This window comes from Schistocerca piceifrons, chromosome 8 (assembly GCF_021461385.2).
Source record: "Schistocerca piceifrons isolate TAMUIC-IGC-003096 chromosome 8, iqSchPice1.1, whole genome shotgun sequence".
NCBI classification, from domain to species: domain Eukaryota; kingdom Metazoa; phylum Arthropoda; class Insecta; order Orthoptera; family Acrididae; genus Schistocerca; species Schistocerca piceifrons.
In genome coordinates, this window is record NC_060145.1 from 204,481,742 (window position 1) to 204,542,689 (window position 60,948).

Genomic DNA, 60,948 nt, shown 5'->3' on the forward strand with positions numbered 1-60,948 from the left:
CACCGGCAAGGACAGTTCAGTTGTGTATGCCGACTTCGCAAGCTGAAGATGTAGAGAAAGCGTATGAGGATACTGAAAGGATAATACAATATGTAAAGGGGAATGAAAATCTTATAGTCATGGGGGACGGGAATGTAATTGTAGGGGAAGGAGTAGAAGAAAAGGTTACTGGAGAGTGTTAGCTTGGGCCAAGGAATGAGAGAGGAGAGAGGCTAATTGAATTCTGTAGTTTCAGGTAGTAATTCAAATACTCTGTTCAAGAATCACAAGAGGCGGAGTTATACTTGGGAAAGGTCGGATGATACGCTAAGATTTCAGTTACACTACATCATGGTCAGACAGAGATTCCGAAATCAGATACTGCATTGTAAGGTGTACCCAGGAGCAGATATAGACTCAGATCGCAATATAGTACTGATGAAGAGTAGGCAGAAGTTTAAGATATTTGTCAGGAAGAACCAACACGCAAAGAAGTGGGATACGGAAGTAATAAGGAATGACGAGATACTGTTGAAGTTCTCTAAGGCTATAGATACAGCAATAAGGAATAGCTCAGTAGGCAGTGTAGTTGAAGAGGAAACTCAGGAATACAGAAATACAAGTCGTTGAGGAATGAAGTAAATAGCAAGTGCAGGGAAGCTAAGACGAAATGGTAGCAGGAAAAATGTGAAGACATCGAAAAAGCAATGATCGTCGGAAGGACAGATTAAGCATACTTACTTACTCCTCGGCTCTACGGCCCTTGAAAGGCCTTGGTCTGCATTACAATATCCTGCCATTCTATCTGATCCATGGCTTTCCGTCTCCATCCTCCGACACCCAGCTTTTTCAAGTCTTCTTCAACTAAATCCACCCATCTCTTTCTGGGGCGTCCCCTCCGCCGTCTGCCTTCAGCCTTGCGTCTTACGTGCTCTGTCTTTTTCCATTCTGACCACGTACCCTGCCCACCGCAGTCTCCTTATTTTAATGGAAGTGACAATGTCAGGTTCTTCAAAAAGGTGTTGTAGTTCTGCATTCGTACGAATGCGCCAACGTTCTTGATCATATATTGGGTCATATATTTTACGTAGCACCTTTCTCTCCCAAATGCTAAGGATCCGTTCCTCATTTACAGTCACGGTCCATGTTTCAACACCATACATAACAACAGGTCTTATAATTGTTTTGTAAATGAGGGTTTTGGATTTTCGTGATAGAAGCGAACTCCTTAGCATGGATAATTCGGCAAAGTAGCATACGTTACCTGCTGCTATTCTGGCTTTCATCTCACTGCCAATGTCATTTGTCTCAATGATAGTCGACCCAAGGTACTAGAAGTCTCTCACCCTTTCAAACTCCCTGTCGGCTATCCTGAGATTTGGTAGGTTTTGTTGGTTGGTCATTGCCATATACTTGGTCTTTTCGACATTGACTGTCAGGCCAAAGTTGCACCTTTCTCCAGTTGTTGATAGGCTTCGCCTAGCACAGCAGTGTTTCGTAGGCGTAGGCTAGGTACTGTAATGAACGATTTAAGAAGATTCCTCCTTTATTTAGCTCTATCTGACTTATGACTTTTTCTAGGCAAAGGTTGAATAGCAATGAGCAGAATTTTTCACCCTGTCTTAGTCACTTTTTCACTTCCACTTCTCTGGAGACTTCGCACTGTATTTTTACTTCCCAGATGGTTTCGCTGAGGGTCATCATAGAAAGTTTAATGAGATTCTTAGGTATTCCAGCCTGCTTGTTTAAAGTTGATATAAAGCTGCTTTATGTTAATTTGATGTTCGTAACATTTTTCAAGTAGTATGCACAATGTGAATATCTGGTCAGTTGTTCATCTATTTCTTCTACAGCCACCCTGATAGTCTCCAACTCTCTCTTTCACATAGGGAGTGGGCCTCTTGGTTAGAATCTTGGAGAAAACTTTATATGTAGTATTTAGTAGGGAGATTCCTCGATAGTTCTGGCAGTTTAATTTATCTCCTTTATTATGTATTGGGCACATTATAGCTGTTTTCCACTCATTTGGCGTGCTCACCTCTTGCCAGATATACAGAATTATTTTATGAATTGTTTTCCACAGCCTTTCCCCATCATATTTGAGAAGTTCGGCCTGTATCTGATCTTCTCCAGGAGTGTTATTGTTTTTTAAGGTCTTAATGGCTTGCATCACTTCCCCCAGTGTAGGTTCTCGAGTTAAAACCTCTGGCCCATAGTAAGTTAGTTCCATCGGTTCCTCTCGTTCTAACCCTTCCATGTACGCGTTCAGTAACTCTTGGAAGTATTCTGCCCACCTGTCAAGTGTTTTATTACTCTCCCCTATCAAACCCCCTTCTTTTTTCCTACACATATTTGTTCTGGCTTGGAATCCGGTCTTTCCTTCTTTAATCTTTTAGTGTATTTCACGAACTTGCTTCTCTTCTCCTAGCCTAGTTTCTTCCAGTTTCTTCCAGTTTTTTCTTTTCTAGCATAGGGGAAAGTCAAAACAGCCTTCGGTGACATTAAAAGTAAGGGTGATAACATTAAGAGTGCAACGGGAATTCCACTGTTAAAAGCAGAGGCGAGAACGGATAGGTGGAAAGAATGCATTGAAAGCCTCTATGAGGGGGGAACATTTGTCTGATGTGATATAAGAAGAAATAGGAGTCTATTTAGAAGAGATACGGGATCCAGTATTAGAATCAGAATTTAAAAAGCTTTGGAAGACTTAAGATCAAATAAGGAGGGATTGATGACATTCAACCAAAATTTCTAAAATCATTGGAGGAGTGGCAACAAAACGACTATTCACATTGGCATGTAGAATGTATGAGACTGGCGGCATACCATCTGTCTTTCGGAAAAGCATAATCTTCACAATTCCGAAGACAGCAAGAACTGACAGGTGCGAGGATTATCAGCTTAACAGCTCATGCATCCAAGTTGCTTACAAGAATAATATACAGAAAAATGTAAAAAAAATTGAGGATGTGCTAGATGACGATCAGTGGACCTGGAAAAAGGATTCGATAATGTAAAATGGTGCAAGATGTTTTAAATTCTTTAAAAAGTAGGGGTAAGCTATAGGGAGAAGCGGGTCATGTACAATACGTAAAACAGCCAAAAGGTAATAATAAGAGTGGACGACCAAGAACGTAGTGCTCGTATTAAAAAGGGTGTAAGACAAGGATGTAGCCTTTCGCCCCTAATCTTCAATCTGTACATAGAGGAAGCAATGATGCAAACAAAAGAGAGGTACCGGAATGGAATTAAAATTCCAGGTGAAAGGATATCCTTGGTACGATTCGCTGATGTGAATGCTATCTTGAGTGAAAGTGAAGAAGAAATACATGATCTGCTGAACGGAATGAACAGCCTAATGAGTACGGAGTATGGATTGAGAGTAAGACGAAAGTAATGAGAAGTAGTTGAAATGAGAATAGCGAGAAACTTAGCATCGGGATTGGTGGTCACGAAGTGGATGAAGTTAAGGAATTCTGCTGCCTAGGCAGTAAAATAACCAACGACGGACGGAGCAAGGAGGACATTAAAAGCAGACTAGCAATGGCAAAAAGAGCATTCCAGTCCCAGAGAAGTCTACTAATATCAAATATCGGCCTTAATGTGAGGAAGAAGTTTCTAAGGATATACTTCTGGAGTACAGCATTGTATGGTAGTGAGACTTGGACTGTGCGAAAACCGGAACAGAAAAGAATGGAAGCATTTGAGATGTGGTGCTACAGACGGATGTTGAAAATTAGGTGGACTGATAAGGTAAGGAATGAGGTGTTGCTGCGCAGAATCGGAGAGGAAAGGAACATGTGGAAAGCACTGTTAAGGAGAAGGGACAGGACGATAGGACACATGTAAAGACATTAGGGAATGACTTCCATGGTAGTGGAGGGAGCTGTAGAGGACAAAACCTGCAGAGGAAGACAGAGATTGGAATATCCAGCAAATAAATGAGGATGTAGGTTGCAAGTGCTACTCTCAGATGGAGAGGTTAGCAAAGGAGAGGAATTCGTGACAGGCCGCATCAAACCAGTCAGATGACTAATGACAAAAAACGAAAAAAAAGTAATTCTAAAGAAACGGTTCCAGTTGCTCTTGTGGGTCGTGAATAGGTCAAAAACTCTTCATACTTAATTTTCTCATTTTGAGAAGGCGGAAGGAACGATCTTCACTGGTAGACGAATTTTTTCTAGGCGGAAGCAAAACGCTTGTAAGATATAGTAGCCAAAATTTCAGAATAAAATAAATTTCCAAAATGAAATTCTGCTGCTACGTAACAGTCAGTTTTATGATTAGGAACGAAGGTAAATTCGATAGTTTTGTAAACGAATTAAGAGAGACAAGAGTTTTCCGCCCGTTATTAGCCTTACACAGAAACATCTTGAAGATGATAAATTGAAGGTACGGAGCACATGGCTAAATTTTATCCCCGTTTTAATACACCACTGGTATTCGTTTACCCTCCTCAGTCCTGATGTAGCGTATAATACATCCAACAATTATTTTTCTCTGTCTCACGGAGTTAACCGAACTTACTGCGCTGTGTTGTTGTGTAAACGTTGTGTGCTTGCATCTGCATGCCTTCAGGATGTGGCACCATGACTTCGAGAAATAAACTTAATTTTGTTACAGTAATTTTGACCTGTGGCGTAAATGACCATGTTGTAAAATGCTAATTAAACCTACGGTATAGAAAAAGTAATTGTTTATTTCATCACAACGAAACAGTGATAAATTTCTTTCAACATAGCAATGGGTCTACTTTCGGCAACAATCTATGTTTTTACAGCCACAATGGAGAACGCATGAGGAAGGAAAGAATAAAGAAGGCGGATAAATTTGCTGACAAAGATGACTGAGTTCAAAAGACGAAATGCTTCAGAACATCAGACCGTGAAATCGCCAAGGGTAAGAAAGTTCCATCCCATGCACCTATCTGAGATGATGAATAAAATCCATAAAAGTCGTTTCAGATTGCGTTGCCTTCATGTAAGAGTTTCATGACTGTGCAGTGGGCTAAATGCTAAATATATCTCTATTTCACAGAAAAAAGAAACCTTTCTTCCCAATATCATAAAAATAGCATAATTACAAAAAAATATGTTATTCTATTTTCACATATAATAATAAAGCAACATATTGTGATAATTACAAAAAGTATGTATGTACTTCAGTCGTCAGTTTATACATAAAATCCTTCAAAAGTGTGTCGTGATATAGCACATATGGTACATGCGCTAAAATGTTGGTGACTCACACAATTTTTTCACATTTTGCTTTTTATTCTACTTTCATACCAAGCAACGCACTGATCAATATGTACCTGCCATTCAATAAATCTATTCTTAAGACTGAAAAGGTTACACACTTTTTGTGCACCATCTAGTAACGTCGCTTCCACGGGAAGGAGAAGAGAGAGCAGGACAAGTGTGGCATACTGATCAGATTGCTTACTCAGAATTTCTTTTTCATAGCAAGAGGGTGTGATTCTTGAATTATTCTCGTTGTAATGGGTGTTCCACGAGGCTTGCAACCAAACGACATCGACGACTTGTTACGATATTTCGGCTCCACACGTTGAACAAGAGATGTCAATATTCTTACATCTAAATACCACCGAAGTTTATGACAGAAGTGGAGACAGACGGCGTTCTACCATTTCTAGATGCCTTAGTCAATCGGAAAGTGGAAAGATCTGTGAAGCACTCAATTTATCGTTAGCCCGCCCACATTCACTGACCTGTATATGTAGGCTTCTAGCTATCAGCACCCGCCATAAATTAAGGACGTCCTTCAAAAGCAAGTGCACCAGACACATGTTGTGCCTGCCAAAGCCTGCCAAAGGAGGTGGAACACCTACAGCCTGTGTTCAAAAGAAATGGATATTCTCCATATCACATTAGGGCAGCTCTAAAGAGGATTAAACGTGATGGTTCACAACATTAGGAGGAGAACGACCTGTTCAAATCCAGGGCGTTCCTCCTAAATGCTGGCAAAGTTTCATCTAAATTAGATAGAACCCTAAGGCTACCTTTTGATAACACTAGCCTTCTCTCCACACCTTTGCTCAAGAGTCCTCCTCTCCCGCTCTTTTTTTCATCATCCTGTCCCCTCTCTCCATCCATCTCCTTCATTCCTCTTGCCCTGTCCATCTCCTCCCCCCTCTCTGTGTCCATCGCCTTTGCCGGCCGGAGTGGCCGTGCGGTTCTAGGCGCTACAGTCTGGAACCGAGCGACCGCAGCGGTCGCAGGTTCGAATCCTGCTTCGGGCATGGATGTGTGTGATGTCTTAGGTTAGTTAGGTTTAATTAGTTTTAAGTTCTAGGCGACTGATGACCTCAGAAGTTAAGTCGCATAGTGCTCAGAGCCATTTGCATCATTTTATTTCCATCGCCTTCCCTTCTCTCTACCTCCCCCTCTCAAAATGCATCTCCTCTTTTCCCTTTTGTGTCTCCTCCTATTCCATTTTTCTTTCCATCACCTCCTCCTCCCTCTCCCCATCCATATCACCTCACACACTGTCTTGATACACATACTCTTCCCACATCTCTCTCTGCCAGTAACCCACTTACTGTCACCTACTCTTTGCCCATCCCCTGCAGCCCCCTCTCTGTCCATTACATCTTCTATTAATTTAACCCTATTCCAGCTGCGCCCTTCTGCACATGTAGCCTTTTCTTACAGATTTGCCCATGTATGTGTTCGACAGCTACTTTATATACACCTTCTTTCCACCTCTTTCTTCCTGTGTATCTCTGTCCAACCCTTCCCCTCACCTCTCTGTACCTATCTGCTCTTCCCCACCCTCTCTTCCTCTTCATCTCCTCGTTCCTCCCACTTCATCAGTCTCCTCTGCCCCCTCCCTCTGAGTATTACTCCCCTCCATCTGCTCACATTCTCCTTCCTTTTCTTTGTTAAACTCGTCCTCGCCTGGTTTCTACCCTTCACTCCCCTCCATCTGCTCACATTCTCCTTCCTTTTCTTTGTTAAACTCGTCCTCGCCTGGTTACTACCCTTCACTCCTCATACTTCCCTGTTCATCTTCACTGTCACCTCTCAATACCGAGCTCCTCCAGCACCTGCTCCTCCACAGTACCTACCATCTCCTTCTGCTCCAACCTCTCTCTTTTAATCCCTTCCTCTAACCATCTCAACATTACCCCAGAAGAGTTCATCCATGTAAGTCATTTTCAGACTGGGTTCTGGATATATATAAATGTGTGTGTGTGTATATTCGACACATATATTGAACACTCCTCCTCCTGCTGCTTCTCTGAGTCCAAATCATCCTTCCACCTCTATCTCACCCTCCCCTCTCCCTGTATCTCACTCCTCCTCCCTCTCTCTTTGTCCACTCCCTGCACCCATTCTCCTCCTCCTCTTCCTTTTCCACCTGTCCACTGCCCCTTCTACACCTGTCTGCCTCTCCCCCTCCTAACCTCTCTTTGTCCATCAGCTCACCTATCTATCCTAACTTGCTCCCTGCCATAGATGTCTAATCGGCAAGTGTGGCACCTGCAGTACTGTTCTATGATACAGACCTACACTTCTCCCATAACACATTTGCTATTCAAGGCAGCCTACATACCAGGGGTTTGAAAATCTCTTATTGGCCACTGATATACAAGCTGCAATGCCAAGCAGGTCAATATGGCAAGCCAATATTACTCCAATGCTAAACACCTGTCGTGCAGTGCCACATCTTATCCAGGAATCCATTTTTTGCTGCAGACACGTAGGCTGCTCTACAAATGAAGTTCGTTTTACTGCCAGCTACTCCATATCAGCGATCTCAGTAGTGATTAGACATCATGAGAGAGGGAAATGGGGCGCTCCACGGAACTCACGAACTTTGAAGGTGGTCAGGTGATTGGGTGTCATTTGTGTCATACGTCTCTACGCGAGATTTACACACTCATAAACTTCCCTTGGTCCACTGTTTCCGATGTGAATTATCACGTGAAGGGACACGTAAAGCACAAAAGCCTACAGGCTGACCCCAACTGTTCCCTGACTGAGACCGCCGACAATTGGAAGAGGGTCTTAATGCGTAATAGGCAGACATCTATCCAGACCATCACACAGGAAATGAAAACTGCATCAAGTACTATGACAGTCAGGAGGGAGGTGAGAAAACTTGGATTTCACTGTCGAGTGGCTGCTCATAACCACACACCACGCTTGGTGTAAGAGCGTAAACATTGGACGACTGAACAATGGAAAAACGTTGTGGGGGGTGACGAATCACGGTACACAGTGTGGCGATCCGATGGCAGGGTGTGGGTATGGTGCATGCTCAGTGAACATCATCTGTGTAGTGCCAACAGTAAAATTCGGAGACGGTGGTGTTATGGTGTGGTCGTGTTTTTCATGGAGGGGGATTGCACTCCTTGATATTTTCCTTGGCACTATCACAGCAGTGGCCTACATTGATGTTTTAAGCATCTTCTGCTTCCCACTGTTGAAGAGGTATTTGGGGATGGCGATTATTTCAACACGATTGCGCACCTATTTATAACCCACGGCCTGTGGCGGAGTAGCTACACTACAATAACATCCCTGTAATGGAGTGGCCTGCACAGAGTCCTGGCCTGAATCCTATAGAAAGCGTTTGGGATGTTTTAGAACGCCAACTTCGTGGCAGATCTCGCCGACCACATTGAAACATCTCAGTGCAGCACACCGTGAAGAATGGGCTGCCATTATCCAAGAAACCATCCACCACGTGGTTGAAAGTATGCCTGGGAGAGTGGAAGGCTAAAGGTGGGCCAACACCATACTGAATTCCAGCGTTAGCGATAGAGGGAGCCACGAAATTGTAAATCATTTTCAGACAGTGTTCCGGATACTTTTGATCACATATTGCCACAGGTTATTAACCCAACAATGCTGATGTATGTACGTATATAAGTATTGACATTGGACTTAGAAACGACGGAGAGGATTCGTTCTCGCCAAATCCCTCAGTGGTACACAACCCCATGACAGGATACAGCAGTTCACTCACGTCACCGCCGCCCTACACTGCACCCAGGGTTATTGTGCGGCTCGGCCCCCAGTGTACCCTCCCAGGAACGTCGCATTCCAGACGAGTCTAACCCCAGTGTTTGCGTGGTGGACTGATTATGGTGTACGCGTATGTGGAGATTGTTTGCGCAGCAATCGCCAATACAGTGTAAGTGAGGCGGAATAACGGGAACCAGCCCACATTCGCCGAGGCAGACGAAAAGCCGCCTTAAAAACCATCTACAGGCTGGCTGGGGACCGGCACGCCTTCCCGCTCGGGAAGCAGTAAGAACTCACGGCTAGCTGGGCAGGCACAATGCTGATACTCATGAAGCCCGTTATTTCTGTGGCAAAATTTGTTGATATTATTGACAGGTTTGGGAGGTATGTAAATATGGATTCTGTGGTATTATGTTTAGTTGCGACTTCCGCAAACACAGAACATACCAAGTTCAGAAGAGCACAGGTCTTCGTAGATGCAATACACACGAAGTTCAGCCGGCCGCTGTGGCCGAGCGGTTCTAGGCGCTTCGGTCCGGAACCGCGCTGCTGCTACGGTCGGAGGTTCGAATCCTGCCAAGGGCATGAATGTGTGTGATGTCCTTAGGTTAGTTAAGTTTAAGGAGTTCTAAGCCTAAGGGACTGATGACCTCAGATGTTAAATCCCATAGTGCTTAGAGTCATTTGAATCATTGAACCACGAAATTCAGAAGAGCATAGGGATTTATAGGTGGTTACAGTATATATTGTAAGATGGCAAGAACTATGCCCCTTACATGAAGCCATTAACGATCACCTAACTCACGTTGAGCGAACAGTAGGGCTGAACAACATGACTGACAAGGCACAATGCATCTTGTACAGGGTATAGTATGGACGTACTGGAATAATTAATGTCGGGTGATGGTTTTAATGTAATTCACACGACTTTGTGGAAAGGAGTCGATTTACTATACGCTATTTTACCCCAGGGAAGCATTTAAAGTTGACCGTGGCTGGCTGGGGAACGGCGAAGGGAAGTGACAATAGGCAACTTAGGGCAGCTCACGCTCTGAGAAAGCGGTAACGTGTTGCGGCCTCCAGCCGCCTTAAGATGAGTGACAGTGAGTGGGTGGTTGACCCCGACTCCATACTGGTGTATCGGGAAACAGATGAAGAACAGACGAACGCCTGTTGATAAATGTCCGTCGTCCTGTTTTCTGTGAAACATGCGAGAAAGCTGCGCAAAGCTATGGTGGAGCAGTTGAGAGGAGGGGAAATTTTGTGGGAATTTGTTCACTTCCCAGAGCAGGCATTGGTCAGCACTGGGAAGCAATGCATAATTAACGCGACTTGCGCTGCAATCGGCGTAAGTGATTTTGCAGGAGTGGAAACCAAGGCAAAGAGCGGACTGTGAGAATTCTCCGTAGAGGTCTTCCATTCCCAGCAAGCATAGAGTGTGGACGTGGCGTTCTTGACTCAGATTGCCTGAGAAAGAGTGAGCATCTTTGCAGTTTAAGACTTAACAAAGGGAGATAGGAAGTTTTGGTTCAGCAATGTACTGAGCAAAATAGCTAGGAGTGAATAGACAAGAGCAGCCTTGCAGCACCACAAGGTCAGCCGACGTCCACACAACAACGCCGCTCCGCCGTGCTGAATTCGGTGATATTGCACACGCTCCGGCCACTGATTAATTTGTTGGATCACGTCGGCAAAGTTTCCATGAGGTTTTCATGGGCCGTGTATTGTAGAATTCTTCTCGCACTTTGCATTACGCCTTAGTCAGTCGATAGGAATTACTTTTGATTTATCGCGCTTTACTCCACGCATACGCAATTTATTACCGCTGCCTGTTAGGAGAGTCACGTAATGTGATGATTGAAGGTCGTGAGTTAAAATAAATCTGTGCTAATCGACTGCATCTGTTTTCAATCAAGTAGTTGAAATCCTAAGTCACTTTCTTAATTAATTTTATGTTCAACATTTGCATCTGGTGTTCAATAGCTGCATATAACATCAATGTCCACCCATTTTTAATTAAAAGAGGTCAATTCTGAATCAATTAATGTCAACACTGCCACCGCAGTTCAATCAGGACTCACAGGGCCTTATTACTTTCTTTGCGTTATCTGACATTGCGGCAGTTTTGTACTCTCTGTTGATCTGTTAGTCAATTACCTGGGGTGAACACACGCCAAAACCAGCTAAGTGACGGGTGGGATGCTACAATATATATATATATATATATATATATATATATATATATATATATATATATATATATATATATATATATATACAGGGTGTTACAAAAAGGTACGGCCAAACTTTCAGGAAACATTCCTCACACACAAAGAAAGAAAATATGTTATGTGGACATGTGTCCGGAAACGCTTACTTTCCATGTTAGAACTCATTTTATTATTTCTCTTCAAATCACATTAATCATGGAATGGAAACACACAGCAACAGCACGTACTTGCGTGACTTCATACACTTTGTTACAGGAAATGTTCAAAATGTCCTCCGTTAGCGAGGATACATGTATCCACCCTCCATCGCATGGAATCCCTGATGCGTTGATGCAGCCCTGGAGAATGGCGTGCTGTATCACAGCCGTCCACAATACGAGCACGAAGAGTCTCTACATTTGCTACCGGGGTTGCGTAGACAAGAGCTTTCAAATTCCCACATAAATGAAAGTCAAGAGGGTTGAGGTCAGGAGAGCGTGGAGGCCGTGGAATTGGTCCGCCTCTACCAATCCATCGGTCACCGAATCTGTTGTTGAGAAGCGTGCGAACACTTCGACTGAAATGTGCAGGAGCTCCATCGAGTATGAACCACATGTTGTGTCGTACTTGTAAAGGCACATATTCTACCAGCACAGGTAGAATATCCCTTATGAAATCATGATAACGTGCTCCATTGAGCGTAGGTGGAAGAAACTAAAATGAGCTCTAACAAGGAAATTAAGCGTTTCCGGACACATGTCCACATAACATCTTTTCTCTATTTGTGTGTGAGGAATGTTTACTGAAAGTTTGGCCGTACCTTTTTGTAACACCCTATATATCACCTACAAAGACCTGTGAACTTCTGAACTTGGTATGTTCTGAGTTTGTGGAAGTCGCAACATACAAATGTGACAAAGCCTATGTCAAACAACCTTCGCAGTGAATGAAAGGATTGTGCAACATGATCGCGGCACTCGTTTTTCGTAACCCATAAAATCAGATGTATCCGAGCGTTGTATTTACACTGGACATTAAACTAATTATTATGTCAGGGAAATATCTGCCTCGAAAAGAATCTTCTGGGATGCAGTTATTAATACATCTGTGGAAATACGTTTAACATACCTTTTTAATCACGATGGTGACTTTCAACCTGATGATACGTCGAATGTCAGTTAACATTATCTGATTGACTACTGAATTTTACAGACATAAAAAGAAGTTTTGCATCACCTCGTTTCCGAGAGTTTCGGGACCTGTACAGAAAATTGGAATAGAGATAAACATAAACATCATTTCCGCCGTTTTTATTGCTCATGAAAACCACACGTTTCATGTTATACCACCATACAGTGAGACCTCCAGAGATGGTGGTCCAGACTACTGTACACTCCGGTACCTCTAATACCCAGTAGCACGTCATCTTGCATTGATGCATGCCTGCATTCGTCGTGGCATACCATCCACAAGTCCATCAACGCACTATTTGTCCAGATTGTCCCACTCCTCAAAGGCTATTCGGCATAGATCTCTGAGAGTGGTGTTTGAGTCACGTCGTCCATAAACATTCCTTTTCAATCAACCCCAAGCATGATCGATAGGGTTCGTGTCCGGATAACATGGTGACCACTCTAGTCAAGCGATGTTGTTATCCTGAAGGAAGTCATCCACAAGATGCGCACGACAGGGGCCGGAATTGTCGTCCATGAAGACGAATTCCTCACCATTGTTGCCGATATGGTTGCACTATTGGTCGGAAAATGGCATTCACGTATCGTACAGCCGCTACGGCGCCGTCCATGACCACCAGTGGCGTACGTCGGGCCCACATAACGCCACCCCAAAACAGCAAGGAGCCCACACCTTGCTGCACTCACTGGACAGTGTGTCTAAGGCGTTCAGCCTAACCGGGTTGCCTCCAAACATGTCTCCGTGTCTGGTTGAAGGAATTTGCGACACCCATTGGTCAAGAGAATGTGATGCCAATCCAGAGCGATCCATTCATCATGTTGTTAGGCGTATGTGTACCGCGCTGGTTGCAAAGATGGACCTCGCCATAGACGTCGGGATTGAAGTTGCGCATCATGCAACCTATTGCGCACGTTTTGAGTGTAGCACGACGTCCTGTGGCTGCACGAAAAGCATTATTCAATATGGTGGTGTTGCTGTCAGGGTTCCTCCGAGAAAAAATCCGTAGGAAGCGGTCATTCATTGCAGTAGCCCTTGGGTGGTCTCAGCGAGGCATGTCATGGACAGTCTCTCTGTATCTCGTCCACGTCCGGATAAGATCGGTTTGGTACACTCCGAGACGCTTGGATACTTCCGTTGTTGAGAGCCTTTCATGGCACAAAGTAACAATGCGGACGTGATCGAACCTCTTCATTGACCGTCTAAGCGTGGTTAAACTACAAAAAAAGTGAGCCGTGTACCTCCTTCCTGGTGGAATGACGGGAAATGATCGGCTGTCGGAGCACCTCCGTCTAATAGGCGCTGCTCATACATGGTTGCTTACATCTTTGGGCGGGGGTCTGTGATACAATATCCACAGTAAACGTCAATCTTCAGGAGTCCTGAGAACCGAGGTGATGCAAACGTTTTTTTTTTTTGTTTTTTGTTTTTTTTTTTTTTTTTTATTTTATTTATGTGTGTAGCTGTTGGGGCCCTTGAACGCGAAGGAGAGACCCAATGCGTTCCCACCGTTAAGTATACTCCTCTGGTGGAGTAATATACGACAGTGAGCACTGAACTTGAAACAGGGAGTTATGCAGCAGTAGTCTCTGCGCTTGGTTTTTGGTATAAAGCGACGTGCAGTTGTAATGTGAAACTCTCACCTGGCGATGGTTGAGTTATGCAGCAGTAGTCTCTGCGCTAGGTTTTTGGTATAAAGCGACATGAAGTTGTAATGTGAAACTCTCACCTGGCGATGGTTGAATGTTCGTCAATCTAAATATTATGGCAAGATATCGACTTCAACCGTTGCAAGCCTGAAATCTAATTGAATAATACAGAATATGTATTTTGAAAGAACTATGTGAGAAACTTTAAGTGATAATTCTGCCAGCCGATAAGCAAGTGTTACAGTTATTCAGTTGTTTACGGACAAACGGATGCTGACCCGTAAAATAAAATCAAAGCAGCTGGCCGTTGCTCGTTGCGCTGTTGAAAGCGGTATTACACTGCTGTTTACGAGAGTTCCAACGCTACAAAAGCGTTATGTGGTTGCAATGAAATTTATTCCACAGATGAGGGTACATGACAACACAAAAATCATTAGAACGACAGAATTGTACATCACTTTGACTGTGAGCATTCAGTACTATTTGAAGCCACCATGTGGTGCAAAGGACCCCTCTAAACATTGTTGTACAGAATCGAAGAGAGCCTGGGTATGTTGCTTTGGAACTTGCTGGCATGCGATTTCAGATGCGTCTATAGAGAGCATCGACAACGATTGTTGAAGGACGAGAATGAACAAGTTGCAGACCGACTATGTCCCAGATATGTTGGATGTGTGGCATGTCAGTTGAACACGTATGTCAGTGATGCGGTGGCACTCGCCGTTCTTGGAGGAAGGCTTGGACGTTGGCCACTGCATGTGGCCTGGAACTGTCCTGGTAAAATGGTGAAACATGTCATATATGACTGCTGCAGGAGGGGCAGTAGCTCGGGCCCACTTATGCACTGATTGCTGTTGAGATTCGCATCTACTTACGACTCGAGATCACATGTTATAGCCATGACTCTCCAATCCATCACTCGTCGAATTTCATGTTCGAAGCCAATAAATTCTAAGTTCTAAATACCGTTATTATTTCGAAAACAATAACCAGATTATAGAGAATATGTCTCTTCTAGAACTACAATGCTAGCAACAGAAAATTCTACACACCCATATAAAGAAACGAAGATGAAACCGATATCAATGTAGTTTCTTTATTATGAAAAGAAACTGTATGTTGATTAGTGAAGACTTTTCCACATTTCATCAAGGCAAAAAAAAAAAAAAAAATTGCCATATCATATACGGCTCCGGATATATTTAAGGTGAACAGGTTAGTTGAATCACTATTTGTTAACTTACAGTATTTGGCCCTGTAGAAAACAACTGCAATAAAAACTGATTATTATTAGTTTTTGTAATTTCTTACTACATACGAAGAAAATCAGGATCCGCTGTAGCTTTTGACAAGAATGGTAACGTGAATAGCAATTATAAAATTATTTGATTTACGGAAGTATTAAGTTCTCAACATTCATAAAGAATTTGTGGAAGTAAGCAACAAGAAAATTTGTGAAGATTATGTAGAAGAAATCAACGAAGAAATTAACAGTCTAAGAATAAGGAAATAATATATAATTATGAATATGAATTGGAAACAGATAATAAAATACATTTATGGGTAAATGTATTATGCGAATGATTGTGTTGCTTGAATCAAGTCGCCTGAAACTACTAATATCACAGCAACTTATCTATGGGCTGCTTCAAATGCTAACGTATGTTTTTGATTGGCTTAAATGGTGGTGTGTGAACTGACAAGGTAAACTGCCAATCGCATCCTCCTCAGATTAAGTGGTAAGATGGCCCACTGGATAGACCATCAAAAAGTGCACACAGATGAACCATGATAACAGGAAGAAGATATACTGAACTGTGAAAAAAGAAGCAAAATAGAAACAGCGAATGGTCCAACCTCAAGGTGTGCATTATCGAGCCAATCTGAATACCTACTGCGTTGTGCTTATGTAGTCACGGTGTTTGAGTTTGAAGGGAAGACATGTGTTATAATTTGTCTCGTATTCCGTATTTCTTTAACAAAATAATGAATTGTCCGTCCGTTCATTGACGTGTCTATTCGCTGCATTCAAATCTGTGCCTGTGTCGTGGTGTAACCGCCGTTCGCAACAGCGAGGTGTAACGAAGGGATCTCTGGACGTACATACCTCCTTTTTCTTCTGCACAAGAACATCATATTATGACTCTTACATTCCGTTTTGAAAGTTCTGCTTCTTCAATTCCTTTGTTATGAAATGGCTCTCATCCGTTTATTTGTTATTTTCATTTCTGTGAGAGGTCTACACCGCATCACATGTGCTCTCACTACTCATCAAATTTACTTGCGATGGTAATACGTTCTTACTTCATATATAATATTCTGTATCCTATGTAAAATATGACAATCGGTCAGACTACAGAGAGAGAACAGACATGTCAATAACCAGACGGGCAGTTCATGAATTTGTGAAAAAAATGGGGCACAAGGTTGATTTTAACACGGATCTCTCGCTTTGCAGTCCAACACCGAGACAACATAACCACGACACCGTGGGGCTTACAACTGGTTCAATGTTGCACTTCTTAAGCTTGGACAGTTCAATGTTTCTATTTTGCTTCTTTTTTACAGTTCAGTACCCCAAAAGGGGGAGGTTACCATGAAAAAAAGATTGAATAATATACGAAAGGATAACGTTCTACGAGTCGGGGCGTGGAATGTCAGAAGCTTGAACGTTGTAGGGGAACTAGAATATCTGAAAAGGAAATTGCAAAGGCTCAATCTAGATATAGTAAGGATCAGTGAAGTAAAGTGGAAGGAAGACAAGGATTTCTGGTCAGATGAGTATCGGGTAATATCAACAGCAGCAGAAAATGGTATAACAGGTGTAGGATTCTTTATGAATAGGAAGGTAGGGCAGAGGGTGTGTTACTGTGAACAGTTCAGTGACCGGGTTGTTCAAATCAGAATCGACAGCAGACCAACACCGACAACGATAGTTCAGGTATACATGCCGACGTCGCAAGCTGAAGATGAACAGATAGAGAAAGTGTATGAGGATATTGAAAGGGTAATGCAGTATGTAAAGGGGGACGAAAATCTAATAGTCATGGGCGATTGGAATGCAGTTGTAGGGGAAGGAGTAGAAGAAACGGTTACAGGAGAATATGGGCTTGGGACCAGGAATGAAAGAGGAGAAAGACTAATTGAGTTCTGTAACAAGTTTCAGCTAGTTACAGCGAATACCCTGTTCAAGAATCACAAGAGGAGGAGGTATATTTGGAAAAGGACGGGAGATACGGGAAGATTTCAATTAGATTACATCATGGTCAGACAGAGATTCCGAAATCAGATACTGGATTGTAAGGCATACCCAGGAGCAGATATATACTCAGATCACAATATAGTAGTGATGAAGAGTAGGCTGAAGTTTAAGACATTAGTCAGGAAAAATCAATACGCAAAGAAGTGGGATACGGAAGTACTAAGGAATGACGAGATACGTTTGAATTTCTCTAACGTTATAGATACAGCAATAAGGAATATCGCAGTAGGCAGTACAGTTGAAGAGGAATGGACATCTCTAAAAGGGGCCATCACAGAAGTTGGGAAGGAAAACATAGGTACAAAGAACGTAGCTGCGAAGAAACCATGGGTAACAGAAGATATACTTCAGTTGATTGATGACCGGAAGAAATACAAACATGTTCCGGGAAAATCAGGAATACAGAAATACAAGTCGCTGAGGAATGAAATAAATAGGAAGTGCAGGGAAGCTAAGACGAAATGGCTGCAGGAAAAATGTGAAGACATCGAAAAAGATATGATTGTCGGAAGGACACACTCAGCATACAGGAAAGTCAAAACAGCCTTTGGTGACATTAAAAGCAACGGTGGTAACATTAAGAGTGCAACGGGAATTCCACTGTTAAATGCAGAGGAGAGAGCAGATAGGTGGAAAGAATACACTGAAAGCCTCTATGAGGGTGAAGATTTGTCTGATGTGATGGACGAAGAAACAGAAGTCGAGTTAGAAGAGATAGGGGATCCAGTATTACAATCGGAATTTAAAAGAGCTTTGGAGGACTTACGGTCAAATAAGGCGGAACGGATAGATAACATTCCATCAGATATTCTAAAATCATTGGGGGAAGTGGCAACAAAACGACTATTCACGTTGGTGTGTAGAATATATGAGTCTGGCGATATACTGTCTGACTTTCGGAGAAGCATCATCCACACAATTCCGAAGACGGTAAGAGCTGACAAGTGCGAGAATTATCGCACAATCAGCTTAACAGCTCATGCATCGATGCTGCTTACAAGAATAATATACAGAAGAATGGAAAAGAAAATTGGGTATGCGCTAGGTGACGATCAGTTTGGCTTTAGGAAAAGTAAAGGGACGAGAGAGGCAATTCTGACGTTACGGCTAATAATGGAAGCAAGGCTAAAGAAAAATCAAGACACTTTCATAGGATTTGTCGACATGGAAAAAGCGTTCGACAATATGAAATGGTGCAAGCTGTTCGAGATTCTGAAAGAAGTAGGGGTAAACTATAGGGAGAGACGGGTCATATACAATATGTACAACAACCAAGAGGGAATAATAAGAGTGGACGATCAAGAACGAAGTGCTCGTATTAAGAAGGGTGTAAGACAAGGCTGTAGCCTTTCGCCCCTACTCTTCAATCTGTACATAGAGGAAGCAATGATGGAAATAAAAGAAAGGTTCAGGAGTGGAATTAAAATACAAGGTGAAAGGATATCAATGATACGATTCGCTGATGACATTGCTATCCTGAGTGAAAGTGAAGAAGAATTAAATGATCTGCTGAACGGAATGAACAGTCTAATGAATACACAGTATGGTTTGAGAGTAAATCGGAGAAAGACGAAGGTAATGAGAAGTAGTAGAAATGAGAACAGCGAGGAACTTAACATCAGGATTGATGGTCACGAAGTCAATGAAGTTAAGGAATTCTGCTGCCTAGACAGTAAAATAACCAATGACGGGCGGAGCAAGTAGGACATCAAAAGCAGACTCGCTATGGCAAAAAAAGGCATTTCTGGCCAAGAGAAGTCTACTAATATCATATATCGGCCTTAATTTGAGGAAGACATTTCTGAGGATGTACGTCTGGAGGACAGCATTGTATGGTAGTGAAACATGGACTGTGGGAAAACCGGAACAGAAGAGAATCGAAGCATTTGAGATGTGGTGCTACAGACGAGTGTTGAAAATTAGGTGGACTTATAAGGTAAGGAATGAGGAGGTTCTACGCAGAATCGGAGAGGAAAGGAATATGTGGAAAACACTGATAAGGAGACGGGACAGGATGATAGGACATCTGCTACGACATGAGGGAATGACTTCCATGGTACTAGAGGGAGCGGTAGAGGGTAAAAACTGTAGAGGAAGACAGAGATTGGAATACGTCAAACAAATAATTGAGGACGTAGGTTGCAAGTGCTACTCTGAGATGAAGAGGTTAGCACAGGAAAGGAATTCGTGACGGGCCGCATCAAACCAGTCAGTAGACTGATGACCAAAAAAAAAAAAAAAAAGCCCCTTCTTCCTGTTTTCACGCTTGGTCAGTGTTCAGTTTTTGACGGGCTGTCAAGCGGGTCATTTTACAACTAAATCTGTCGGGCGGGTGCGATTGGGAATTTGCCCTGTGAATTCACTGAACTGAGCTCAAAATATCTTACTGCAGAAATCCTGCAGGCAAAATTCACTTGCTCACTTCATCAGATACTTTCAGTTAAAATACTTGATTTGTAACAAAAGAATAATTTTCGAGAAATATTAAACATTTCAAATTTTGCGAGAGTCTGAAAAGTTAAGTTAAAAAATGTTTCTAGAGGCTGAGGATGGGCTTATGAATCAAGTGGAAAGACTTCACCTCATGTCATTTACCCTTGCAGCTTCGCAGAACTAAACTGCGAAGGGATCAAAAGATAACAGATTAAAGTAAAGAGAAATCCATGGTGGGTTACCCTGGCTCCTACAAGACCCTGCTGTAGCCTGCTGTCTTTTTCCTGAGGCTTTTGCCGTAGCAAATGTCACAGCAACAACAATGTACGAGAAGCACATCCCCCCTCACATGAAAGTGGAAGAGAATCAGTTGATCACATACTTTCCAATCGCTTTGCTACAACCCTGGGCAGTAGACAGAACGAATGCTTTAGCAGATGGAAATCACCCCTGGATACCTGAGAAAGCGCACAACAAAGACCAATGAAACACAAACTATTGTTTCTGTTACTGAATTCAGCCTTGCTTCATCGAAATGGAATCCAAACAATAATAACATTGAGATTGGATACTGATGTGGACAAAACAAAACAGACGACCAGATAAAGTTTGCATCAATAAACTCATTGAGAATGATACAGCTGTTGATATAGCAGTTTCTCCAGGAAACACCACAACGAAAACAGAAAATTTCGAAGATTTCAGATATGAGTGGTATTATATAACAATCGGATACTGAAAATTTTTTCCTGCAACAATTATTTTATCCCAGTTCTTACAACACAGACTAAATACACATTATTCTTATTATTATTATTTATTATTATTATGACAGAGATGAGTTGCTCCTCTAGCGTTTTGTGTACATACAGTATGGCTTTTAACTTAAAAACGGTGTTTGTCTGTTGACTTATAAAACAAATACATTTGTGAGTAACAATTCACGTCGATTAATTCCTGAGACTTGGAGAAATTTAAAGTTATTCCCTTTTCTCCCGCATACTTCATGCAGAATCAAACTCATTTTAGTTTGTGTTTCGTGGCAAGCGTAAACCCAGAAAACAGCCTAGTAAAAAACTTTCGGCATAATAGAGAATCAGCAAAAATAGATAAGAAAAGGCCCTGAATAAGTAAAAATAAGTAATTGAGTCTTCACAACGTTATACATTTTTCGTCTATATTACGTTATATTACCAACGTGTTTGTTAAAGTATTTGTCAGATATACTTGACTCTTATAGCTACCGTTAGAACGTAGAGGTATTTATCAGAGGACGTGGAATTACAAACACGGATTTAACTAAAGCTTTAACAAATGGAAGTATTTTCTATATGAAAAGGAGGATGCGTCCAGGAGTTGACAAAGCTAAATATCTTAAACTAACAGTTTATTTAGCGCGACCTAAGGACGACGACCAGCTTCAAATATTTAGTTGCATCGATGCACTGCGTTTGTTTATATTATGTAACTCCGACGAGAATAAAAACAGATGATCCTGAATAAACCAGTTACTAAACGCTGCAGTAATATTAGATAATTTAGGGCTCATACAGACGTCTTTAGTTATTTACCAGTGGAAGTCATATATATATATAGAGGAAATGTCAACGGGAGTTACTTGACGCAGTTAGTGACTTGAGTAGTCATTAGCTTCGTACAGCTTAGGATCTGAATACATCGTCCATCTACCTAGCTGGTAAAGAGTCATCCGGACCTGGCAACTCATTTATATTGTTTCGTAACAGCGGGCACTTCGCAGAAGCGTCGTGATGCAGAGTGAACAGGAAGACGAGCTAGAAACCCCTCTGTCTTGGGAAGCCAGCGGGCGGTCAGTGCTGAAGCTGAACATTAGGCACCTCTACATTTTCGGGCTGTGGCCGCTGTGCGAGGCCTGGCCCTTCCACCTGTATACGGCTTACGGAGCCGCACTCGGCATCTGGAACACTGCGGAGGGCTTCCTGGCTGTTTACTTCAGCTGGGGAGACTTGGAGCAGACGACGCTGGTGCTGATGAACACCTTTACGAACGCCAGCGGCCTCGTCAAGATCGTCTTCTTCGCGCGAGACGGTCGGCGCTACAACTCGCTGGCGCGGAGCGTGGACCGGCTGATGTCGCTGCAGAGCGAGGTCTGCTCGCGGGACCCCGGCCTTGCCGCCGTGCTGCGGCGCTCGCGCCAGGCCGCCACGCGCCTCACGCTGGGCATGCTTCTCTTCATGTTCTCGCAGTGCTTCGTCTGGTTCCCCATGCCGGTGTTCGCGCACGCGGGCGAGCGGCGGCTGCCGTTCGCGCAGCACCCCTGGGACAACAACACCGGCTACTACGAGCTGTCGTACGCCGTGCAGTGCGTGGCAGGGCTGTGGCTCAGCCAGATCAGCTACGGCATCGACTGCCTGTTCGCGTCCGTCATGCTGCTGGTGGCTGCCCAACTGGAGATCCTGGCGGGGCGAATCGTGGCGCTGGGGAAAGTGGCGAACGCCGCCGGTTGTCGGCCTGACGAATCACTGGCCGCCAATACACGCAGCCAGACGTACAGAGACTTGTGCGTTTGCGTAGAGGCTCATCAAAAGGTCCTCAGGTACGGTGGACGAACGTTGTGATAAGAGGCGAGATATCAATAGGTATCTAACGAGGCTCGTCAATAATATCCCTCTTTTGCCAGCCTCTTCATCTCAGAATAGAGCTTGCACCAAACGTTCTCAGTCATTTGTTTCAAGTATTCCAATCTTTATTCTCCCCTATAGCTTCTACCGTCTGCAGCTCCCTCTAGTAACATGGAAGTTAACGCATATCCAATCATACTGCCCTTCTTCTTGTACTTTGTCGGCCGGGGTGGTCGAGCGGTTCTAGCCGCTACAGTGTGGAACCGCGCGACCGCTACGGTCGTAGGTTCGAATCCTGCCTCGGGCATGGATGTGTGTGATGTCCTTAGGTTAGTTAGGTTTAAGTACTTCTATGTTCTAGGGGACTCATGACCTTAGAAGTTAAGTCTCACAGTGCTCGGAGCCATTTGAACCATTTTTCTTGTACGTCTTTTCCGTATCTTCCTTTCTTTGCCGATTCCAGTTCACCTAAATTTCAACATCCTTCTAAAGCACCACATCTCAAAAACTACGGTGTTCCCACACTACATGATTCACTACCACCACACAATGCTGGGCTCCAAATATACATTATCAGAAATTTGTCCGTCAGACTGAAAAAATGGTTCAAATGGCTCTGAGCACCATGGGACTAAACATCGGAGATCATCTGTCCCCTAGAACTTAGAACTACTTAAACCTAACTATCCTAAGGGCGTCACACACATCCATGCCCGAGGCAGAATTCGAACCTGTGACCGTAGCGGTCGCGCGGTTCCAGACTGAAGCGCCTAGAATCGCTCGGCCACTTCGGCCGGCCGTCAGACTGAGTTGGACATTTGTCATCAGCAGACTTCTATGGGCAAGGAATGTCCTCTTTGCATTTGTTAGTCTGCTTTGTACGTATATCTTGCTTCGTTCGTCACGTGTTATTTTCCATCATATATAATAGAATTCCTTAATTTCGTCTACTTCGTAGGCACCAGTTTTGATTTGAAGTTTACAGCTTATCTTGTTTCTGCTACTCTCACAATCTTTGTCTTTGTTTGCATATCTCCGTTATCAGGGAATCTTTTTAGAGTTGTAATTATCAGGATTTATAATTATAAAGTTTTTGAGATCGTGGTGCAGCTTATAATTAAGAGGAGGTCGGTTACTATAGATTTTCGTTTATAACTGATCTGATGGTGAAATAATGTTGATGAAAGTGGATTTGACAGTAATTTAATTTATTTAATGTAACTGATACTGACCCTGAGGTACTCATTTGACTATTCCTTCCATTCAACATAACTGATAACTCTTCTTCACTTTTACAGATTGCAGGGTCAGAAGCTCGTGGCCTAGCGGCTATCGTTGCTACCTTTGGATCATGGGGACCCAGGTTCGATTCCTTGTCAGGTTAGGGAGTTTCTCAGTCAGGGGACTGGGTGCTCGTGTTGTCATCATCATTCACAAAAGTGGCTAGAGTGAACCGTCTACAGATTGGGAATTTTTCTTGGTGCTGATACCCGCGCAGTTGAGCGCCCCACGAAACAAACATCAGTGATGACAGGAGGGTCAGCAGTGAATCTTATCATTAGTATCCTTTGATCCTCAGTTTTTAATCCTACTTTTCAACCTTCATTTTATTTCTGTATTTTCTTGTTCGATGTATAGGTTTTAATAGTAGCAGCGAAAGAGCAGAATTTCTCTCCATCTGCATAACGGACATCTTGCAAAATTTTTCATCGTTTACCAGCTATGAACCGAAAATAATAATACTGTTTAGGATAATGTGTACCTTATTGTACGGACTACAACACGCTATAGACTATAAGCAGCACCTTAATTTTCAAGCAATTTTTTAAACAACATTTTTACTATTTTCATTATTAAACTGCAATGCCACACTAAAGAACTCTTAGATTGTAAAACCGAAATTGCCTTTAAAATCCCTAAAAACTGTCATCTGAACTTTCTTCTTCTTCCTCTTCGTCGTCATAGTTGTCTCTTTTAATATAAGACGGTCTTCACGGCCATCGATAGCGTTACTTATGTCACACTTTTGTAAAGATGTAAGAATAATGTCCTCTCTCACTCTACACCACGACTGCCTTATCCACTGACACTTTTGTTTGATTGTAGGTCGTTTTAAAGCTCCCTTCGGCGTGAATCCATTCTGGATTTCATCCATTTTCTCCACTCCTCTTTCATATAAACCATAAACAGTTTATTTATCGATACATCAAGAGGCTGCAATTATGAAATAAGTTCTCCAGTAATGGCAGCAAACTGTATTTTCCTGCCTCAGTTTCTCTTTCACAGAACTATTCAAGTGACTACTAAACTGATGGAGAAGAAATAAAAACTCTGAGGTTTGCCGATGACATTGTAATTCTGTCACAGACAGCAAAGGACTTGGAAGAGCAGTTGAACGGAATGGACAGTGTCTTGAAAGGAGGGTATAAGGTGTACATCAACAAAAGCAAAACGAGGATAATGGAATGTAGTCGAATTAAGTCGGGTGATGCTGAGGGAATTAGATTAGGAAATGAGACACCTAAAGTAGTAAACGAGTTTCGCTATTTGGGAAGCAAAATAACTGATGACGGTCGAAGTAGAGAGAATATAAAATGTAGATTGGCAATGGCAAAAAAAAGTGTTTCTGAAGAAGAAAAATTTGTTAACATTGAGTACAGATTTAAATGTCAGGAAGTCGTTTCTGAAACTATTTGTATGCAGTGTAGCCATGTATGGAAGTGAAACGTGGACGATAAATAGTTTAGACAAGAAGAGAATAGAAGCTTTCGAAATGTGGTGCTACAGAAGAATGCTGAAGATTAGATGGGTAGATCACATAACTAATGAGGAGATATTGAATAGACTTGGGGAGAAGAGGAGCTTGTGGCATAACTTGACGAGAAGAAGGGGTCGGTTGGTAGGACATGTTCTGAGGCATCGAGGGATCACCAATTTAGTATTGGAGGGCAGCGTGGAGGGTAAAAATCGTAGAGGGAGATGAATACACTAAGCAGATTCAGAAGGATGTAGGCTGCAGTAGGTAGTTGATGAAGCTAGTGCATGATAGAGTAGCATGGAGAGCTGCATAAAACCAGTCTCAGGACTGAAGACCACAACAACAACAACTAAACCGATCTAGTACAAGAAGTGAACTCTTCTTCAATAAAGCACCTTTTTTCCCACTCTCTGATAATCCTTAATTTCATTGGTATGCAACCCTTGTTATACACGTGAGCAACACCACCTGGCGGTATTTCAGAAGGTTTTAACACTGTTTTGTGCTTGAAAATAATCATTAGATGAAGTTTAGCAAAGTCAGCACAACATGAAAGAACAACAGTGTAGTGTATTTTTTCGCATACACTTATTTTTGTGGTTAGAGTTTCAGCACCTTTCATGCAAACATTTCCGTTACTCGTCACATCGAATGTCTGAGGAGTTTCGTCCATATTCGCTATTTGGCGTTCTTCCACACTGGTTTCCTTTTGATATTGATTAATAATGCGATGGAAATGTATTATTTTCTCTTCGTACTCTTGTGGTATTTTCTAACGTATTTTGTTTTTGGTTCGTATATTAAGTCAGTGACTCTTTATAAACACGTAGCACCAACCAACTCCATCCTTAAAGTCTGTTAAGTTCCACTGTAGCGGTAGCTTACGAGCGTGTATTTGAATCATTTTTGTATCAATTCCAGTACCATTTTTACGATATTCTTGAATGCATTTCAATATGTCATTTTCTAGTTTAGGCTATTTTTCATCGAGTCCTCTATTTGCTCATTTAGTCTTCCTCACTTATTTCAATTCTTCCGCCAGTGGCGAATCATTTTTTTCTATTGTTAGAGGGTCGAAATGCCCCTCAGCTGCTCTTTTTCCATGTTCTTCTGCATTATGCTACTACTTTCAGTTTAAAGCCTGCATCATTTTAATACCCTATATTTTTTTCATTATGGAACTAGCTACTAACTCTGTTTCATATAGCACAAATCACTTTCTAATCTGCTTTTGCTGGCAAAGTGGATAGCAGTGACACATCATTGGCTAGACAGTGACCTTAGTTTATGAGGGCAGGGTGTGAGGGAGAATGTGATAATAACCTTGTGAATCCCCACAATTCATGTTCGTCAAACATCGCAACTCATGTTCGTCGCATCGGTGCACTGCCAGTTGAATCCACTGTTGCTAGACACAGATAGGTTCCCCGCGCCATGTAACATATGACCATTTTTTTGAATAGAGGGAATTTTAAATCAAACGCTGGACATTTTTGTGTTGTTTTCGAGTAAGAGAGGCACGTAAATTTTGAGCCAAGTTTTCGAAAAAACGCGTCTTATAGCCCGTAAAATACGGTGCGTGGTTGTGCAGCATTGGGAATAGAAGATTACCGGAGAAGACTCTGTGTATTTTTGAGCATTTGTAGAATACACTCGTACTAATTCAACGTTGCTGAACGACGTATTATGCATTACAAGTTGTCGCAAGTTTTTATTACCATGTTCCGTTACATTCTGGTTTAAATTGTGTTATTAAGAAGTTGCGGCGCAATATTGCCGACATAGACTGTTTGCTTTACAGTATCAACAAAGTTGCCCAAATATTCACTAGTTGATATACCCTCACACCAAACAATGTAAGCCACCAAGCAACACAGTTGGATTGTCAAAATGTTATCTGAATTAAGTTTAGTGATAATCCAGCTCACAGACCACTGCTTTATGCAATTCCGTTTAATATTCATTAGATTAATTTTAATCTCAGGCAACGCGCCTTTACAGTAGTTTTCCCTACTACTTTTCAGCGCATTTCTACAAAATTTTCATGCTTGTTGTAATGTTCAGCCCATTCAGATACGACGGTGAGTTCATTCTCTATTGTCCAAAAACTCAGTGTTAGTTTCCTACCTCCCACCGTGTAGCTCATGATACACTAGTCTTTGAAAAACAGTGTGCTGCGATTTTTTACTGTTCGACCCACTCTTGTAGTGTACGTTGCGAAATTTGGTGGAATTCAGACTTCTAAAGCCCCTAAGTTCTTAATGTGACGAGTTTTAGTTGCTAACATAGGCTGCCTTATTTTTTTCCTAGCATGTGCCATATCTTCACGGGCTCGCCATGTTATTCATGTACCCACCGGGTCTGCATCTATTGTTATCACATGTGACAATATGAGGACGTTTTCGAAATGTTTAGGAATCGTGTACTGGAGGCAATACTTGCCTATCAGCCCAGTATTCAGCTCGTCGGATGTGAGAAACCGCCTAAAAACCACATCCAGGTTGACCATTATACCGGTCCTCGTCGTTAATCCGCCGGGCGGATTGAAGCTCGTATTAGCGCTTCTCCCCGAATCCCGGAAGCGCTGTTGTTAACGCGTGCTGCTATCCGAGCTGGTTTTTTTTATTTTCATAATCCGTAATACCTTCTGAACAGTTTCGACAAAGTCTGTGAGACTCAGTGTCTGCAATGGTGGGCGACTGTTAGCCCTACATGTCGATAACTCCACCAGCCCTGTGCACCTGGGAAACTGCTTCCCTCACCTCATTTGATGAAAACAGGAGCTACGAGAATCTGATAACTTGGTCCATGTTAGCATATATATAGAGTGTTTCAATACTGATGTTACACACTTGTAGATACTGTAGAGGCTACTTAATAGATCAAGCTCCACTTGGGAACCCGTGTCCAGAAACGTCATCCACCGACGCGGCAGTGATTCAAAGTTGCAAGTGCCGGCGCCTGTAAATGTATGTATCTACAGGGTACTTCTGTGATTATGTTACAAACTTTCAAGGATGGTGAATCAGAATAAATATATCAGTTTGACGTGAAGTTACGTGTACCGGAAACGAACGACTAGAAAGTTTGAAGTGAGAACCGTTCTGATATCTCGTATGTTGAATACATTTACTGGTACTTTTGTTGCTAAGATCGTAGGGTATCCAACTTTCAGTGGTGGTGGTATGAACCAAGACGAGAAAAAATGTCTAGTAAACATATTTTCTAAAGTGCGTCCCTTCATTGAAGTAGCTGTGTTACACATTACCGAAGATGAACAAATGCTCCTAGCTCTACAGATATACATTCTGGAGGCCATGTTTACTTCACGTTTTTTCTTGTCTTGGTCGATACTACCACTTCTGGAAGTTGCATTCCCTATAGTCTTCGCAACAATAGTAAAGGTACATGCATTCCACTGTCAGAGGTATCAGAACGATTTTCATTTATAACTTTCGACTCGTTTGATTCCGCAACGGGACTCTTACCTCAAATTGATACATTTACTGGTCTCCATCACCCTTGAAAGTTTGAAACATCATCAGGAATCACCCTGTACATACGTACATTTTCAGTGGCCGGCACCTACAACTTTTACACTCTGTAGCGTCGATGGATGACGTCTTCGGACATGGGTTCCTATATAAAACTCCCTCCACTAAGTCACCTCTACAGTCCCTAGAGTGTGTAACATGAATTCTGAAACACCATGCGTATGACGAAACCAACGCTTTATTTCATTTTATGATAAAGAGTGATTATTGTAAATTCCATGCTAGTACATAACGGAACAAAATTGCCCCCGTCGGACAAAAGGTGACCCATTTGTTCTTCTGATCTCGCCAGTGAAACCTATACAAGTCGGGCCCCTCTTTTAGAGATGATCGTCTGGATCATCAAAGAGGAACTACTTGCAGTTATTGTATGCACTTAATACACATAGCACTTAAAAAAGTGTCAGATGTTCCTGCATAAACTAGCATCGGTCAAGTCTAGAAGAGAAATTCATGTATTTTATGTGCGGTAACCGATACCATTTGAGATATGAGCACGTTTACTAATGACGAGCAATGTGCAGTAAAATTCTGTGGCGTAGACCGTCTTACTCTTGCAGTTCATCGCCAATGTCAGAGTGGCCGTAATTTCCACGACACTATTGGTGGTGATGACATCAGTCGTAGTAGTACAGCGATCTGCTCAGTCAGACAACTGAGGTTGCGCTGTTCATGCACTTCGTTAGTAGCATACGATTAGGGATTCCGGGTAGTGTGAAAAAACTCTACTGTAAACAACGCAACGAAGGCCTACTACTACGAGGGAAAGGCAGATGTGGTGATCTGCAGATGGCAGTAACCGTCAGTAGTCAACCGCATGACGCAAGACACCCACAAGCCCTTCCATCTGCAATAATCTCAGCCAGTTGTTCCAGTGAGTTGTAGATTCTGGATCATTCGCATCAACGGGCGACGGTAGGAGTCGCGCAGTTTGCACACGTGATTCATTGTGAAGAATGGCTGAAATGCGCTTCAGGACGCATGGTAACCACGTGCAGCGCTGCCTATAACTTCAACACATATGAGATTGAGAGGACAAATTGGTCCATATCTGACCAGTGCTAAACTGCTTTTTATGTCCTTCTTGATCCGTCCGTCATTGGCAATTTTCTCCCAAGATGGTACAGTTCCTTAACTCCAACTACTTAGTGACCATCATTCCTCGCTGTTCTCATTTCTGCTACTTATCATAAGTTTCATCTTTCTTCGATTTACTCTCAGTACATGTTCTGTACTCATTAGACTGTTGCTTCCAGCCAGAAGATCATGTAATTTCTCTTCACTTTCACTCGGGATAGCAATGCCACCAAGGAATACTATAATTGATATTCTTGCACCCTTGAATTTTAATTCCATTCCTGAAACATTCTTTTATTTCTATCACTGCTTCTTCGACGTTCAGATTGAAGAGTAGGGACGAAAGACAACAGCCCTGTCGTATGCCATTTTTAATCCGAGGACTTCACTCTTGGTCGTCCACTCTTATTATTCCCTCTGGGCTCTTGTACATAGTGTATATTACCCATCTCTGCCTGTAGCTTACCCCTATTTTTCTCACGATTTCGAACATCTTGCACCTCTTTACATTCTAGAACGCTTTTTCCAAGTCTAAAAATTCTTTTAAACTGTCGATTTTTCTGTAGTATACCTTCCATTATCAACCGAGACGTAAGAATTGCCTTTCTGGTGACTTTACCTTTCTTGAAGCCGAACTGATCCTCATGTACCACATCCTCAGTTTTCTTTTTCATTCATTTGATTATTATTCTTGTCAAAACCTTGGACGCATCAGCTGTTAATCCGATTGTGCGATAGTCCTCACAAGCGTCAGCTCTTGTGTCGATGATATTTTTCCGAAAATCAGATGGTATGTCACCAGACTCATTCATTCTACACACCAACGTGAACAGTTGTTTTGTTGCCACTTTCACCAATGATTTTAGAAATTCTGATTGAATGCTATCTATTTCTTCTGCCTTATTTAATCTTAAGTCCTCCAAAGCCCCCTTAAATTCTGATTGTAACACTGGATCCCGTCTCTCTTCTAAATCGACTCCTGTTTCATCTTCTATCACATCAGACAAATCTTCCCTCTCAAAGAGACCTTCAATGTACTCTATCCACCTATCCGTTTCTTCCTTGCATTTAACACTGAATTCCAGTTGCACTCTTAATGTTACCAGCCCTGCTTTTTTGTCATCGAAGGTCGTTTTGACTTTCCTGCATGCTTAGTCAGTCCTTAAGACAACCATTTCTTTTTAAATTTATGCACAGTTTTCATGTAGCCATTTCGTCTTAGGTTCCATGTACTTCTTGTTTATTTCATTCTTCAGCCACTTGTATTTCTGTTTCGTTAAATGTCCCTAAACATTTTTGTATTTCCTCCTTTAATCGATCAACCGATGTATTTATTCTGTTACCAGTGGTTTCTTCGCAGCTACCATCTTTGTACCTACGCTTTTCATTTCAACTTCCGTGATTGCCCTTTTTAGAGACTTCCATTCCTCATCAACTATATGCGTACTTCGCTATTCTAAATTGCTGTATCTACAGCCTTAGAGAACTTCAAGCATGTTTCGTCATTCCTTAGTATTTCTGTGTCCCACGTCTTCGAATACTGATTCTTCCTGACTAAGCTCTTAAACTTCAACCTACTGTTCCTCACTACTACATTGTAATCTGAGTCTATATCTGCTCCTGGGTAAGCATTACAATACAGTGTCTGATTTCGGAATCTCTACCTAACCATGATTTAAGGTAACTGAAGTCTTCCTGTATCACAAGGCCTTTTCTAAGTATACATCTTCCTCTTGTGATTGTTGAACAGGGTATCCGCTACTACAGAACTCAGTTAACCTGTATCCTCTTTCATTCCTCGCTCCTAGCTGAAATTCTTTTGTAACCTGTTCTTCTACACCTTCCCCTACAATTGCATTCCAGTCCCCAATGACTATTGTATCTTCAAGTCGTTTTACATTCTGCATTACCTTTTCAATATCTTCATATACTTTCTCTTAATCTTCTGCTTGTGACGTCGGCATATATATCTGTACTATCGTTGTCGGTGTTGAGTTGCTGTCTCTCTGATCAGAACAACTCCATCACAGAACTGTTCACAGTAACTCACTCTCTGCCTTACCTTCCTAATCATAGCGAATTCTGCTAACATTATAATTCTTTTTGATGCTGTTGATATTACCCTATACTTATCTGACCAGAAATTGTTGTCTCTTTCCCCTCCTGGAGATCCGAATGGGGGACTATTCGGAAATATTTTGTCAATGGAGAGATTATCATGATACTTTTTCAATCACAGGTTACATATCTTGTAGGTACACATTGTGTGTCATCAGTGCTGTGGTTTCGATTATCTTCTGCAGCCTCATGCATTTGATCTTCGCTGATTCTTTCGCCTTTAGGGGCAGTTCAACATTCCAAGGACAAGTTAGTGCCCTGAACCTCTGTTTGCTCCTCCTCCTCTTTGACAAGGCCATTGTCAGAATGAGGGTGACTTCTTACGCCAGTTGTCTTCGGCCGCCAATGCTGATTTTTAGTCAAATTTTAAGCGGTGGTGGGTTTTGAGCCAGCACGATGCCTATTTGATTACCAACCGAAGACGCTACCCCTATACCACGGCTGCATACAGTATTTCAATACGCTACCTTGAATATTACGTCATCCACTTTTGTTTATTGAATATCTTAATCTGTTTACTTTTCAGTTTTCGGAAATTTGTTTTATATCTTTCCTAACCGTATCTGAGAATGATTTTTGGTTATCACTTGCGCAAGGTTTTGTTGGCAGTGTATATAATTCAAGATATCAGCAGGTGTTTTACTTTTATGAAGTTACAGGCACTTGGTGCTAATGTAACGTATTTTAGCTGTAGATGGTAGTTTCCAGAAGAGTAATTTTCAGAAATAGGAATAGTAACAGACACCATTGCTACAAACATCGACAGTTGACGAGAAATGTATTTCCCTTCCAGGTTCGTCACCCATTTGGAAAACACCATGAGCCCCATCGCAATGACGCAGTTTGTCTGCAGCGTCCTCGTTGCGTGTTCGTCATTATTTCAAGCCACATATGTAAGTGACAAACTTCAGTTTCTGAATATTTCGTGGTGTTTGTTGCACTTGAGTTGTAAGTATTTAATAATGCATCTAATGTTCACGGTGTGTAAGGTCACTGGCACGAAATTGCACGATTCGTATAATTATGAGAGATTGTAGTAAAGCTAGTAATTCTAAACCTGGTTGACTAGACGTCACATACCCCAGATCCTGGCTCGTGGTTTCCTGCGGGAATTTCGTTATGATACCGCCTTAAATACAGAACAGCATAAAATGATAAGATTTGTTATTACGTCTAGAGTTGACTTTTTAGAGCTGTACTTTCCCTGCTGACATTTGAAGAGGCTTATGGCATAATCTTGTAAGTCAGATTTTCACGAATATGAGTGAAGGACTATGCTATGTAGCACAGACTGCCGTCTTTTGGTTGCCACAATGATGTATATCCTTGTATGCACAATAACTACACAGATTTCGCCACATGTTTGAACATGAAATGAGGATATGCTACATGTTATGGCAATGCGATGTAAGTCGGACTTGCGCAACAATGCCATGAAGTAAAAACAGATTTTCTGTTTACATGCTACGGCAAAGTGAAACAAGAATGACCTGCATAACAATGGCATAAATCAAAATCAGATTTCCTGTTCCACCACAAGGAAGTTATCCGTTACTGACAAGTAGTAAAGAGTACTCCAATCAGACGCAAATGATGTTTATTGCATTACCTGGATTTAGGTCACTACGTGCCATCGTCAATAGAAACACTTGTACATCCGCACATTCTCAACTGGACTTTACATGTCCGAGGTTGAGTCTTCCATTCAGCTCTGACACGCCAAGTCACTACAGACCCTCACTCAGGAGAATATACTATCTTCTTAATACATGTTAGTTTTTTCTGGAAATTAATGAATAAAAATGTGCCACATGTATCGAATCAACATACGCAACAGCTCAATATTAATAGTAATAATCTGCCGTGGAATCTTTTAACACATGAAGACAAATAGTATTTCATCCCTTAATAGAATAATAGTCCATGACCATTTTAACAAATACTTCACCACAAACAATCTACTCGACGTATATCAATCAGGCTTCCGCAAATCTCGTAGAGCTACATGTACTTTAATGAAGCAAGAGACGATCTAAAGTCAGCAGTGGACGAACAAGAGGTGACTGCAATATGCTTCTCAGATTTTAGTAATGCCTCTGGTAACGTTGACTTCAAATTTTACTTGCCTGTCGTAGAGGTTTAAACTTGTTTCCATAGGCACTTAAACGGTTCCGTTCGTTCCTGACGTCTCACTAACAATGCGTCACGTCTGGGTCCTTCTACCACAGCTACGCCGCACGAATTTTATTCGGATCTGGCTCACCTCCCTGTCTCGCAAGCTGGCATTCTGCACACTGAGCCGTAAGTACAGGTCGATGTGTCCATATCCCTGGGATAATTTTATTCATACACATTAAAAAAAACCGGCCGGTGAGACCGAGCGGTTCTAGGCGCTTCAGACTGGAACCGCGCGACCGCAACGACCGCAGGTTCGAATCCTCCGTCGGACATGGATGTGTGTGATGGCCCTAGGATAGTTAAGTTTAAGTAGTTCTAAGTTCTAGGTGACTGATAACCTCAGATGTTAAGTCCCATAGCGCTCAGAGCCATTTGAACCATTAAAAAAAGTTATGCATCACCTCGGATTCCGAGAGTTCCGGCACCTGTGCAGAAAATTGGAACACAGATAAATATATACATCATTTCCGCCCTTTTTATTGCTCATGAAAACCACACATTGCACGTTGTACCACCATACAGCGAGACCTTCAGACGTGGTGCTACAGATTTCTGTACACACCGGTACCAATAATACCTAGTAGCACGTTCTGTTGCACTGATGCATGCCTGTATTCGTTGGGGCATACTATCCACAAGTTCATCAACGCACTGTCGGTCCAAATTGTCCTACTCCTAAACGGCGATTCGTGGTAAATACGTCAGAGTCGTTGACCTGTCACGTTGTCCATAAACAGCCCTTTTCAATATATCCCAGACATGTTCGATAGGCTTCATGTCTAGAGGGCAGGCTGGCCATTCTAGTCGAGCGATGGCCTTATTCTAAAGGAAGTCATTCACAAGATGTGCACGATGGGGGCGCCAATTGTCGTCCATGTAGTCGAATTCCTGTTCAAGCTGGTGGAGGCTCTGTAATGGTGTGGGGCGTGTGCAGTTGGATAGGACCCCTGATGCGTCTAGATACGACAATGACAGGTGACACGTACGTAAGCGTCCTGTTGATCACCTGCATCTGTTCATGTCCATTGTGCATTCTGACGCACTTAGGCAATTTCAGCAGGCCAACGCGACACCCCACATGTCCATAACTCCTACAGAGTGGTTCCAGGAACACTATTCTGAGTTTAAACACTTCCGCCGGCCACCAAACTCCCCAGGTACGAACATTATTGAGCACATCTCGGATACCTTGTAAAGTCCTGTTCAGAAGAGATATCCAACGCCTCTTACTCTTACAGATATACGGACAGCCCTGCAGGATTCATGATATCAGTTACCTACAGTACTACTTCAGACATTAGTCGAGTCCATGCCACGTAGTGCTGCGGCACTTCATCGTACATGCTCGGGCCCTACACGATATTTGGCAGTTGTACCAGTTTCTCTTGCTCTTCAGTGTAGCTGGTGTTGACTTCTATCTACCTTAGATATGTTGGCAAAAATACATGTTCAAAGACGGTGGACCGTATTTTTAAACATCGCCACACATGCTTTCTCCGAAAATTCTTTTCGGCAGTTTCATTAGGGCTCGCATACAGACTCCATTTACGACAAAACTGTCCCTCTGTAATTAGGCCTTTTTTAAAATTAATCTTCAGCAACACCGATTAGTTTGTGCTGTGTTGGTAACACCCAGGCGCTGCAGCTTCATATCCGTAGTTGTAACCTTAAAATATCCTACGCATGATCCCAGGGTAGTGGCGTATTCACTCTGTTTTCTGAACCTTACATATTGTTGAATTATACATAAAATACATGACTGTAAATTTCTGCAACGAGAAATGTTGTTTCATGATCTACGAACGGTGTTGATGTCTACCTTCGTTTCATTGCAGACTATTGCGTACTATTTTTCAAGGTAACATCCCAATGTTGTTGTATTGTCTATCAAAAAATATAAGAAGTTTAAAAATGCGTTCCACCCAAGTATTGATCATTCATGACCTACTACCACTTGAAAAATTAATTCCCAATTACAGGTTTACTACTTCAAAAACCTCTGTTTATTGTCCTCTGTGTTAGCTTACCCCCAAATTTTTGGGACATTGTTTGTGCTTTAGACGATCCAAGGAGAACTGATATGGGCGATTAATTTTGTATCTGCTATGACGTCCTTGGGTTATCGATATCATGATGATATTTTGAATGTAATTTTCACTCTGCAGAGGAGAGTTCGTTGATATTAAACTTCCTGGAAAATTAAAACTGTTTGTTGGACCGAGACTCGAACTTGGGACCTTTTTTCAGTCGGTAGAGCAATCTTCCACTAAAGGCAAAGGTTCCGACTTCGAGTGTCGGTTCGGCACACAGTTTAAATCCGCTAGAAAGTTTCATGTCAGCGCATACACTGAGCTGCAGAGCGAACATCCCTGAGGCTATGGCTAAACCATGTCTCCACTATATCTTTTATTCCAGGTGTGCTAGTCTTGCAAGTTTCGTAGGAGAGCATATACTGGCGGATGTGCAGCAATGAGGTAGCTCTGTCAGCAGACATAAAGGTCCAGATTTCAGGTCTCAGTCACGCATACAGTTTTAATCTGTCAGGAAGTTCGACACTATCTTATTTCTGGGTTTCGTAGCCGTCACATTTTTGTTCTGAGATTATTACACTCGCTGAGAGAAATTAATCAAGACGTTCTTGGATATTTATTGCTTTTCAATAGAAGTTTTTGAATGATTTTAAAAATATTTACAATATTTTTCTTTCCAGTTTCTGACAACTATCGACATAACAAACTTACTTCCATTCCAGAGTAAGGACCTTTCTGCAGCGTTCAGCTCGATGTCGTTTCTCCCCATTCCAGGAGGCCAGGTCTACCTCTATTGCTGGGCAGCTCACACAATGACAGAACAGGTGAGAACACGAGTAGAGCTGCTTAGTTATTGACAATGCACCCCACTGCTTACACTTCCCATCGTTTTCAAGTTATCACCGCCTTCACAGCTTCTATAGGAATAGCATCGACTATCCTCTCATAGTGTGTGGTAAAACATGCAACTAGTCACTTTTTTCATTTGATCTGTTTACTGTACTATTAAAATGTTTTCATGGCACTGCAGGCCCAATTGATGGAGATGTTACAGGAACATTAAATTCCGCAGCAACTGCAGCTATATGTCAGTGTAGTGGTGATTCCTCTGCCTGGTAGTATGCGTGACAACTTCTTTCCCATAGTGTACATTTTGCCAGCTTACACGCATACACTTATGAAGAGTATTGCTATGTGCGTGTTGTGTGTGTAAGCTGGCAAAACGACGATTATCGTGAGAGTGACGCTCCTTTTGAAACTGAATCTGTTAGGCTATATGAGATTATGAACTTACGTTGGTGTCAAAAACTTAAGGAAGAAAGTCACTTTTGCACGATGTGTCACTTGCAAGTAACGTATCACCAGCCATAGAAAGAATTGCTACAGTACGGCATAAAAGGTAACTGACAGAGATGACACTTTTATTCAAAGACAGTAATTACAGACAAGTTATCGCGATTAATTATGGGTCCTTGAACATTAAAAAAGTAGGCACACGGTTCATAACAGTGTGTGTGATCACCATAGATGGCAGTGCATGCTCCGTAATGTGCTGCCATGGTAGCCATAAGGTTGGTGAGGAGTTTTTGTGGTGCAGGAATTCATTACTCCTCCAGTGGGGTTCACAGCTGGTAAACAGTCGTAAGTTCATGTCGATCTACTGCAGTAGGTGTCCCCAATGCATCGACCATGTGTTCGATGGATTTAAGTCACGGGAATGGGCAGGCTAGTCCACCTACGGTGGTCGATTCGTTTGCGCATTGTCATCCATAAAAAATAAATAAAGTCAGGGGCGATGCACACCTGAAAAGACGCACATAGGTAAGGAGTAAAGTGTTATAATAACGTTGACCAGTGAGTATACCGTGTCCAAAGATTTTGAGGTCAGTACGTTCCTTTAACGTTATGCTTCCCCACAACTCCACACCTACACCACCTAACCGATCACATTCGACAATGCTGGATGTACTCTCATATGGCTAGAGGTGCGTACAGCTAATGCAACCCAGAAAACACACTCTATTAAGAACCATGTCCCACTTACTGTATTGTCCAGGAAACATTATGAAACACAGTGAGTTCAGTGTAATGACAGTCTTTGTATAAAAGTGGCATTTCGGTTCGTCTCATCTTTTAGTAATTTTCTGTACTGTACTGTACTGAACAATACTACAACAGTTTTCTCCACCTGTGGTCCAAGTTTCATCGAGCTAGTGATGCAACATGTGAAAGTTAGTTTCGTCCTTACGTTTTGCACACCAGAGTACATTTAACCTGAAATGTACCCTCAGATACTGAGCGTGATGTAATATCACTGTTACGACCAGAAGAAACCGGGAGAGGGATCAGCCGGAAGTAACAAAGCCGAAATATAGTTAGAGCTCTTACTGCAAAGACAGTGCTAATACACTGCTTCAGAGACTGAAAACGCCGCATTTATACACTGCTTTAGAAGTAATCCAAGCTATTATGGTGTTTGCAACATTAGCCGACAAGGCTTTGTTATACTGGTACTGAGGCAGTACTGAAAGGAAACAGAGTCAATAACATCACTATATTTCCTGAGGCCATGCTACACAATCATATGTTTTAGTGATAATGGACTCCTCTTGGGGAAAGTATTCCAGAGATAAAAGTGTTTCCCATTTGCATCTCTGGGAAGAGGCTACTCAGGAGAATACTGACATTAAAAGAAGTAATAAAACTCTATTCATCTTAAGTGCACTATCTTCAAATAATAATATACACCCAATCATCCAGTACAACGTCGAGACAGAGAAAGAAGGAATCTTGTCAATTTTAGATATCTTAATACAACGAAAAGTCGCCTTGACGCCTCGGCCATTTAAGTTCCGCTAGTCCACGCACATTGCAGGAAATATGAAAGTTATTTTCGGGCATTGTGGCTACGTTTGTGAACCGTGACTGCGTGGGATAATTATTTATTTGTAATTTCTGCTACCAGTCACTTTTATTTGTTTTACGTTTAATCTAGCGTAATACAACGCGTTTCGAACATGTCCTGTTCGTCATCAGGTATTTATACATACATATGGCCAGAAACCGATGTTAGTGATGTCTTCCGCCGGTTTTTCTTCTTGTTGGTTATGTATCACATCACACCAACATCGATTTCTGGCCATCCACTGCCCCCCTCCCTTCCCTTTCAAATGCCACCCCAGCCACTACAGAAACGAACAATGCACAAAAAGTTCTATGTTAATCTAGTTTAAGACAATTTATTTTTAAGCAACATTTCTCTGTATGTATGTATGTATAAACGCCTGATGATGAACAGGACATGTTCTAAACGCGTTGTATTATGTTAGATGATAAATGGAACAAATAAAAGTGACTGGCAGCAGAAATTACAAATAAATAATTAAAACGTGAAAATTTGGAACATTCACGAGATGAGCCGCCGATCGTATTTCTTTCTTTCTTCGATGCTACGTCCAGCAAAATCGGCAGAGTCTGGGGAAAACGAGATATGAGACCCATTTTCCGACCTTCTAAGAGGACAACGCCCTGTTAAGAACAGTCTCGTCCTCAGGACCCCTGGGATTTATAACACCTCTTCTGAGTACGGAAGCAATTAAATCGGTCACTCCGTGGTACCATTTCCAACTGGTGTGGAGAACATCAATGGCATATTAAAAATCGAGAAATGTGTGAATCTGAAGTTGCTGAGAACATACTCACAAACACAAAATGTTGTTTGACGAATGGAAAGTCTTGTCCAAAGCTCCTACAAACTGGGATTCTGTAATTAGGCTGCAGAAATTGTCTGAGAAGAACTTCAGCCACAACAGCGGATAAAATCTTTGTGGTGCATGGAAACGAGCTCAGTACAGGGAAGAGGCGGAGATATTATACGCAATGTTTACGCTATTACGGGAGCGGTTGCGCCACCAGCGCAGGCGTTGACACCATTTGCAGCAGCACTACTAATTACCGACCAATCTCAAGCCGTCTATGGGCTACACAAGGCCACCACACCATCAGTTTAGACAGTTGATTCCTGACGGAGACGATGGAGATGACTGTCGTAAGCTCCAACTGGAATGACAGGAAGTCCCAGAATGTTTTACGCAACATTGCCGACACGAAACACGTCGTTATCAGAGACCGGAAAAGTTCGTAACTACAGGTCACCGAGATCACGCCGCTAGATAGAGTACTTCCTAGAGTGATGTCAAACAAATAGCGAAGGTTTTACCCCTTTAAAAGTTAAGAAGGACCTCTGCACAATAGTAATTAGGGGGTATTTCATTCTGCACCGCTTTGTTCATATGAGAGGTGGATTCAAGTTGAGTGAAACTGTAAGGTGTGTAATTCTCTTTAATCTATGATATAATAACTTTACTATTATGTTGAATTATGCCTGAACTGAGGAATTGGTACAGAACTCCAATTGTCGTGTTGCGTATTGCGACTGCAAGAGGTGTGCTTAATCTGTGTTACTGTTAGCAAAACTTTACACGAATTGGTTGAGCAATGCAACTCCCAATACCAATAACGAAATACAGTCCCTGCAAAATATATTCAGCCCCTTAAGCACTGTATCACCTGACCCTGTTCAAAACTGATAACTTTGGTCCTTGTGCACATACCAAATAAATTAAATTGTCTTACCTCTAAAGCAGCAACGGAGTAACGTGATATATTTTGGACTCTCATAAAAAATATGAATGCAAACTACGGGCTCAACGGTGTGCAATGCCTTTCATAATAGTTGAAATGCACTTGAAATTCTTTTGGCTGATAAACGAGAACATATAAGAAAATTCAGTTTCTTTTAAAAAAAATATATGATCTGAACTGGGAGGCGGTACTGATTATGGTTAATTACTAGCACTCAGTTTTTTAGCAAAATTATATTGCTAGTTATGTTTGACTTTTCAAAAACATCTGACAATTAAAGCTACATTACTCACAATTGATTCCCAAACAATGAGATTTAAACAGCAAGTGTTATCTAATTTCATTAATTCAACATAAATGTAAAGCATCAAGTTACATAGCCCTGTCAACAAATCTTAAAAACATTACAAAAATGAAATATCTAATCAGTCTTTATTTCAAAATCGTTTACGTGCATTCTGGGGCTACCCAACAATTATAAATTATCATCCATGTCATCTACACTAACGCGCTGGCAAAAACACGAATCATAACTATTTAAATCTTTACTGTATTTACCTGAAGACTTTAGTTTTCAGGTTCAACGGTACTGACATACATACATAAATCTACCTCTTGGTGGCTTCACACAGCACACCACACAAACTGCCTACTCCATCGTCTTTCCCTCACAGACATCGCTCTCTTCCTCCAACACAAGCAGTACAGTAGATATCTCCCTGTGATAACAGCTGAGTATTCAAATGAACATATAAAACAATAAATTTGTGGGAAAGAACACTTGTCCGAGGTATCTTCATAAAGTAACAGGAATTCTGCATTTTCGTGCGTTGTGTTAGACCGATTCGCGAGATTTTATAGTTGTTGTGTTGTTTAACATGTCAGTAAAGTATCTGTAGCGTTAGTCTTATCGTAGATCTGCCTGTTCTCAGCTGTCGGAGACGTTATATTGTGGCGATTATTTATTTAGTATAAAAGTATACTCGAGAATTTGTATTAATTTTGTTGTAAGAGCGGAATACAGCAAGCAATTTTTTAGAAACGTCGAACATTCCTTTGCTGAGTCTGCTATGAGTTAAATAAGCTTTCCGAAGGACCGGTGTATAATCAACAGATGAAAGCGTGAGAAAAGTGAGAGAAATTATTATGGATGATCGTGAAGTCCCTGACGATGTTATCATACAAGCCGATTCATGGCAGACAATTTTTTTCTGATGGGCGACATGAAAATACGTTCCAAAATTGTTGAGTTTCGAAGACAAATAGTGACGTATGCAAGGAGTCGCTAGACGAAATCAGTAACTGTGAGGAACTACTGAAACGAGCAAAACACGTAACGAAGCAGGAGTCTACGGATATAACACTCAGTCTTTCATGTGGAAGCATTATGGGCGGAAAGCACAAAAAATGCGATATGGTGCACCATAAGTTCGTCCTACAAAGCACAACGATCAATGAGTGCTTCTTAAAAGTCCAATGCATTTAGCGTGAATCAATCCGAAAATATGCCCGGATTGATGGTGAAACAATTCATGGCTTTTGCACCACTATAATGCAGCTGTTACACTTAGTTGCTCGTTGACGAGCAGAAGCAATACTGAAATGGTGCCCTATCCTTCCTATGCGGCATACATGGTCCCATGGGATGATTCTTTGTTTATATAAGTAAGTGCCGTCGGTTTACAAGCATAGGTGAGAGTAAAAATGGATCGCTGAGAGAGCTAATAACTATCGAAATGATCGAGTTACAGAAGAGTTTTGGGCATTGGAAAAAGCGATGGTGTAACAATATATCTAATTGGGGCTATTTTCCAGACGATAATATTGTTGCAGAAAAAAACAGAGTAGTGCAGTGGCCCTAGTGTAGTGGTTATGATACTACATTATTGTATGGAGGGTCGTCAGTTCCAAACTCACCTAAATTTTAATCTTCGGTTCGAGTACATTCTAGAAGTATCCATTAATGGTAAGAATCATTATACAGGAATGTTCTGCAGCTGTATATATTCCGTATGTGTTCTGGCCGGAGGCAGTTCGCTCCGCGCTCTTGTATGTGCAAGTGCTGAATAAACCTTCGTTAGGTGAAGTTAGTGTTCGTTCTTTATCTGCTTACACCTTCCTCTACGTGACATTATTAAAGAAGACGTATAAATAAAGTTCTTCCTACCATTAACATTTCCCTACCTATTAAAAACGCCTCGTATTTTAGTTTACTGCAGTCATTTCTTTAGATCTGAAGAGAACATAGACGCTGCGGTAATATGCAAATTAGATCTCTTTTTAGCAAAAATTTTGTCATGAAACTAAGTAGTTAAGTTAGGGAGAATAACAGATATTGCATGGTACTTGTAAGTAATTAATTTTATTCAATCGCATTTTTTCTTTTTTTATTCCTCACGTTACCACGTTCAGTCTCGCAGTGGTAACTTCGTCACGTACGACATTAATAGAAAAGCCATATGAATCTTCTAGCCACGAAAATACCGGTTGACGAATTCTGAAAGGGATTCTTGTGAAGATCATCTACTTTATAGCAAAAGTCAGTTAAATTCGACAAATATTAGTAGAATATTTTCCCTTACTCAAAATGGTTCAAATGGCTCTGAGCACTATGGGACTTAACATCTGAGGTCATCAGCCCTCTAGAACTTAAGTTCTTGTGAAGATCATCTACTTTATAGCAAAAGTCAGTTAAATTCGACAAATATTAGTAGAATATTTTCCCTTACTCAAAATGGTTCAAATGGCTCTGAGCACTATGGGACTTAACATCTGAGGTCATCAGCCCTCTAGAACTTAGGACTACTTAAACCTAACTAAGCTAAGGACATCACACACATCCATGCCCGAGGTAGGATTCGAACCTGCAACCGTAGGAGTCGCGCGGTTCCGGACTGAGGCACCGAGAACCGCTCGACCACAACGGCCAGGTTCCCTTACTCAGTGACACAGTATTTCACCTAGATTTTAATGAAATTTCTTTCCATGTCGGCTACTATCGACAAGAACGATACAAAAAAAATCAAAGTGACGATTACTAAAACTTTACTTACGCGTTTCTATGTTTTTATAAATTTTTGTTACTCCGCAGACTTAATTGTTTTCTTATTTACATTATGGTTGTTTTTACAGCTAATTTGAATAATAGCTCTGTAACATGTGTCCACAGGCGGAGATGATATCATCAGCGGCGTACGATTGCTCCTGGGTGGAGGCGAGTGAGCGTTTCAAGCACGCCTTGAGAATCCTCATCAGCCGCGCACAGAAGCCGCTGGTGCTCACAGCTGGACACCTCTACCCCATAGACAAGCCAGCGTTCCTCTCGGTTAGTGGGAGTAACCAGACAGTTAACTGTAATACGGAAAACACTGTGTAGCCGGATAGGTTCGAATTTTAACCCTAACATCCGGACAGTGAAGCAAAACGAGATACTTACCCACCGAAGCAAAATGTAATCATCACCTTGAAACAGTCAGGTAACGTTAGTGGTGTTAGTTGTCATCCATTTATTCACCCTTCAAAACGATATATGACTTGCTGGTAAATGCATGCAATTTGGCTGTTCAGGAAATATTTCACCCCGAAAATCACATCGTCGTCGTTCTAGAAATGCCTCTTAGTGTGAGGAAAGAGGAAAAATACTGATAAAATGGGAAATCATATAATGAATGAGTAGAAGCATTATCGTGGAGCAAAATCACCTCTTCTGACGGTGTCACATGACACCTCATCTTCATAGTTTCTCATGACGATCTTCTGAAGATTCCTGTGACATGCTCCTCAAACGACTGAATCCATACGAGCATAATAATTTAGCATCACACCATGGCAGTCCCAAAAAACATTATGCGTCATCTTACCCGATGGTCGTTGGTTTTCTGCATTTTGCGGCTGTTGATAATCCATTTTCCCATCACTTCCTACTCACTTCACAACCATTACAGCTCCAAATTATGTACAGTCATAGATATTCAAGCCGACCTCCAGCCATCCGCCACGGATACTAAGACAGTGTATTTAAGGTGTCAATAAATCTGGTCACTGGTAAAAATTCCAACTCCAGTCATCGGCACGATCTGGTAATACTACAGGCCGCAGAAGTTTCAGGAGGAAGTCTGGTTTCCGATCGAGCTATTAAAATGCTGTATGTGCTCATGCTATAGTGATGCCGGTACGGCAGTATAGCAAGCTTGTTCAGCGAGTGGCCGCCCTCTGTAATGAGAAATAAGTTTTCAACGATAGACTATGAGAGACGTCACGTGACATGCGCGCTGAACCTCACTCCTTGTGGAAGAAAGACAGCGAACAAATATACCAATAGAAAGAAAGAAAAGTGGTTTTGTCGTGTAATGTATAGACAAAGTATATGTTTTTAAAAATGTTCCAATCTGTGCGAATTCCTAAGGGACCAAACTGCTGAGGCCATCGGTCCTTAGACTTACACAGTACTTAAACTAACTTACGCTAAGAACAAGACACACACCCATGCCCCAGGGAGGACTCGAACCTCCAGCGGGAGAGGCCCCGCAATCCGTGCATGGCGCCTCAAACCGCGCGGCCACACAGCACGTCACATATTTTTAAATCGCATTTCATCTGTCTGTTAAGGGTATCACTCTGATCAAGCCTTAACGATAGTGTTTACTTCACTATCTAACCCAAAAGTAATATCAGAAACATCCAGAAGTATTTCTGCAAACTAGCTCGTGGCTGAACCACGTCATAACTGCTCATGCTCAAGAGATTCCCCGCCTATAGACGCCACTCTCCACTGTCTATCAGCCAAACATCATTGGCCGTCTGACATCAGGTGCTGCCCCTTCAAGAGACCATGGAGCGGTGCAGTTTCAGCACATTGTTAGGCACAAAATTGTTTATTATTATAGTTTGATTTTCCACGTAAAATATTTTCAATAAACAGCGCGGTGTAACAGAGCACACATGGGCTGCTATGATTGTACACTCCTGGAAATGGAAAAAAGAACACATTGACACCGGTGTGTCAGACCCACCATACTTGCTCCGGACACTGCGAGAGGGCTATACAAGCAATGATCACACGCACGGCACAGCGGACACACCAGGAACCGCGGTGTTGGCCGTCGAATGGCGCTAGCTGCGCAGCATTTGTGCACCGCCGCCGTCAGTGTCAGCCAGTTTGCCGTGGCATACGGAGCTCCATCGCAGTCTTTAACACTGGTAGCATGCCGCGACAGCGTGGACGTGAACCGTATGTGCAGTTGACGGACTTTGAGCGAGGGCGTATAGTGGGCATGCGGGAGGCCGGGTGGACGTACCGCCGAATTGCTCAACACGTGGGGCGTGAGGTCTCCACAGTACATCGATGTTGTCGCCAGTGGTCGGCGGAAGGTGCACGTGCCCGTCGACCTGGGACCGGACCGCAACGACGCACGGATGCACGCCAAGATCGTAGGATCCTACGCAGTGCCGTAGGGGACCACACCGCCACTTCCCAGCAAATTAGGGACACTGTTGCTCCTGGGGTATCGGCGAGGACCATTCGCAACCGTTTCCATGAAGCTGGGCTACGGTCCCGCACACCGTTAGGCCGTCTTCCGCTCACGCCCCAACATCGTGCAGCCCGCCTCCAGTGGTGTCGCGACAGGCGTGAATGGAGGGACGAATGGAGACATGTCGTCTTCAGCGATGAGAGTCGCTTCTGCCTTGGTGCCAATGATGGTCGTATGCGTGTTTGGCGCCGTGCAGGTGAGCGCCACAATCAGGACTGCATACGACCGAGGCACACAGGGCCAACACCCGGCATCATGGTGTGGGGAGCGATCTCCTACACTGGCCGTACACCACTGGTGATCGTCGAGGGGACACTGAATAGTGCACGGTACATCCAAACCGTCATCGAACCCATCGTTCTACCATTCCTAGACCGGCAAGGGAACTTGCTGTTCCAACAGGACAATGCACGTCCGCATGTATCCCGTGCCACCCAACGTGCTCTAGAAGGTGTAAGTCAACTACCCTGGCCAGCAAGATCTCCGGATCTGTCCCCCATTGAGCATGTTTGGGACCGGATGAAGCGTCGTCTCACGCGGTCTGCACGTCCAGCACGAACGCTGGTCCAACTGAGGCGCCAGGTGGAAATGGCATGGCAAGCCGTTCCACAGGACTGGGAGAACAGCAGCCTGCATTGCTGCGAAAGGTGGATATACACTGTACTAGTGCCGACATTGTGCATGCTCTGTTGCCTGTGTCTATGTGCCTGTGGTTCTGTCAGTGTGATCATGTGATGTATCTGACCCCAGGAATGTGTCAATAAAGTTTCCCCTTCCTGGGACAATGAATTCACGGTGTTCTTATTTCAATTTCCAGGAGTGTATTTATCATCGGTCACTTTCCTATTTGAAGATCTGGCAGTTGTCTCAGTTGTCTCGCAGCTTCTAGCAGTTGTCTTGCATTTACATATTCGTGTTTTTATACTTGAGACAAATGAACGTTGTTTCAGCGTTATAAAGTAAAATGGTAAGTGAAAAAGGTCTAACGTTTGCAACTTATTGTTCGCTTTGGACTTAATACAGCTGTTTACACAGCGAAGGCAGTTAAAAATGTTTGTATCGCATGTGACGTGCGTTATTGTCCAATTAACTCGTGCAAACATCGTTTGTTTCAGTAAAGATCGTTCTCCACTGAATGATTTTCCAAACTCAGAAAGTCTCGATAACTGACGTATTTAATGTCGTGATACTATTTAAACTTCGTGTAGCGTTTGACATTTAATAGTCACGATTCGGAAGTCGGGTGTAGGAGAAATGCATGCTGCATGCTCTAAAGCAGAGCAACACAAATCAATTGAGTGACTGTGGCTACATTTTTACTTGAACGTCATCAATTCAGAGATTGAGGATTCTTGAGTAGTACAGTTCCTTGCGATGAGTACTGCTGACACCATAAAAAAAGTGAATGACTCAGCCCAAACAAAAGATATATACTCGAGTAAAGGGAAGTGTGAGCATATTATTTTGAATTTGGAGGTTTAAAAAGTCTGTTGTACAATAGGAATTCCTCCTCCGGAATGTTTCCATCATAACTAGCGTTTGTTGTCAACAACTGAGACACCTTTTGTTTGCAGTTGTGAAAGGTCAAATGAGCTTTTGAGGACGGCCGCTGTGGCCGAGCGGTTCTAGGCGCTTCAGTCCGGAACCACGCTGCTGCTCCTGTCGTAGGATCGAATCCTGCGTCGGGAATTGATGTGCGTGTTGTTCTTAGGTTAGTTAGGTTTACGTAGTTCTAAGTGTAGGAGACTGATGACCTCAGATGTTAAGTCCCTTATTGGTTAGAGCAATTTTTTGAGTTTTTGAGATACCCATGTAGATGTCAGAACGATCTGAATCGGTTGGACTGGCCGATCGTAAGATTGTTCCCCACGATGTTACATGCTTTAAAAAATGTGCGACGGCAAGTGAAGCCAAAAAAACATGGGACACTGGTGTTGCACCTCATAAGAAATAATGAACAAGAAATAATAATAGCATCTATTCGATCTTAAAAATCCATAGGACACAAAAATTGATAATTATTATCATTTAATGGACCAAATTTAACACTTAAATAGCTTGGCAAAAACTGAATAATTTACGTAAATCGGACAAAATCGAGATCTCACCAATGAGTTATCAAGAGACAAGTCCGCAGCAAACATACTGTGATTGCTCGCTTCTCCGTAAAACTAAATACTATAACATGCTGTAAACATCACTGATGTAGTGATGAATGAGTCTTCAACTACCAAAATATCTATAAAATTTGCTAAACCTACTTAATACTACCAAGGCGTCTAGAAACGTTCGGTAAGTCTCGTAATTCGTTCGCCTAAGCGACCATTTCTCACCATATTCTGTGTTCATTAACGTGAAAGTTCCAAGCGGCGTGATCTGCTGCACTCAGCAACACATCAGCTGCTAATTGCACAAACATCCCTCTCAGAATCCCCTTACCAAGAATTTGCTCTATAATATGCAGACCAAACGATTTCTTCAGAATCCACAGACCAAGTGTTCTCTTGCAAATCTGGAGTAGACTTTATCTCTCCTCTCTACAAGTCTACATAATTCGCATGCACCAATGAGAAAAATTCTGCAAAATTCTGCCTAGTGATACTATTGTGAATAAAATAACTAACTCCCCACCAGAAAAAATTTACAACATTAAACAATAGCTAATTTCCACGTACGATGTTCTTAAACAAACCTGTATTACAGTCCCACTTTCTAATTAAGTATTTCACTACAGCCAACACCACTGTACCCACATCGGAATTTCTTGGAAACTGGTGCCCTGACTTCCCTTTCTTTGCTGTTTTTTTTATGATTAACCGATGAGGATGCCTCTTACAACCTTTTAGACCAGACAGCTTTGATTCTGCTTAAAGTGGCCCTAAAACGTCCTCCCAATGCTTCACAAAGACAGAAAACAATTCCTGAACACAATGTAGTTGTGTCGCTTCTCACAGACTGCAGAAATCGGTATCTGTGTCTGCCTCCCACAGCACTCTGACCAGATGGTCCAGTTGTAAAAACTAAGATTCTGCGCTAGTGCAGGTGCTCGTCATGGCACGTTGTATGAATAGTTTGAATGTAGGCCTGGATTCCACATTGCACAGGGTTCATTATGTGAGAAACTGCAGGAATGCAACTCGTCGATGCCCTGGCCATATATTGCTTTCGCTATAATAGAAACTCCGAAGGGGGCCCGAAAGAACACAGTCAGTGCCTACAGCATCTCTGCCTAGCCTGCCTCGTCATGGACCCAGTTAAATCACAGAAAATATCACATAGAAGACTTCCGCCAGGGAAGAGAAGGAGTTAATATCTACGTACAGTTCTTAATTCTGGCAGTCCCTAAAGTCATTTTTATTATTATTAACTATATATTAATTTGATAGATAATATAGCTCAGGTTTTAATCAACCTAAATACATTATGACTGAAAGATGAGATGTTTCAGCACAGCAATAGATCGATGCAAATCACGGGATAAGGGAGACGACCAACAAAAATATATCAAATGCTGCTACTACACGGTGTCTCTTCAATGATTTTACAAAGGAAACAATCCAGGAGTTATTTGGAAAGTCTCCTTCATGCACTTATTCTCCTAATATTATACCCTCGAATATCGAACTACGTTGCTCTTTATCGAAAAACTGTCAAGAAAATTTCTTCCGTGCTGAAAACGCACTTCAGATCTGGTTTGACAACATCTTTAACCCAGAACCAACAGCTTTCAGCAGGCTTAGTATTGGTAAACTACTTGATTGATGTCACACGGATTTAGATAACGCGAGAGAATATATTGTTGCTGATCAAATTCTCACTGCCTTAGCTCCTGCAACCAATAAAGTCATGGAAAAACGCCATTAAAATATGCACTGTGCTAATATAAATGAATTACAACTTACCAATATAACTGTACAATGAAAGCCGATTTTAATAAAACATACAGTATTGTGACGCGCATGCCTAAAACGACAGTTAGTAAGGTATTACGCACTTTGGACTTCGAAACGGTCTGATATTCTGTATTGCCCTCTGTCATACTGAAGAGGTGTCGAAGTATGGCACTTCATAAGCAAAATTATGTATTTAAAAAAATTATGTCATCAGAAACAGAAAAAGGTTTTATTGAGTGCACAGTATGCTTTTACACTCTGGTGTACTGGAATCAGCAAAAAGACGTATGATGTACAAGTTTTCTTTAGATGTCGTCACTGATTTTCTCTCTGGATTCTTGTAGCTCTGTCTGTGAAACTGGAACTGGGAACCAAAACAGCATTGTCATCCCATTACCACAGAGCTAGCGAAGAGTTATAGCGTATGTCCCTCCCTTATTGCCACAGTGGAGTTTATGACAGGTAAATTACAATGTAAAAGACGAGATTAGTAGCAATTTCCGATTGGAACGATCTTCCTGGCTGAAAATCATAAAGCGACAAGCTGATGTTGGAGCTTAAGTAAAAATCACTCACTTTATTCAGTGGCAATGACAAGAATGAATCAAGTGAATATAGCAGGACGATTCTGTGCCAACCAGAATATAACTCGATGGTCACACTGTTGCAAAATATAATTTGCATGGGACCAAGTTTCAGTTACATTACTCGCAGACAGTATTTTTCCACACCCAGTGCGTATCTTGAGTGAACTCACTCTTGAGGAGCTCGTTCATCAACAATGTGATGATGCCACCTGCTGCAGCATTGACTGGAAGCTTAAAAACGGTATGTATTGGGCAATGATTTTTATTCTCGTTTCTCTAACTACGTCTAGCGACTAGATTCAAGTTAATTTATAATACTCCGATGTGCCAACTGCAGACAAGCCACTATAAATCAAAAACTGCCACAGTAATTTTCGTTTTTCTATCTTAAACATGCTGAATACTGGAAATCTCATTAACTGTTCTGAATTCACGTTTTTTGAGCAGCTCTAGTGGTTATGCTGTAAACATGATAAAAAGGCCAGACAACTGTTGATAATTTTGGTCTTAGAGAATGGCTGCTGTCATTGTCAAGTAGGCTCAAAAAGCCATTGAAGAAGAAACCAGCGAATGTGTGCATTGCAATTTCGATTCCAGTATCTCTTAACATGAAAGGATAAGCAGGTGATGTCAGAACATAGAACAAAGAACACAAAATGCTGGGAGTAATGTTAAGAATAAGCATCCTTAAGTGAAACTGTCACTCACTCTATAATTATTGAATGCACGCCAAGTATCGTTTTCTTACATCTTTCAACAATATAAACGCCGCTAACATTTTGTCAATAAAAGCTGGAGGCACCTTTGTTGAAGAGTTTTCTCAACTCAATATCTTTCATGCAGAGATACCCTCAATACATCAACAGGTCCACCAAGCTCAACGTGGAGCTGATTTTCTATGCAGCTCTTCTCAGTCGGTGTAGTGTTACTTAGCCCGTGACAGTTTCAAGGGAATGGCGACCCAGGCTACCACAATATTTCTATGAGAGTTATCGAGGTGTAATGCGATGGTACAGATCAGTAGACAGTTATAGAATGTGCATGCAGCACCCATACGCCACTGGTTCATGACCTTAAGCTATTGGTATTTTATTTTCACGGTGATCATATTTGTTACTAGTACTACATTGTAAAGTTTTATTTGCCGTTTCTCACAAATTAATACACAACAGTATGCATCATTGCAGACGTGGTACATAGATAATTAATACCTCATATGTCAACACACGGAAACTCTTAAACCGGCTTCATAAAGGCACGTGTGTTCTTCACAGGAAGTTGGACAATGGTGATAACAGGGTACATCAACTTGGCAGAAGTGATACAGAGTTCAGGTTTATAGACAACTTTTTTCTACCAGATAAAGGATTGCATTTAATTATGGCAACAAATAACAGCTATGATCGACGCATCACTGGGAAAGAGTTCGTAGAGCACAACATCCTTTTTGAATCAAAAGATGGAAAATATTATGTTGGTAGTACCCTTTGTTCAGCCTCAGCCATTAAAATTTCTTCTTAAGAAGTTAACATGAAGCCATCATAACGCATCACAAGTAAGGGTACAGCGTAGGAGTGTTCAGTGAGCGAACTGAGGTGAAAATGCGGTGACACTCTTTTGATATGTGTTTCTATGAATAAGAGCAAACAGCACACCTCCTCCCAACTTATGAACATCGCCTAATGAATGCAAATGTTGCACGATGATTAAATATTCACATTTCGTCACAAACGCCAATCATCTAGATTTCCTGAATGTGGAAAATCATTCAACCCATAGTTCTCTTTCTTGGAACAAGCAAACCCTTTTGTGACGTGATTTGCTCATATCACTCGGCCACGAGTGATGCAAATGCTTCGAGCTGCTCTCTTTCTTGGAACAAGCAAACCCTTTTGTGACGTGATTTGCTCATGCAAATGCTTCGAGCTGCTCCGCTGCCTTCACCGCTCTACGTAACATAAAATGAACACTATTTCGCAAATGTTAGACGTTTGCCACTTGCGGCTCTGTTTTACAACGCTTGAATCATTTTCATTGATTTTCAGTGTGCAGTTCTGATATGTAAATGCAAGCGATGCACTGCAAGTTGAAATATGAAAAGGACAGTTAATAATTACACTCATAGCAGTATGAGTGTTGTGTTACTGCGCGTTGTTTACTCGGTTGATCGAAGTTACATCACTCTGAAAATTAAACTACATTGGTAACCGGTTTTATGCTTACCAAAGCAAGAGCAGAAACTTACTCAAGGTGCGCCACAACGCTTTCATATGGTCGGACGGCGCATTTCTATATGCGGCCGGTGGCATGCGACCGATAGCCGCTGTACAGGGAGGAAACCCTAAACCATCATCTGCTCGGTATGCGGATATTTGCCACGCCGGACATTTGCCACAATTTTACCTGCTCCGAAGGGTTGGGTCCCTTGTCTCCCCCTCCTCCTCCTCCTCCTCCTCCTCCTTATCGCTTACTGAGCCTTTCCGCAGGTTTACTTAACATAGAACCAGAATCTCTTTGGATTTTTCGCCACATTTCTAGAGAGACTTTCGTTGTGGAAACTATTAAATGCATCTCGCATTGAAATCCGCATCATATTTCGAGCCTCAAAACTACGCCAATCTTGGAGATTTTGCCTTTTTCGGTGCTCTTGCAACAGCTTTCTGTTGTGTGTTGTGTACCATGGGGGATCATTTCCGTCCGTTATTAATTTATTGGGTGTGAATCTCTCGAGTGCTGTTGATACTATTTCTTTGAACTTAAACCACATATGGTCTTCACTTACATAGTTTGGAAGGATTGGAGACTGTCTCTTAGACAGACGTCAACCGAATTTTTAGTTGCTTTTATAAACAGATATATTTCGCGTTTAGTTTTGGTGAATTTCTTTGTTACGGAATTGAGCCTCGCTACGACTGTGTGTTCACTAATCCCTGTATCCGTCGTGATGCTCAGGATTATTTGTGACTAAGAGGTCAAGTGTGTTTTCGTAACGATTTACAATTTGAATGGCCTCTTGAACTAATTTTTCAAAATAATTTAAAAAAAAGCATTTAGAACTATTACGGAAGTCGTTTTATATCTACAGTAGGGTCTGAAAATGTATTTTTGTCAACGTGCGGGAGGTAGACTGCAGTCACTGCCAACTATAATTGTATGAGGAGGGTACCTATTTGTGACGAGGCTCAAGTTTTCTTTGAACTGTTCAGCAACTGTTTTACCTGAGACCGGGGGTAGGTAAAAGGAGCCAGCTATTAATTTATTCCGGTTGTCGAATATAACCTCTGCCCATACTAAGTCACAGGAACTATCTGCTTCAATGTCACTTGTGAACTGGAGCACACATTAAGTGGTCCTTCTTGTTTCTGTTGTAGTGCAGATCATTACAATTACGGCTTTTCCCTCCAAAACCTAGGATGCTTTCTCTGTGACCCTGTAAATACCAGAGCTAAACAATGCAGAACAACAACGTACGTTACAGGCATAGCATTCTGTATTCCCTCATTTTCTTATTTCTAGCATTTTAACATTGCACGTCGACTTTAGATGAAATGTCAGTCATAGATGTTCTTATCTCTATTTAGTGAACGTATTTTCAGTCATGTTTTGAACATTGTCCCTCTACACTTTATTAACTAATATTTCGCCGCAAGGAATATCGCATTTTAGAGAGTAAATTGTTATGGAGTATGTCGCTCTTCTTTTCAATCATTCATATACCCATTTCTTCTTTCCTTATTGTCTTTTGGGCATGCAGTTGTACTGATTAAAGTAGGCACAAATCCAGTGGTGAAAAAGAAATGATTATCGTACATTCGCAATCTCTTTACATCGTTCCTTTCTTGTTGCTCCAATGGTGATGGACTGTTTCTATCGCAACCAGTAAGCGTGAAAGGAAGCTACCGTACAGACAGGGGGATGTATATTTATACTTGGCAGAACTAATTACATACTGACATTATCGTCGGTATTCCTTTCGTTTCCCAAAAGTCATAAATATTTCGATTTCGGAAAAGAAGCTCTGTATTTGGCCAAGATGTCGAAGAAGAAGGTCCCCTGCGTACTGGTTGTACCGATAAGATGTGGAGACGGCGATCTGAAAGCGGACAGAACTAGTACGAGGAAGGGCGTCCCTTACCTGAGGGATCGCTACTCAAGCTACCTGGCGAAGAGGCAAGTGTGGCAAATGTCCGGCGTGGCAAATGTCCAGCATTCATCTGCTCTGATCTTGGCGCTGTCTCAAGCTCTTTCCCAGATATGTTTCTGAAATTTTCTGCTATTACTGGTGTGTGATGAAAGCTATCTTTCAGACTCCATCAGACTGATACCTTTACCAGACACCTGAAATACAGTTTAAAAAATTGAAGAGGTAGTAGATTCGAACTCGCAACGTTTACCATTAAACCAGGAGCATATACAGCACTGCACCAGCTCGAGTGGAAGACAACACTTCCTCCGGAAATTTCTGCATGCTATAGTTGCCCGATCGTGCAGTTGGCTGGAGGGTCAGCCGGTCTTACTGGAACTTCAAGTGAGTGTCTGGCACTAGATCTCTGCAGTGGCCGGCATCCTGCTAGGTTCTATGTCTAAGACTGTAAGTTGAGTGACCACGCTATGAAACTCCTAGCCACCTATCCACACAACTGCATCATTTTTGCAATGTGAGTTATGTCACACATTAGTTGTTGTGATAAATGGCTTATGGGCTACATCGCGGCCCTGAAGACCTTATGTTTTCGCCTCCCAATAGAGCAATGCGTCATTAAGCACGGAACAAATCCTTTCTAATGGTAGACACGAATTTCGGACAACTGATTTATAAAGTACGATATCGCGGTCAGGGGTCACCATCGGTGTTTTAGGAAGCCACCACAGGATAAATCTCCACTTCCTATTAATATCATTAACAGAGAACATCGTCAGAACAAACTACTGTGAAACTCCTAGATAGAATTATTCTGCTGGTGGTAGCGTTCAATGATATCCTGCTTGAATTCATTGTCTGCTTTTTACATTCCTCTGTTATGAAATGCTGAAACGACTTTTCAGGCCAGCCTGTTTTGAGTGCCGTGTACATTTGGTTATTGTCTATAGGATTACGTGCTGCCTATTTAAATACAACAATCGTGGGAGATTGTTGTACGTGGACGGCTCTGTATCTACGAACATATGATGTTTCCTGGACGGTGTGTCAATCTAGTGACTGATTTTGAAATCACACGAAGGAATGAGCACTGCAAGCCTCCGCAAGCTGTTACTGGAATTTTTTACTGTTTCTGTTGTTTTAAGATATGAGGTGGTGTGCTGTGCAGCGTATGTAAATATTACCAATTCTTCTTATGTAAGTGCAGTATGATATGTTATGTACCTCATTACCTAGTGAGGGAGGACGGAGAAGGTACTTCATTTCCACCTTTTGAGAATATTGTAATTTAGTCAATTGTTTTACATTTTAAAATTTTGAAAAAGTAATTATATTTTCTAATGAATTCTCTCATCAGACTGCACAAATGTTTGAAGTTTTTCTGTTAAACTTGACCCAAAATTTAAGTCTCACTAGTGTTGTCATATTTAATATTTTTAGATTCTGGTCCTTGCTTATACACCAACATGTCTTTAAAAAGTTTGTTGTAAGTAGAAGTCGACAATAATTAACGAAATATACATTCTTTTTCGTTGGTCATAAAGAACCCACAGTTTGGTAGTACACAACATTGAAAATGCATAGCTATTTCCAAGAGTGTGCTAAAAGATATTTTCAGGTTCTGGGCCCTACCTCCATACCAGTACCCCTTTAAAAAGCGCCTAGTTAACTGAAGTCAACAGAAACTAACGAATCTTGTTTTTTAAACTATTTTTTGGGACTGGGCATGGAGAAACCCATCCCCCTGATAATGTGCTTTGTGAAAAATGCATTGCGTTGGAGTTATTCGGAGGGTAATTGTAATCTGCAGGTCCAGATTTTTTATAGTTAGAACAGTTTTGTGTATTTTTGATAGTTACATAACACATGGGTAGTTTAGTGATACGTCGTCACTCATTCACCATCTTGCACCCTGAAACGAAAAAAGATCTTCCGTCATGGAACATGTAATAATTGAGAATGAACTGAGTTTCTTTAATGTCTTATCAATTTTTCCTGTATTAAAAATGGAAATATTTGTTGGTTACCAATGACTTGTATTTCAAATTGGTTTTACGTTGCGTGTAGTTTTTGATAATGTTTTTGTTTATTTGATTTCACTTAAAGATTATTGGTGTTTAGTACAATAATAATCTAACCCACACACTACTAAATACAATACTGTCAAGATGTTTCTCGACTGCACCACATTTATATTTGAACAGACTATTTGTCCCTATCTACATTACCATGCTGTACCTTGGATTAGTTTCGCACAGCTGGGAAAAACCTTATTCTTCCGGAGTAATTTTTGTAATTTCAGAAAAAGGTTGCAGCACAGATAAAATGAAAACTATCGTTTCTAAATGAACTAAGAAAATACGTTGAACATCTGTTACACCTTTGGCTAGAGGTAAAAGCCCCCAAAGTGTTCCGAGATGCAACACCCTCCCCTACTCTCAAAGCGTGAACTGCTTTCTCAGAAAGAAAGGTTAGTGTACACATTAATACGTGTTAATTAATTTGTCTAGAATAAAAGATGTAAGGGGGCAGAAATTAGAATTATTGGCATTTGCAACCAATGTGCTGGACTGGATCTGGAATTAGGTTCAAATGGCACTCAGCACTATGGGACTTAACATCTATGGTAATCAGTCCCCTAGAACTTAAAATTACTTAAACCTAATTAACCTAAGGACATCACACAACACCCAGTCATCACGAGGCAGAGAAAATCCCTGACCCCGCCGGGAATCGAACCCGGGAACCCGGGCGTGTGAAGCGAGAACGCTACCGCACGACCACGAGCTGCGTACTCGAATTAGGAATCTTTCTTTTCTCAGGCAGTGTTCTTACAACCTAGGTAGTGTACACAATACACGCTAAGACCAAAAAGGTACCCACCACTGGGGAATTACCGGAATAAGATCAAAATCGGTAGATCTGTTATACATACGGGGGTTGGAACTTTAATAGTGGCAACTATTTATTTACAGCTCGTACTAAATAGATACCTGTTTCAAAGTGTTATTGACCTTCAAAGTAGTCACCAATATTGCCAGCGATGTGAAAGTCGTAGGATACTCTTAGCAATGCCATTTGTGTTTACAGTTCGAGCGGCGTGGTCTATTGGCCGACGAATTTGTAGCAGCTCTCAAGCGAATGCCGTGAAGTGTTTCCCTCAGTTTAGAAATCGAGTTGAACTCACGAGGGCTTAAGTCTGGGGAGACCAGTAGGTGGCATAGCACTTAGCAGCCCCATCAGTCAAACAAATCAGTATCAGATTGCACTGTACGTGTTTGAGCATTGTCCTGCAGCATGATGGTCAGGTTCTGCAGAAAGCGCTCACTTCTGTCTCTATTCTGTTCATTTTTGGAACACAACCTAAGACCATGTGGATGATTTATTCACAAGAAAAAGCTCCTTAAATTGATCAACTGGATAACGCGTTTGTGTACCTCTGGCCTTAAGGTAATTAGTTATTCGGTTTCCCGCTGATTGATATAGTTGTCGGATGTCCTCCTGATGGATATAGTACCAAATTCTGCCCAGCTGGCGCGTTAGATCATCAAAATCCTACGCTGGTTGGAGGACCCAGCCCATACTGCTTCAATCTTTCTCAATTGGGGAGAGTTCCGACGACATTGCTAGCTAATGTAGGGTAGGATAAGTACGAAAACAAGCACCGGAAACTCTTCGCAGCATGTAGGTGGGCACTACATTGCTGACTTGTAAGCCCAGGGTCGCTTGCCAAGTCGGGCAATATAACAGTGAATAGAATATCTTCGACGTACCACTGTGCTGAAACTGTGTCACCGATGACAAAAAAGGAGGTCCTGCTATGAAATGACGTAACACCACGGACCATCACAATTGGTTGTCGGGTCATGTGGCAGGCGTCTCCAGAAACGTCTTCGCTGGTTATAGGCGCTCAGTTCGAAGCGGGAGTCATCACTGACAACAATACCACTCCATCCAGTGCGATTACAAGGGGAAGACAATCCCACTCCAGTAAATGAGATTCCACTCCGAAGGGAGTTCTACTCCAGTCAGTGAGATTATATGCCAAATATATGCCTGTAGACGGCCCGGACGGCACTGAGATACCAACCTTACCATCGCCCACCATACCGCCCGAGAGCCGGGGGTGATCGTCTGAGGTGCATTTTATTTCGTAATAGGTCCTCTTTGGTTGTCATACATAGCACCCCCATAGTAAGGAGGTATGTCGAGACAATACGTCCCATTTTGTTGCCCTTCGTCGCAAACTGTTCTGCACTTACACTTCACCAAGATAATGACCGCCAGCCCACGTTGAGAGTTTCTACTGTTTCTTTTCGTTCTTACCAAACCCTACCTGGGTCAGAAGGGTCACCAAGTCTGTCCCCAAACGACAACGTGTAAAGCGAAGTGGGCAGGGACCTCCAACTGTTTCGTGATTTTGACAATCTAACCGGCTAACTGCACAGAATTTCGCATGGTATGCCTCAGAAGGACGTCCAGCAACTTTATCAATGCCAAGCCCCAAACTTCAGTACGGGACACAAGTGGACTAAAACACGCCACTGACTTGCTCAGTTTGTGAAGTTCCTTCTCTTGACTTTATCACCCACTTTTCGCGAAACTGTACTCATTTGTTCGTCTGTACATTTGCATCACGTCTACCGATTTCCGCTCCATTCGGTTAATTCCCTTCCGCTGCGTCTTTTTTAACTATCATCCTTCTCCTAGCTCATTTACTTCTCCCCCAAATCGTCTTCTCCAGCTTTAAACAAATAATTTTTTCAAGGAGGTTCACTAAATTCTTCTTGAGAACAAAAATGTTTCTTGGAATCGAAAAACTTCTCCGGATCTACAATGGTTGTACAAAAATGGAACTCTTCTTGAAAGTTAAGGTTTGAGTCCGTAGAAAAGTCTCAAGGTCCGTCCTTTCAGTCCCGACAGTTTGGTGAATGAACGATTCATTTTAGATACAAGCAGGTATCGTTTTAATTTTTATAATTAAATTTCATAAGGCACGAAAAACGTTGAGGCATAAATTGATAACGGCGTTTTCACTTGTTTAAGCCAATTCCATGTGTGGAAAACAAGCCCCGGCAATCCTCTGCGTACTTTGCAGGAAACTACCCAGGACATTTGGCTCAAATGATTTGGGGACGTCACGGAAAATCTAAATGTTGATGAGCAGACGGGTATCTGAACCGTCATACTCTCGGGATGTGTGTCCGGCGCCGAATGTGCTCGCAGGCCATCTCGCACTCAGTCGGTAAAGATTTAGCTTCAGAAGACTTTACTTCACAACTATTTAACAAATTAAAGCAGTCAGGAAACTCTACCTCTGATTATAAATACTAACGCTTTCGTATTGTTTTGTTACAGTTGGTGAATGCATCCTACTCATACTACGCGCTGTTGGGCCAGATGAACAAGCGCTAAACACCGACAAACCACTGGATGGGGAGCTGTGAAGAATGTGGATATGCTTATGTGCCCACTCCATTACGTCACCTGTCATGACCCCAGAAAACATACTAAATGCAATACTTCAGATAATTAGTAATAATATAATGTAGCAGTAGCACAACCAAATGAAAAAAAATAGTTCTATAAGCACGTTATTCGTGCCCAAATGCAGTGGGTACAGTATGGCACCAAGCATCTGCGATGTACCGAATGAGACATTAAGACCATTTCGCAAAGTCTGTGCTTCGTGACAGACTTTTACTGTCGTCTCAAATCTTATTTTTTTGAACTAATTGCAGCAGCAGGTAATAAGCACGTAAACTCCATAAAATACAGTCCTGACCTTCAGAGAGTGAAATTGCACCCTAGGTAAGTTTTTATTTAGATGATTAGGGCAGGGTGTAAGGGATATTCCTCTGCCTAACGTTTCGACTTCGAACTATGCAGACGTCATTGGTTGCTAAAATTTCAGAAAGCAGCTATAATCTGAAGCACGCTCAGCAAGCCGAACTGTTTGTGGCTACATATCCATAGACCGAGCATTTCGTAGATATAAATAGTGTGGTTTGCAGAGCTTTGTCGATACAGTAAATGCCTTCTGCGACGTTATAGCCTGTGATGATGCCTGCACCAGTGGAAGACGAAACTTTAGCCCGAGGAATATGCCTTGCACGA

General features: G+C 42.0%; 1 protein-coding gene across 1 annotated transcript; it reads left to right on the top strand.

The window, feature by feature from the left end:
- The first annotated feature begins 21,489 nt into the window (after window positions 1–21,489).
- On the top strand, window positions 21,490–60,246 carry LOC124711282 (odorant receptor Or2-like). Its single transcript, XM_047241281.1, has 5 exons — window positions 21,490–22,295; window positions 32,621–32,720; window positions 36,758–36,859; window positions 43,849–44,004; window positions 60,190–60,246. The coding sequence occupies exons 1-5, from the start codon at window positions 21,490–21,492 to the stop codon at window positions 60,244–60,246; spliced, it is 1,221 nt and encodes a 406-aa protein (XP_047097237.1).
- The last annotated feature ends 702 nt before the right edge of the window (window positions 60,247–60,948 follow it).

Excerpts from the sequence above, each read along its gene's own strand:
- LOC124711282 (XM_047241281.1), top strand. The coding sequence starts at position 21,490 with ATGCAGAGTGAACAGGAAGACGAGCTAGAAACCCCTCTGTCTTGGGAA. Across the intron at positions 22,296-32,620 it reads GCTCATCAAAAGGTCCTCAG|GTTCGTCACCCATTTGGAAA; the intron begins GTACGGTGGACG and ends TTTCCCTTCCAG. Across the intron at positions 44,005-60,189 it reads ACAAGCCAGCGTTCCTCTCG|TTGGTGAATGCATCCTACTC; the intron begins GTTAGTGGGAGT and ends GTTTTGTTACAG.